This window comes from Salminus brasiliensis, chromosome 9 (assembly GCF_030463535.1).
Source record: "Salminus brasiliensis chromosome 9, fSalBra1.hap2, whole genome shotgun sequence".
Lineage (NCBI taxonomy): Eukaryota > Metazoa > Chordata > Actinopteri > Characiformes > Bryconidae > Salminus > Salminus brasiliensis.
Window position 1 is genome coordinate 2,163,493 of NC_132886.1, and position 72,089 is coordinate 2,235,581.

The 72,089-nt window shown below is 40.2% G+C and overlaps 2 protein-coding genes and 3 long non-coding RNA genes across 5 annotated transcripts; all 5 read right to left on the reverse strand.

Annotated features, from left to right (window-relative positions):
• Positions 1-121: 121 nt before the first annotated feature.
• Positions 122-2,663, reverse strand: LOC140561882 (uncharacterized). Its single transcript, XR_011980107.1, has 2 exons — positions 2,364-2,663; positions 122-1,392 (listed from the first exon to the last, which is right to left on the reverse strand). It is a non-coding gene; the product is annotated as an uncharacterized lncRNA (long non-coding RNA).
• A 5,629-nt stretch (positions 2,664-8,292) lies between these two features.
• Positions 8,293-10,683, reverse strand: LOC140561881 (uncharacterized). The gene is made up of 3 exons (XR_011980106.1): positions 10,552-10,683; positions 9,661-9,754; positions 8,293-9,465 (listed from the first exon to the last, which is right to left on the reverse strand). It is a non-coding gene; the product is annotated as an uncharacterized lncRNA (long non-coding RNA).
• A 2,558-nt stretch (positions 10,684-13,241) lies between these two features.
• Positions 13,242-14,383, reverse strand: LOC140561885 (uncharacterized). Its single transcript, XR_011980108.1, has 3 exons — positions 14,298-14,383; positions 14,058-14,169; positions 13,242-13,952 (listed from the first exon to the last, which is right to left on the reverse strand). It is a non-coding gene; the product is annotated as an uncharacterized lncRNA (long non-coding RNA).
• Positions 14,384-42,328: 27,945 nt separating this feature from the next.
• On the reverse strand, positions 42,329-53,100 carry LOC140562106 (uncharacterized). The gene is made up of 6 exons (XM_072687507.1): positions 52,886-53,100; positions 52,688-52,799; positions 52,152-52,486; positions 49,054-49,143; positions 43,097-43,121; positions 42,329-42,632 (listed from the first exon to the last, which is right to left on the reverse strand). The coding sequence occupies exons 1-6, from the start codon at positions 52,959-52,961 to the stop codon at positions 42,329-42,331; spliced, it is 942 nt and encodes a 313-aa protein (XP_072543608.1). The 5' UTR covers positions 52,962-53,100.
• Positions 53,101-59,915: 6,815 nt separating this feature from the next.
• On the reverse strand, positions 59,916-61,834 carry LOC140561883 (C-C motif chemokine 18-like). The gene is made up of 4 exons (XM_072687129.1): positions 61,827-61,834; positions 61,617-61,706; positions 61,093-61,204; positions 59,916-60,485 (listed from the first exon to the last, which is right to left on the reverse strand). The coding sequence occupies exons 2-4, from the start codon at positions 61,690-61,692 to the stop codon at positions 60,356-60,358; spliced, it is 318 nt and encodes a 105-aa protein (XP_072543230.1). The 5' UTR covers positions 61,693-61,706; positions 61,827-61,834; the 3' UTR covers positions 59,916-60,355.
• Between the last annotated feature and the right edge of the window lie 10,255 nt (positions 61,835-72,089).

The window sequence follows — 72,089 nt, forward strand, 5'->3', positions numbered from 1 at the left end:
GTAACCGCATAATCTTTAGTGTGACTGACAGCTGAACTGTGTTATAAAATTGAACAAACTGTACAAATCAAACATCAATCTGAATTTATGTACAAAAGTTAGTGTGTAAAAATATAATGAAAATATTGAATATTTTAATGACTTTATTACAGACAGAAACAGACGTCTGATTGTGAGGCCAGCCAAGAGCCAATCAACTTGCATATTAATCAACGCATATTAATGAAGCACAAAGCTTTAACAAAGGTTACTGTACTTTAATGTACAGCTCTGGAAAAAATGAAGAGACCAAGCCATTTTATTCCAGACATTTCATCTATCAGAGCTGAGTTATCTGAATCTGCAGACTATGAACGGCATAAAGTCCCAACAGCAGTATGAAAGACTGGTGGAGAGCCGGCCAAGACATGAGAGCTGTGATTGGCCGTCAAGGTTATTTCAGCATAGTGATTCTGAATGTTCTCAGAGTTCAGATATTATTACTGTGATTAAATCTGAATAACTTCTTTACTTTATAATTATTATCATCATTTCTCTGCATTATTTGAGCAGCTGTTATATGAGCAGTTGTCATTTCTGCAAATAAACAAATAAATGCTCTAAATAGCAAATTTGGAATTTAGGGTAAATTGTTGTCCTTGGTATATGAAATATAATGCAAATATTCATTTCCCTTATACACACTGCCTATAAATAGTAAAAGCAGAGAAACTGATACTGTACTCTTCATTTTTTCCGGAGCTGTAGGTAAACATACATACAGCTTCAGACAGTGGAACCGGGCCAGCCTGAATGTAACCACTGATCCTTTATATATTACACATATCATGAAGAGGTATACAGGCTCAGTTCAGAGGTCCGTTCATCATGAAATTCTGATACAGTATAAAGAACAACTGAAAGATTCACATTAAGAGAAAAGGGAGAACAGACTACAGAACTAGCTTATTCTCTACTGAATCAATTCACACATTAAACATCTCCAAACATCTAGATCAACTCCCACCACTGGGTCTCTCTGCTTCACAGAGCACTGAAAACCTTACAGACATCTCTGACCTGCTACAGTAAAAATCTGGAATACATATAACAATAATAACAATAATGATAATATTAACCACATAACACTCTAACCCTTATCACACACTGCAGTGTGTTACTCACTGACTACAGGCTTCTGTATAAACTGGTGGGGCTGATCTCTGCTAACAGAAGTTGTTCGTAATAAAACATTCGTCACGCCGTCGGGCCATAGGCTGTTTAACACAACACGCCGGTTAGCCTTTTCCCATCTAGCTGATCAATCCTCTTCCCAAGATGCTGATCAGTCTGGCCTTCACCCAGGGTTGTACAGGATCCACACACACATGATATCCCCTCAGGGTAGTTAAACTGCAGTGCAGAACAGACGAGTGTTAACGTTTATAGCAACACACACACACAGCTATAATTACATAATGTAGCATCAGTCATCATATGCTTCATGTAATCGAGTGTGTCTATAGTAATAATTCACCATTATATATAGTAATATATAGTAATATATATACTGTATTCTCATCATGATCATCTGTTTGGTGCTCAATCTAATTCAGTGGAGTTTAGGGCAAGAGCAGAAGCTCAAGCAACCCTATTCCCAGTCATTTCTATCAGCTCCTAATGGAGCATCCCTGAGCACTCCCAGGCCAGCCAGAGGTTACATTCCATGTACCAAGAGCCAGTCTCCATTTGCCAAGGTCCATGATGCTAAGGACTCCACCCTTGCTCCTTACTGAATGGGAATTGCACCAATCCCCAATCTAAACTTTGCAGGTTGTTACTCATATATTGTATTAATATATTAGTACTCATTTTTTATCATTTAGTTATTTGTGTTGTAAGCAATTTGCTATATTTATCATTTATTACAATGTTATTACTAATTACTAATTACTACGATGTAATTAATAATTGGTTTTAATGTAATTATGGATGGGGTCAGCTTTTACACAATGGTTAAATATCTGTTAATGACCATCAGTTAATGGCAATAATGTAAAGTACCATACCACTAGATGTAAATAATACATGTAAAATATACAATTATTATTCTAATACTAGAGTTATAACACAGCCACTAATAGTCATCATGCAGAAAATGTGGTCAGGAGACTATCAGAGACTATTTATGTGTATATTTATAATAATATAATTATTAGTTCTTTATCAGTTAAAAGTCATGTGACGTATTGAAAATTAAAGTTACAGTAAGGAAATAGTGAAGTAACTAATGTGAAAGTAAACACAACAACAGCTTAAAGTTATTATATTTCATATTTCTGACCCACTGTGATAATAATATAGAAGGGGGGGGGGGCACTTACATCACTCCAGCTTTTGGACAGTCAGGACTTGTTACTGCATACTTCACAATGCGCCATGCAGGGATGGATTTCTTATAGAAACTGAAACAGCACCGGTCTGGTCCTTTTGCATCTGTGTGTTAAATTAATCAATACCTTCAATACCAACAAATTAATAATAAATCATACAGATATAGAATCAACTGCAGGATGTGGTCAAGACTGAACAGGTGTAAATCAGTAAACTACAGTAGAGTCTGACAGAGGAAGCAGCAGCAACCTTCTACTCAGACCATCAGTATCAGTAATCTGAGAGTAATTAGATTGTAATTAAAAGTACAGTTGTTAACTCAGATAAACCAGAGGATGCACTTATGTTGTCCCTCCACACAGGACTGAAGGTAGAGGATGACCAGCAGAACCAGGAGGAGAGAACCACACCAGCCTCTCATGACTGTGTCTTCAGCTGCAGGAGATGATGAAGATGATGAGGATGATGATAGTGGTGATGGTGGTCTGAAAGCTTTCCCTTAGTTTTATATAATAAGTTGGAGGGGGGCGTAATCTCCACAGGAAATCATCTGAGCCAAGACATGAACAGATATCTGGCCCACGTTAGACGTTAATCACCCTCAGCTGGAGGAAATTGGATGGGATGGTCACAAATACCCCAGTCGCTGTTTCCCACAACTTTCACTCAGTTAAAATCTGTGCAGTCATTGTGTTACGCCACCAGATTGGCTACTGTCCAGGAAAGACGCTCCAGCCCAAAAAACTCCACTAAAGTTTCCACAGGAAACTCCCTCTTTGGTAGGACAAGAGCAAATATCTGGCACACGGTCATTAGAAGAGATGACTGCAGCCTTTCTATGCCTGTTCCATATTAAGAAACAGCTGTGATTTGTCTGAAGCACTACTGAAACTACTTCTAAAATGTGGTCTCAACACACACACACACACACACACACACACACACACACACACACATATATATATACAAAATATCAAATAAAACACAAATAATTAAACTGATTATCAATTAAAAGCAATAGAATCCTATATTGAATGTAAATAACTGTCTATTGAATGTAACCCTAACCTTAACCTTTTCGGGTTTGGATTTAAAGATGATAAAAGGGTAAGATTAAAGTCAAAGCTGGGGTTAGGGTTAGGGTTAAGGTTAAGGTTAAAGTTATGGTTAGGTTAGGGTTAAGGTTAGGGTTGGGGTTAAGGTTAGGGTTAAGGTTAAGCTTGAGGTTAAGGTTAAAACCTGACCATATTTTATTTAAAATTGAATTTATTCCTTGGCTCACTCTGGCTCACTGGTTGGACCCAACCAAACCTATTTGAGAGATGAGGTGTGGTGTACTTGGAAGTCCTAGTAAATTAAAGTAAGGATAAAGGTTTGGATTAAGGGGTTAGGGTTAGGGGGTTAGGGTTAAGTTAAGGCTGGGTTAGAGTTAAGGGGTTAGGGTTAAGGGGTTAGGGTTAAGGGGTTGGGGTTAAGGGGTTGGGGTTAGGGTTAGGGTTAGAGTTATGGTTAGGGTTAAGGTTAGGGTTAGGGTTAATGTTAGGGTTAGGGTTAAGGTTAAGGTTAAGGTTAGGGTTAAGATTAGGATTAAGGTTAAAGTTAGGGTTAAGGTTAGAGTAAGGGGTTAAGGTTAGGGTTAAGTTATGGTTAAAGTTAGGGTTAAGGTTAAGGTTAGGTTTAGGTTTAGGTTTAGGTTAAGGATAGGATTAGGATTAGGATTAGGATTAAGGTTAAGGTTAAGGTTAAGGTTAAGGTTAAAGTTAAGGTTGAGGTTAAGGTTAAGATTAGGATTAAGGTTAAAGTTAGGGTTAAGGTTAGGGTTAGGGTTAGGGTTAAGGATAGGATTAGGATTAAGGTTAAGGTTAAGGTTAAGGTTAAGGTTAAGATTAGGATTAAGGTTAAAGTTAGGGTTAGGATTAAGGTTGGGGTAAGGGTTAAGGTTAAGGTTGGGGTTAAGATAGGGTTAAGGTTAGGGTTGGGGTTAAGAATAAGGTTAGGGTTAAGGTTAAGCATAGAGTTAGAATCAAGGTTAAAGTTATGGTTAGGGTAAGGGTTAAGGTTAAGGTTGGGGTTAGGATAAGGTTAAGGTTGGGGTTAGGATAGGGTTAAGGTTAGGGTTAAGGTTAAAGTTAAGGTTAGGGTAAGGGTTAAGGTTAGGGTTGGGGTTAAGGTGCAGATGTCATTTACATTCATCTTAGAGTTCGTCTGCAGTTAATACACATTCAGTTGAATGTCAGGTGAGCGTCTACCAGACTATAACACAATACTACACACACACACACACACACACACACACACACCCACACACACACACACACTGGACCATCTAGGTAAAGGGTTACCAGTTTTCCATTTAGATAAAATTGATTAATGTACCAGCAGTAAGGTTCTGGCACCAAGGTGGTGGAATGAACCTCGGTGTCCAAACAGCAGGATTACTTCCAACACCAAGTGAAACCCAACTCTCTAGAGATCTCTTAAGAACCCACTAATCTATTAAAGCTGTTATTGCACTTTTATGTCTTGGCCCTCTCCACAGGTTTTTAGTAATTTGGCCATTTCTACACTCAAATTCTAGGAATTGTAAATGGTCCACATTCACTAGCTTTGGATATTCAGAGTAAATGACCAAACACGTTCTAGGTCACTCAGGATAAGATGAAGATGAAGGCCGGTTATTGTAGTGTATTTATGACTGTCGCAGAGGAAAAAAAGAGGATGTAATAGAGATGATAAGAAATGATTTTTATTTAATTTGACACTTAAACAAATAATATCTGCGAGCTCAGGTTGTACACATCACCCAGAGAGAACAGAATTATCATGGAAACACAGGAAAACCTCCTAATAGGAGTAATAACAGCAGTGAGAACCCAGAAATATGAGTGCAGGCCCTAGAGGAGAAACCGGTATGATGCCATGTTCACTTATTGACCAGCTACAGCTTAAGTGAGAACAATAGTGTAAGGTGTTATTAAAAGAAAAAAGCCTTCATCAACAGGAAACACCTCTGTGTAGACCACCTACAGTCGAGCTAATCCTGCCACATGAACATCAATGAATCACAGAACAAAGAGAAACAAGCTGAACAAAGCAGAACAGAATAAGAGCCTGGAAGTGAAAGAGGGGGCAGAGCAAGGACAGACCGTGTCACTGGTAAGACTTTATTAATCCCCAAGGGGAATTTAGAGTGATTCTGTGTCCATGTAGGACAAACACAAAATACACACATGAGTAAGGTAAAAAGAATGATAGTAAAGTTGGTGATGATAGTAAAGTGATGGGATGTGGAGGCAAGGAAGGAAAGCTAATTTTTATAGTTTATTATATATATTAATAAATTTTGTACACTGTGTTCATGTTAAGTGTGTTATTTGTGTGAATTAAATTAAAATAATGATTACAATTTGATTAAAAATGTTATATTAGCATGAAAAATAACCTGAACAAACATAAAAATTAAGCTAAAAAGGGTCGCTACAGGGTAGAGGTGTTTTAACTGAGCTGAAAGCTGCTCAAACAGGAACGTTTTCAGCCTGGAGGTAAAAAGTGTCCAGTGCCAGGGCTTTTGTAATGTTCTAATGCTAATGCTAATTTAACAGAGGCATATCCACTAAATGCTGCTTCTTCATGTTTAGTTTCTATGTTAGGCAGGACTAATTGACTAGTTCCTACAGATGTGCCGGCCCTGCACCATCAAGACATTTGTAGACCAGTAAGTGTACCTGTATAGTCTATTCTGTAACAGACTGGTATCCAGTGTAAGGATTTAAGAACGGGGGTGATGTGTTCCCTTCGTCTAGTCCTGGTGAGAACTTTGGCAGCATCTTCAGGAGTCCAGTTAGGAGACATTTACAGTAATCAATTCTGCTGTTAATGAAGGTGTGGGTGAATTTCTCCAGGTGGGGTTTAGTCAGAAGATCTCTACTCTTGTGGATGTCTTAAGGTGATGAATGCTGATGTGCTACGGGCTCTGACTTGTCTGCTAAAACTGAATCTGTTAGTACAGCAAGGTTTTAGGGCCCTTGAACCCAGATAGGCAGCTAGTCTGTGCCTTTTAATTTCCGTCCCCAAATAAAGTCATCTCTGTATTATTTTTATTTGACTGCAGAAGGTTGCGACTCATCCAGTGAGTGATGTGCCCAAGGCACTTACACAGTGGCTTAAGGCCATAGTCACAGTGACCACAGTTCTGAGTAGATCTGAAGTAGATCTGAGTGCTGAGTATAGCTGTGGAGGAAGAGGAAGCTTGTATAAGGTAAATGAGAGTGGCCTAAGAATTGAACCATGGGGGGAAACCACTGGTCACATTTTCTTCAATGCAGATCTAAACCATTTTAGAACAGTTCCTGAACAGCCAACCCAGTTCTCAAGTCTCTTTACTTATACATACGACATCTGTGAACTGTTGAATTCTGTTTTTTCTGGTGCAGAATGATGTCATACATCTTTATTAGACACACACAATAATTTCATCCCAAATGTTTCTGGAATCAACACAGGGGTGATGGACTACAGCTGGTAGCATCACTGTGCCTCATAAAAAAGGGTCTGATTGACAGCACTCTTGGGATTGACCAACACATTGTACACTGGGAAAGTCCAAAGAGCTCAGAGCAGATCTGAGAGGGATGATGTAAGTGGTCAGTGGGTGCTGCCACCTACCAGCAGAGGGCAGCAGCAGCGAGGCACTGTTACCCAAGGGAACTCCAATTCCCAGAACCCCAAGGGGGTAATCAGTGGCAAACAGACACACCTGGTGGTCCCAGCATTTAAGACTAAGGCAAATTGCCTGTCCCTTTCCCACCTTTGTAGAAGGGAGACAGACAAGACAAGACAAGACAAGACAAGACAAGACAAGAGGGTTCAGAACGAAAAGAGCTGAAATGCAAACCAAACAAAAGGGAGGAGGGGGGAATCTCAGCTCAGAACCCAGTAAAGGAGTCGAGAAGCTGGACTAACAGTAGACTAAGGTTATTGTACAGTTTATTGTACAGTATGGCTTATTTTCATTGTTTAAAAGCTGTACCAATGCTCAGCTCCCTATTCTGGGAGAACTATCCTCCACAGGTTTTCCTCTCAGGAGATTGTTCTGGAGCTGATTCTTAACAGCTGCAGATTTCAAGATCAGGTTGCAAGTGTAAGCACTTCATGGTTTTGGCCACTAGATGCCATGAACCCTTCAGAAATGCAGTTAAGAGGAAAGCTTTGGTTTGCCATCACTAAAAGCATTGACTAAACCAAAACCTGCAACAGTGCAAGACCAGAAACTCTGCCCACACATGGGTGTAGGACCACAAGTGACAACCAGGAACCCCTGGGGAGGATAACAAGAGGGTATGGCTACAGACTAGGTATAGGTAGGAACACTAATGGCTGGGTGGAGACAAGGACCGAACACCAACAGAGCCATGAGCTGCTTCTACATAAATGAGAAGAATAGCCACCCCATAGTTGTACATTTCATGTTTAGATTTGGCTGGAAAAAATCTTAAATGGTCCAATCTTTTGTTCTCTATGCTATGGGGGTAGATGGCAGGCCCACAACTTGTACCTTAGCCACCGCAACTGAGCTGCTGAGGCATTTGAAGACCATTTGAGAGAAGCGGTCATTCACTTCCATTCACTTTGGGGTGTCTCCAACCAATGATATCTTGGGTTGATACTTTCATGCTCATACAGCTCACTTTGAACACATTTCTTAAATAAAGATAATTATATATTTACTTCACACACACCTTCAAAAAGTGAGGAGAATCTAAACTATACATTGGGCACATTTTTGTGCCTCTTGTCACTGAATGCAATCAGATTCTTACAGCAATGCTCCTCCAAAATCTAGTAGAAAGTCTTCTTCTCTGGACAGTAGAGACAGTTACTCCAACAGAAGCAGGATCAGCTCTTTTTAATAGCCTTGATTTCAGAAGAAACAATGAATGAGCAGGTGTCCCAATACTTTGGCCAGATGTATATAATAAGAGCCTGTTGGAGAAATTCCTAGTGACCTTTATATACATTCAATTTGGTTGACTTGTACAGGCTGGCAAAGACTTGTGCCTCCCCTGGGATCTACCTAAACCATGCTTAACCCTTAAGGGACATGGAAAAGATTGGGCACCCCTGCTCAGAATGTCTCTGGAACGGATCTCTAAAACATTTAAAATTGTACCTTAAAAGAAGGAGGAAGTAGCATTAAGTTTTAGTTATTTACCAAGATCTCAAACCTTAATTAGCTTGTTTGGGCCATGGCTTGTTGGGTCATAGTTGGGAAAGGTGAAGCAAATTTCAAAGCTTTATTTGAAGCTTTATTTTTTTTATCCTCAAACCTCGCCCCAACAATCAGCAGCCATGGGCTCCTCTAAGCAGCTGCTGAACACTCTGAACATTGGCATATCTGATGCTTCACAGAGCAGGAGGAGAGTAAAGGAAGATAGCAGAGGTTCTCAGGAGTTCCTAATGGAGTTAAGAAATGATCGTTAACAGGAACTGTGGAGGACAGGCTGAGGTCTGGAAGTCTGAGAGAACTGCTGATAACATTAAGTCAGAACCCTGGTTTGCCTGAAAATGACCTTCAGGAAGATTGGAGACCAATGACCTTTTGTTGAAGCTTCACATCAGAAGTACATATCTGATTAGCCTGTGTCAAAAACCAAAGCTGTTGTGCATGTATATGGAGGATCTCTTAATAAATACTCTGGAGGTCTTGGTTGCTCTCCCATTTCTAAGAGTTTTTAACATTTCAGGAAAGGGTTTTAAACTTGGCAAAACCAGCTGGACGTGGTCAGGCCAGGTCTTGAGGTCTCAAGTTCAGTATGGCTTTGGGCTTCATGGGTTTCATATCTGTGCAGACCTTTAGTCGGCTCGGGACTAAAGGTCTTGGGTACTGGCCTGTTCTGGGGGTCCGTTTCATTCCCTTGATCTGCAGCTGGTTGAGGTTTCAGAGTTGCTGGTGTTGGCTGGGTTTGGGATTCCGTATCAGAGCCGTGCAGATTTGTGTTTCTGTCTAAAGTTCTACGATCAATTTCCTCGATTGCTTGCTGCACCCATCGAAGACTAGCATCTACACAGACATGGATGTTCTTGGTGGAAAATCTGCAATGAGGAGAACGTTTGGGTCTGTTATTAAACCTGACTTACAAAATATGTTGAGTAACTAAAACAACAATGAATCCAAATTCAGATTCAATTTTAGTTTAACTTCCAGTGAGGCCCTAATAATAATGAGTAATACAATTATTTTGAATGATTCATTATTAATTGCTGTAGTTGCATGATGTGAAGACCTACACAACTCCAACTTTTGGACAGTCAGTTTTTGTTATTGAGTACTTCATGATGGCGGTTACAGGAATTTTCCTTTTAAAGAAACCAATGCAGCATTCTGGAGGGGGGAAAATACACCAATATTAAAAATGAGCTGTAATGAAATTACATTGGATCCAATTAAATACTCAAATACATACTAAACAGGTGTTACTGTGAAATAAACCGATAGATATTCAGGATGTAATGGTTACGGCATTTAGCCAACTCTCTTATCCAGAGTGACTTACAAGCTTACTGATATTACAGAAGTGGGCTAATGTAGAGTTAGGTGTCTTGTCTAAGGACTCCTATTGGTGTAGTGCAGCATAGACACCCAGACCAGGAATCAAACCCAGGTCTCCCACATGGTGTGGCAGAAAGTGGTGTTATCTATTGCACCATAGCAACCTTGGTTTGGTTTTAATCACAGTTTAGGAGTTAAGAGCTAAAATGAATCTTCTTTCCCAAGTATTTTCTGATCAGATTTGGAAATTTGTGAGTTTTGAATCAATTGCATGTAAACAAATGTAGAGTTTTGAAGTCTGTAGACCAGCTGCAGATTTTACAGGTTCAGAATAAACCGGGTTCTGTTGCTTTAAGCTCTCTGAAGAGCTGGGAGCTCAGCATGTTTGTAGTTTTGTGGTTGAGTGTCAGACACCGGTCCTGGCAGCCTTTTGAAGGCCCTAAACCAAATGTTTTTATCAGGGGACTACCCCTCAAACAGCTGCCTGGGCATATTACATTTCTTAGCTGTCACACACAAACCTCATATCTCCAAAACAGCAGCTTTACTCCAACAAAGGCAGGATAAACTCTTTAATATCCAATAAATGAGCAGGTGTCCCAAAACATACATACAGAACTTCAACCTACCTTGACCCTCCACACAGGACTGGAGGTAGAAGATGACCAGCAGGCCTAGGAGGACCGAACGACAGCAGATGCTCATGGCTGTTTCTTCTGCTGCAGGAGATGATCTGTAGTTAAGCACAGTAGATCCTGCGATCAGCCTTATTAGCAGATCAGGAGAAGGTGAACACTCGACTGGTCAAGAAGGAAAGAAAGAGAACCTGCTCTCTTCAGGAAATGACTCTGTGGTTTTTACCGGACATGAAGCAAAGTCTGCACAGACCTGCAGAGCCATTCCAGAGACCTGGGTGAGGTCTGGGTATCTGTAAACCCTTTACCTTCATAATGAGCAAAAATACTGCTGTGCTGATCATTCCATTCTTATACTGAGCCATAAATCAGAGCTGGAAACTGGTAAACCACAAAGATGTGAGAGAGACGGGTGTATAAAGTAGAGGAAGTAGCTTCTATTCTGGTTATATATATATATATAATATGTGGAGTTTTACTCAAAGGGCTCATTTTATGTCCTTCATGCTGCCTGCTGTTACAACTCAGTGAGAATAAATGTACACTGTGTACATTGATCATGCTGGTCAACCAGTTGGGTCATGCTAGCCATGCTGGTTGACCACCATGGTCATTCTGGTCATGCTAGTTAACGAGCTTGGTCTTGCTTGGACTGCTGGTCAACCAGTGTGGTCAAGCTTGATCATACTAATTGGTTTTTGGCTTGGCCATGCCAGTTCCAGCTAAACCATCAACTTCAAACAAAAACATCATCGAGTCAACCAGCTCGATCAGCTTGAGCTGGCCAGGCAGGATATTTCAGTAGGGTAGTTAGGGGTCACTCTTTTAGAAAATGTAAAATTATGACCCATGCAGAAACACACAAGAAATCAAAGGGCAAATGCTTTCCATGGTCCTGTGTACGTACATTCACCAAGCACCTTTTATTCACAACACCTGTACACCCACCAATTCATGCAATTATCTAATCAAACAATCATGTGTCCACAGTAGCTCGTATAACCACAGTAGCTTCTGTAATCACTCTGTACCGTTTTGGAGAGCAAAAAAGCAACTCTGAACACCTCCGATCATAAGGATGAGCTACAGCAGCGAAAGACCAGTGTCCACTTCTGTCAGCCAAGAACAGAAAGCTGAGGCTGCCATGGTTCAACACAGGCTCACCAACACTGGACAATTGAAGCCTGGTCTGGTGAATCTAGATTTCTTAGAAGTGGTATGGGGAAATAGTTCTTGGCTAACTTTGGGCCGTTAACACCAGTCATCACCTAAAGGCCACAGGCTTTAATTGAGTAATGTTGCTGACCATCTGCATCCCTTCATGACCGCAGTTTACCATTGTCCAGCATGGTGATGCACCTCGGAGCAGTTCAGTGAGTTCAGTGTGCAGTGCTGGATCTTCAGTCACTGGATCTGAAACCAGTCGAACACCTTTGGGATGTGATGGATTTAGAGATTTAGAGCATGAAGGTTCTCTTGAAAAAACTATAGGAATTCTGTGTGTAAAATAATGTCAACATGGACCTAAACTCAAAGTAAACATCTTGTGAAATCCATCCCACTAAGAATTCAACTAAGAGTCAACTAGAGGCCTTCCCCAGTATTACAACACTAGTAGTCTTCCTAATAAATTGCTTAGTGAATGTATACATTACTGTATACAAAAGAACAGAGATCTGCAAAACCTTGTTTCCTTATACACTAATTGGATGGCAGTATTTAGACACCTTCCTCTAAAATCAAAGGTATAAAAGAGTTGATCTTGCTTATGTTGGGGTATCTGTCTCTATCCAGATGCACATCTACTTATCTTGACACTCCACACAGGACTGAAAGTAGAAAATGACCAGCAGGCCCAGAAGGAGAACACAACAGCAGACGCTCCTGTCTGAGACTTCAGCTGCAGAAGATGATGATGATTTCAATTGCTGTTAGTCTCAGCAGATGATGTGACGTATACAAAGAAACAAAAAAAGAACAAGCTTCTGCTTCTACAGGAAATGTGTCTGTAGTCACCACCTGAAGGAAAGTGAACTGTGTACAAATGTCCAGCATGAGTCAATACAGAAAAGCATAGTGTTTTAAATGACAAAGCTTACCCTGTGGACACTGTGTTGAAAAAAAGGGTAATTTGGTACAGAAAACAATTAAATAACAAAAGACAGACAGTATTACAAATTGCTGACTGGCTCAGAGCCACTGTGTAACACTAAACACAGGAAGTAGACTGCAATTCTATAAAAAAAAACATTAGCTTTGGAGGCATCATGGGGCCACCAAATAAATGCTGGTGGTCTTTACGCAGGTACAATTTCAATCTTCTGCTTTTAGATCAGGACAGGATATTCCATGATAAAATTGAACCTGAGCTGGTAAGAAGTAAGAGGTAAGGCTTGGTTGGTGTTTAAACAAATGCTGGTGCATTTCATGCTTAGTGTGGGTGTTTTCAATAAGCCCTGATTTTGCTGCAAAAGACAACTAAAATAATATTGTACCCAAGAATGGATCAAAATACATCTGAAGAGCTGTGCATGATTAATTAGCATCTACAGGAAGTGTGGTTAAGGTTTTACCAGGAAAGACCAAGACCAATACAATTACTTTGTTATTTTAATAGCAGTAAATAATGCACAAAAATTAAGTTAACATTGTTAGCTATTTTATTAGCAATGTTGGTCATTCCAAATAGCTTACAGAAGTTCATCTGTCAACTGTGCATGTAAATATACAAAGTCTAATATATGTGTGGTTACAGTTTTAAATGCAAGTTAAACATTTACAGTGTTACCAGCCTTAATTAAAATGTGCTGTTAATTGCAGATTAATAAAAGATAAGATCAGATGCCGATTTGGTGACACCCTCCACATCTCACCTCTGTTCTTTTCCATCTTTCTTTCGCCTTACTCTCCATTGTCTTTACTAAAACACAAAGAATTGACTTTGACCTCTTTAACACATACAGGAAGGTAGATGTAAAACATGGTGGAACCTAAACATGATATAGATAGACCTAGAACCTGGTAGCAGACGGAGAGATTATGGGTTTGGATTTTAAATTTGGCAGAACCAGTTGGGCTCATCTGTGTTTGATCTAGAGGTCTCTGGTACAGGCTGGGTTTGGGCTTCAGTTTTGCGTCCGTGTGTATCTGTTGTTTTTTCAGGACTGGTGGTCTTTGTTACAGGCTGGGTTTGGGCTACAGTTTCTTCTCCACGTGTATCTGTAGTTTTATCAGGTCTGGAGGTCTCCGGTACAGGCGGAGTTTTGCTTTTAACTTCATGCCTGTGCAGTTCATGGGTACCTTCCAAAATTCGACGATCAATGATCTGCATGGCCCGCAGCACCCACTTTGAACCAGGGTTAACACAAATATGTTGTGACCTCTTGGTGATAAAACTACAATAAAGAAAACATTTATATTAGTGTCTAACTGATTTACACACAGGCTAGAAAATCAGAAGACCTACAATATTAATAAAAGGAAGAGGGGTGAAAACTTACATCACTCCAGCTTTTGAACAGACTGGGCTTGTTTCTTTATATGAAACTATTTTATTTACAGGGATTGCGCTTTCCATGAAACTGCAACAGCACTCAGGAGGGATCCATCCCTCTGTGTGAAAATGACAAAAACCTATTCAAAAACCTTTCTTCTTAGTATCACTAAAAAAACTATAATATAAAGAGCAATAATAACAAATTGCAAATAAACATGTAATTAATTAGACATGGTGGGCTTACTGATTTCCTCCACACAGGACTGAAGGTAGAGGATGACCAGCAGATCCAAGAGAAGAGAACCACACCAGAATCTCATGACCGTGTCTTCAGCTGCAGGAGATGATAATGATCTGAACTCTACTGCAGAAAGTTCAGTTCTATAGAGCAAGAGAATAAAAGCCCTTTTACAGGAAGTGCCTCTGTGGTTTTATCAACTGTGGTGCTGGACAACATAGGTGCCACAACATAGGTCTTTAGAAAACAGAACAAAGCTAAATGCAAAATGCCAAATAAATTATCATCATCAGTAAATAAAGATAAATATCTACTTCCTACTTTAATTTCCCCAAAAAAGTTATGCATATCTTAATTCTCTTACAGTTTTGGTTGGAAACTAAATAGTTAAAAAGTGATATTGTTACTTTATTCTCTGTGGGACTTTATTCTCTGTGGTGTGTGGGTAGATTCATTGACATACATTTAAATGTACACTCTGCATTGGCCCCATGACCCATTGCTGCTATACATCAACTCATCAAATTTGCCATATTGGTCCAAGCAAGACTGGCCTGTAAACAAGCATAGATGGTTGAGTAGCACATTAATGTTTATAGTTCTCAACAGATTTTATGAGATGTTGTTTAAAAGATGTTTTTATAGATTTATTAATCTCCATGGAGAACAAAGAATGCAGTTATTTCTAATCTTAATAGAGAGCAGTGTGTCTCAGCTTATGCTAATGTGGTGTAAAATGGTTCATTGTCATAGGAAATTGTAAAACTCATGTTTGTTAAGCATGGGTTTGGATTTTTCCCTTGGTTAATACGTGTGGAAACATCCACATAGTATGTACAGGAAATGTGTAGAGCTGTCTAGTAGAAATGGCCTTTTCTGTCTATGTCCCCATTATTTTAGGTTGTCCTGTCAAAACACATTATTTACTTTAAAATATTGAATCTTTGAAATCTTTGAAATAGTGCATCTTTAATTTCTAATAATTGATCATTGAGAAGAATGTCACAAAATCAGCAAATATGCATTGGATAGTGATACACTGGCAGTCAGCCTGCTTTCTATGTTTTAAATAGCAGTGATACAAAGGATAAGATACTCCAAGACAGAAAATTACAGATAAAGACAATTATTAGAATGAGATAAACACCTTTATTGATCCTCAGAGGAAAATTCAGTTGTTACAGAGGTATAACATATTTACATGATATGGTAATTATAATTAAAATATAGTGGAATGTAGTTTTACTACAACAATATATAGTATAGTACAGCAATAAACGTGCCCTGTGCCGTCCAATCATGAACTGTTCCCACACTTGACGTCACCTGAATACTAACAACCCTCACCTGTGTCTATGTCTCTGTTTAGTATTTAAACCTTTTACATTTTTTTTTACATTTTTTTAAACCTTTTTTCATAATTTGAAATTATGGTATAGGGGATAGGGAGCTTTAAGCTATAAAAGTACCATTTGAGGAGTGGCGTCATTGGCTGGAAGAGGCTTCACATCCCTTTTTGGTCTTGACGGATGATAAGAACCTGGAATACTTGCGTCCGGCTCGATGGCCTTTGTCTTTTTTTTTATTGTTATCAGGTCACAGTTCACATACAGGCTGGGTTCATGTAACACCAAGGCCGATGCTCTGTTCCGTGTGTTCCCTTGCCTTGATTTTTCCTACAAAATACAAGCTGTGCTGCCTCTGTTGTTGTAGCTCCTGTATGATGGGAGATAGACAAGGAGATTAATAATTTGCTGCCCAACATCAATGTCCCTGAGCAGTGTAGAGACTAATTACCTGGGTCCATTCGTCTTTGACATCAGGTCACCCCGGTGAGACCCGTACTCACCAGTTACTGTGCAGTACATACTGGTGGAATTCTATGTCGGCAGATGTACACAGGTTTGTGTCATCTTGTACCACTTGCTCTCAGTGTTCTCAAGACTCCCAAGACACTTGCTGCTGGTAAGCTCATTACCCTACCTGTCCCACTTCATCCATGGTCCTATCTAACTATTGACTTTGTCACCAATCTTCCAGACTCTAATGGTTACACAACCATACTTACTATAACTCATCCTTTTTCTTGTGATATTAGATTAGAAGTATTTTACATAGGTTTTTCCTTTTTACGCTGTCCATGAGGATATAGTGTCCGATCGAGGGCCATAATTTACTTCCAGGGTGTGGTAATTCTTTGAAAGATTAGGGTCACAGGGTTAGTCTTGTGTCAGGGTCCCATCCTTGGTCTAATGACCAGTGTGAGAGGATGAACCTGGAGTTGAGGAAATTCCATAGCAATCAGGCAGACAGGTAATCGAAGGGAAGCGGGAAAATTGCTTCATTGGGCCCTGTTACATGCATGTGAGCATGTTGTGTTTTTTTGTTTTTATTGCATTCTCGTTCCCCAAGGTGTGATTGATTGTTTTTAGTGGTTGGCTGATTCCCTTCCAGTCCGGCCTATAGTGTTCTTTGTACTGGGTCGGATGAGGAAGGTCTTACAAGTGAAAAGCATGTGGGTCTCGTTTTTTTGGGAGATCCTTTTGCCTTTAGTTCCATTGTTTCCTCGAGTTTAAAGAGGCAGCCAGCGTTCTCCCCTGGCATTCCTTGTTTGTTTCCCGCCTTTATTTCACTAAAACCACCCCTTTTAGGTTTCATTTGTTGGCCGCATTCACAACTGCCTCTTTGGGGAACGTGGAACTTTGCGACGTGGCAGCCTGGGTTCGAGTCCCGGGTTGATTTATTTCTCATTTCCGTTTTGCCTGCCCTATGATTAAGGACTCTGCACTTGGGGCCTCACTCAGTAGCGCACCAGTGAGAGCAAGCTTTCTGACACTGGGCAGCACATTTCTCTCTAGAATCCCTTAATAGTCTTGAGATTTCATTGTACCCTGCACAGATTCAAGAAACCCTGTGCCAGATGCAGCAAAGCAGCCCCAGAACATAACAGAGCCTCCTCCATGTTTCATAGTAGAGACAGTGTTCTTTTCTTGATATCCCATAGACCATTATATTTCTAAATATTATGTGCTACTGTAGTCACAGGAACATCAAGCTGTTTGGAGACGGTCTTATAACCTTTAGCTTTAATATGCTTGTCTATAATTGTCTTTCTAATCTCCTGAGACAACTCTTTCCTTCGCTTCCTCTGGTCCATGTTGAGTGTGGTACACACCATGTCACCAAACAGCACAGTGACTACCTGTAGCCTTATATATAGGCCCACTGACTGATTACAAGATTGTAGACACCTGTGATGCTAATTAGTGGACACACCTTGAGTTAAGATGTCCCTTTGGTCACATTATTTTCAGGGGTACCTTTACTTTTGTCCAGGCCTATATAGCTCTTAATGTAACAATGAAATTGACAAATACAACCAAAAACTATTTATTTGAGAAAAGTAATTAAGCTGTACTGCCCCAGCTTCAATAATAATAAAATTACAAATAAACATGTAATTCAATTAAAAAAAACAAGAATCATTCCCACAAGGCAGCAAAAAAGAGCCAAAAACCCAAGGATGAACGTCCACTTACTGTTCCTCTCCACACAAGACTGAAGGTAGAGGGTGACCAGCAGATCCAGGAGGAGAGAACCAAACCAGAATCTCATGACTGTGTCTTCAGTTGCAGATGATGATGATGATGATGTGAAATCTACTTCAGAGAGTTCAGGAAGTGCCTCTGTGGTTTCACGAACTGTGATGCTGATTGTGCCACAACATACAGAATGTCTTTAGAAGACTGAATGAGGCCAAATACAAAAAAAGTCATGAAGAAAGAGTAACAAAGTTAGGGTAACAAATGTGTTTAGAAAATGTTTTACTCCCATGACTATCTGTTGATTTTTCAGGTCTGGAGCTCTTCGGTACAGGCTGGGGTTGGACTTCAGGTTCTACTCTGTGTGTATCAGGAGTTTTGTCAGGTCTGAAGGGATCTGGTACAGATTGTAAAGAAATGACATGGCCAGCATCAGAAGAGTTAAAGAAGGGTTATCAGAAACACTAACAGACCTCCTGGCTTTAAACCTACAGTAAAGGAAAGATTTATATTAGAGTCTATCACTGTGCGCCGAGACATTAATGTAATTGTATTACTGAATATCTGTTTACAGAGCACAGTCACTCAGTTGTACTGGATAGTCAGATGTCTTCTTGGTATGACAATATGATAAGATAAGATAGTCCTTTATTAGTCCCGCAGTGGGGAAATTCTCAAGTGCACTGTGCACTGCACTGTCAGCTGCTTAATATTAATGTGCCTTATGTCCTGCACGTTACACTTTACCTGCTTTGTTATATTCTAATTATTCCTTCCTTCTGTTTATGTATTTGTGATGAGACGAAGTGCAGGACGTCCAGCACACCTGCACTCAATCCAATTTATCGCACCACACACCCTTCTTTTGCAGTGCCACGTCCATAATCAACGACAAACAGATTTTAAAGGCTCAGGTTGTATCATATCTTTGAATTTTGAATGTTCAGCATATTCACACTGGATTCACTTCTCCTGGGTTCAGTCGAACTGTTTTAATCATAGAAAAGTATTAATTATTAAATTATTTTAAAAATGGAAAATGTTTTACGACACATCAAAAAGGGAACTCTTTCCTGAAACACCATTTACACACACCTACAGGTCTTTTTAAAGTCTGAGGACAAAGTTGGAGCCTGCATCTGCTTTCTTCTAGGTAACAATCTGTATGTATATTAGAATAATTCTCATAGCAGTTGATGAAATTGCCTGCAGGGGGCGCTAGACGCAGCAGTAAATTCAGCAGGACTAGGCAGTTAAAATGTAAACTAAAAAGTGTGCTGAGAGTGTGTGAAAGCTGTGGCTGGTGTGAAAGAAGTTCTGTAATCTGATTGTAAGTTATCTTCAGGAAGATCAGTTTAACTCTTTAATCTAAAGAACCACACTGACAAAGAACCTCCCATGTGCATCCTGTCCCCAATGAGCCGCTCAACTCCACCTGCTATTATTTACAATGTTCAAGTGTGTTTAGAAAATGTTGATGATAAAAGTCAAGAACTCTGTGGGGTAAGAGCTGATGATCAGAGGAAAAACTTGAGAGAAAATATGGTCTTTTCTAGAATTACTTTCATGTGGTTTCAACTTGTTATCAAATGGTTATCTTAATCCTTTGTCTCACCTTTTGTTACCCTTCGTCTGCCGGCCTAAAGTGGTCACTCTTTCTCTTTGTATACCATCAACCCCCCCTCAACTTCACCCACCTCCTACCCCTCTTTAAAGTGATAACTATCACCCCCTATTGTTGATACTCCAAGTGACCTATCCTTCATCCCCCTCCTACCCCTCCTTAAACTCCTCTTCATCAACCTTTCTCCTCCCACAATTTCCAATGTATATAAGGCCCTCTCAAAATACCCCTAATCAGACTGGGTTGACCGTGACCGATCGAGTTGTACATCTCTGTGTGTACCAATAAACTCATCAACACTGAAGATCCAGTCTCCTGACTCCTGAATCTGTCTCCTGGACGCCGGATTTCTAACAATTTGGTGCCGTGACCCGGATGGCCTACTGAAACCTTCTTGGTGAGTAAACGCCATTTCGAATCGAAGAGAAATTCTGGTTTCCTAAGACAGAGGAGTCAGTAATTGTTAGCCTCTCTGAAAGAAGAGAAGTTTTGTTGTTTGTCACTGATAGAAACCTAGTGTTTTGTGGCTGTTATCCTCTCTGTTTTTGAGGGAAGTTTGGTTGTTTGTCACTGATAGAAACCTAGTGTTTTGTGGCTGTTATCCTCTCTGTTTTTGAGGGAAGTTTGGTTGTTTGTCACTGATAGAAACCTAGTGTTTTGTGGCTGTTATCCTCTCTGTTTTTGAGGGAAGTTTGGTTGTTTGTCACTGATAGAAACCTAGTGTTTTGTGGCTGTTATCCTCTCTGTTTATGAGGGAAGTTTTGTTGTTTGTCACTGATAGAAACCTAGTGTTTTGTGGCTGTTATCCTCTCTAAAGGAGAGAAGTTTGTTTTGTTACTGTTAAACGTAACGTTTGTAACCAGAATCCTCTCTGAACAGAGAGAGGTTTGTTTGTTACTGATGAGTTGTGTTCTTCTGTAGTTTAGTTAATAAGAAGAAAACTTGGTTTTGTTCTCCTGTTTTCTCACCATGTCCAGAAAAGGCCAACATACTCAGAATCTTGGTAAAGACTCATGGAAGCCTCTTAACTATAAAAGCAGCACCTTAGTTAAGGGAGGGACTGAAATGCCTCAGTGGACTGATTCTGATTTTGAAAAGGTAATCAATGGCATAGTGAAGAAACATATTAATGAGCAAAAGATAACTCAGTACTTTTCATCCGAAGGTTTCTCTGCTGATAGAGAATGGACTTTTGCTGAGTGTAAGGTAGCTTTAGGTTATGGCCTTAAGCATGACTCAGTGAAGAAGTGTCTTTTTCTAATTAAGCAATATTGGAAATGCAAGTTAAAGTCTATGGAAGATGAGTTAAGGGAAGCTCAGGGAAAGATCTTAGAACTAATTAGTGAATGCAGACGGCATAAAACAGCCACCATAAATGCCAAAAGAATATGTAAGACACTTCAGCAAAACCTGACAGAAGTTGAACAGCAGCATGCTAGTTGTAAAACTAAATCAAGGTGCCAGTGTCCTTCTGTTGCCCCTCCAGCAGGTCAGCCATGTTACACAGAGGATGGAGATTCTCAAGTAACAGTAAGGCTGTATCCTGAATTATCTGTAAACGACAAAGGCAATGAGACTGTTCATTCTGATGGATCAGAATCTTCATCTTCTGACGAGGGTTCTGAACATGCTAGTGCAAGGTGAGTTCAGATGAGACCTGTAACCATTGTATCTTCTGAGGTACTTAATCATGCAAAATGCAGAGGTACTGAAACCAGAGTAGAAATTGGTCATGTTCCTTTAGATGCAGATACTTCGGAAAAGTTGTCCAAGGAGTTTAAGCATCCAAGGAAAATGGGGCTTGATTTCATTGACCTCATGCATAAGAAAAGAAATCTCTACTCTCTGCACCCCAATGATGCTGTAGCTATAGCAAGCCAGGTACTTAACGTTGCAGACAGTGGACAGCTTGCTAAAAAGGTGTTAAATGCTATGGGTAACAATGGCCAGAACCTTGAAGGGGGATGGAAAGCTTTCAATGATTGGATTAGCTGTCAATGCCATAAAACAACTGACTGGACACAGATAACCAAATGTAGACAAAGAAAGGGAGAGTCTGCAGCAGACTTCTGTGAGAGGTTTGAAAGAGTCTTTTTGCGTCACTCAGGTATTCATCAATACAATGGTGATAACATTGACAGTACAACTGATGGTCCCCATTTTGAACAGCTGGTTGAGTCACTACGGACAGATCTAAAACAAGCTCTGGTGACTGCTGTTCCAAATTGGCGGCAAACTAAGTGGAGTGACCTTAAGAATGAACTTGACCGATTGGACATTGATCTAGAACCATGCCATGTTCCAGCATCAATCCATGTCCTCAAAGAGACTAGCTCTAACTCAGATGCAAGCAAGAGGTTCTCTAATCAGAAGAAACAATGTCATTACTGTCATCAAATTGGTCACTTTTCTAGAGTAGGCCCCAAAAGTGGGCAGATAGCCACAATATGGGTGCAAGGTTGAGAGACAACCTAGTGGGAAATTCTTCGGGGGGGTTTTCACAGGGAAGCCCAGCAGGGATTTCACAAGAGCAATTGTCTTTGACGTTAAGGACCTTGCAGGGAGTCACAGAGCAGTTGTTTCTGATATTCAATGGAATACAGAGAGTCATAGGGACATCAACAGTTCCTCCTGCTGTGGTTTAAACTAAACTGTCCACAGAATTGAACTCACCATACTTACTGTAGCATGTTAATGACACCCAAGTAGTGTGAATGAGAAAATGCATATCAAATGCATAAATGCACTTTTTTTTATTCTTTTTTACTGTTTTTTATGTAAGCAAGGGACATAAGGTCCTGATGCAGTTCAGTTGTGTTGTGCTGGTGTACATATTCTGGACAATGTTACCCAGGGTTCTAGAGGAATTGTGCCTTGTAGAGAAGCTGCAGTTATCGCGATGTCACTGCCAAACACAGTGCACTAATTGCCAAGCTTTCTTAGGCCTTGTAAGTAATGCTACATTTTTAAAAACCACTATACGATCTGCTTAAAGATAACCCTGGGCAACATGGCCCTATTTTAGATTTAGAGTGAACACTAGAGTGAACCACTGATCTGTGGAATAATAGATATTGCTAAATAATGGTGTGAAAATTTCTCCAGATGATGTGACACTAGCATCACACTACCTGGTTACACTAGTGTTGCAGAAATGTTTTCACAACTAACAAGATTAGTTGGCCAAAACTGTGCTACTTGCTGAAAGGTCAATGGATCTTGGTGAGAAAACAGTGACGAACAGTCCTTAGAACTTAGATGGGGTGGCCCATTTCAGGTTATGCTAATCACTGATTCAGCAGTGAAATGTAAAGGAAACAGTTATTCATGTTTCTCACTGCAAGGTTGTATCTGCTCATCAGAACGAAATAATAGGGTCAGTAAAGAGAAGAGGTGGGTAATGCACAGAGCCTCAGGGAAGAACTATGGTTTTTATGCCATAGGGGCCAACCCTTTGGTGAAGACTTTCAACACACTATGCATTACCATAGCAGCCTCCTCTGAGGGACAGATAGTGGGGATGAGCAGGTATACTAATGCTGAAAAATTCCCAACAACAATGAACAGTTTACTGCGCAATGTTACTTCTGTGTTACAGATCAGTTGGAGCCAGACAGTGCTCCTGTTCATTGAGAATGGCAAGAATAGTTTACACATTGCACCCAAGCTTCAGACTCGAAGAACCAGCTGACCACTGGACTACTTGGATGAACTACCATCGACTGATGTTCACAAACATAACTTGGACACACACTGTGACTGCTCACAGACACAGAAGAAAACTCTCTATGGTATTTTTCAGGAAGTTGCAGCCATGGACAACTTCAATGTGACATTCTTTAGCATAATAATATAGAAATAGGCACTGCCCTGTTTTTGTATAGTTATTGCCTTTTACATTGTTTATTTTGTTTGTTTTTGTTTTTGACTTCTTATTGTACATTTGTATTGTACTTAGTAGTCTTAATATTGTTTTGTGATTCTCCATGAGGGAGAATCAAAGGGGGAATTGAGAGACAATATGGTCTTTTCTAGCATTACTTTCATGTGGTTTCAACTTGTTATCAAATGGTTATCTTAATCCTTTGTCTCACCTTTTGTTACACTTCGTCTGCCGGCCTAAAGTGGTCACTCTTTCTCTTTGTATACCATCAACCCCCCCTCAACTTCACCCACCTCCTACCCCTCTTTAAAGTGATAACTATCACCCCCTATTGTTGATACTCCAAGTGACCTATCCTTCATCCCCCTCCTACCCCTCCTTAAACTCCTCTTCATCAACCTTTCTCCTCCCACAATTTCCAATGTATATAAGGCCCTCTCAAAATACCCCTAATCAGACTGGGTTGACCGTGACCGATCGAGTTGTACATCTCTGTGTGTACCAATAAACTCATCAACACTGAAGATCCAGTCTCCTGACTCCTGAATCTGTCTCCTGGACGCCGGATTTCTAACAAACTCAACAGTGATTAAATGTAAATATCTGTAAATGCATTAGAATATTGAGGAGGGAGGGAGGGACCTGCACTATTGTGTGTGTCGGACAGTAATATTCCAGTTCTTCATATTTCACTATGATCCTTATGAGAATTCTTGTACTTGAGAAATCTAAACAGAATCACCTGGAACATCTGAACTGTCTGAAATACATGATCGATACAGTCTCTGAAGAAAACAGCGTAAAGATCATTGATGAAGTGTCTGTATGTAATGTTCTCTAATTAAAACAACTAGAACAGGAAGAGCAATTTTTAAAATTAATAATAATAATAATAATAAAATAACAATAGTAATAATAAAAAGAAAACACCTGTTCACCTCTTAGTTTCAGTGCACTGTTCACATGGATCTGCAGAAAAAAATATTTGGAGCAGTTTGTTACTTAGACTGTCAAAATTAAATGTTGTTGTTGTTGTTGTTACTATTATTTAGGATAATAAGAATAACAGTAATAATGAGGATGATGATGATGATGATCACACTAATAATAATAATAATATCAGGTTTAATCCTCTATTTTTGAATTCCATTTTTATTATTATGTTTTTTTAATGGAAGTATTTGTGTTTGAATTTATTCTAATGGGATGTTTCATCACTCGCTTGTAAAGAACACTGAATGTCACGCTGTTGAAAAAAGGATATTTTGGTACAGAAAACCATTAAATACCAGAACAAGACCAGCAGTATCACAGATTGTTGACTGGAATGGTGGATGACATTACAACACGTACAGCAGTGTAGGTCTATACTGTATACTGGTACGTCTATATTTTATCTTCTGTATAACTGAACAGGTTTATCAGACATATACAGTTATATATTTAGGTATATCTGGATACAGCAACACTGAAGAGGTGCAGCAGGAAAAACATTAGAATTATGTTTCAGCCTCAGTTTGAGTCCGAGAAGTAGTAGTAGTGAATAATCTACACAAATCAAGTCACGTTTTGTTAGCTATTTTATTAGCATTCCAAATAGTTTACAGACTACAGACGAGCTGTGTTACCAGCCGTTACCAGCCTCTGTTCTCCTCCATCTTTCTTTCTCCGTCCTCTTAATTCATCCCCATTGTCTTTACTAAAACACAGAATTGACTGTGGAGTTTAAATTCGGCAGAACTGGTTGGGCTCATTTGTGGTCTTCGGTACAGGCTGGGGTTGGACTTCAGTTTTATGAGTATCCATCCATTTTTCAGGTCTGGAGTTCTTCGGTACAGGCTGGGGTTGGACTTCAGTTATACGAGTATCCATCCATTTTTCAGGTCTGGAGTTCTTTGGTACAGGCTGGGGTTGGACTTCAGTTTCTTCTCTATGTGTATCAGGAGTTTTTTCAGGTCCTGTGGTCTTTGGTACAGGCTGGGGTTGGACTTCAGTTTCTTCTCCACGTGTATCCGTTGTTTTTTCAGGTCTGGGGTTCTTCGGTACAGGCTGGGGTTGGACTTTAGTTATACGAGTATCCATCCATTTTTCAGGTCTGGAGTTCTTCGGTACAGGCTGGGGTTGGACTTCAGTTATACGATTATCCATCCATTTTTCAGGTCTGGAGTTCTTCGGTACAGGCTGGGGTTGGACTTCAGTTATACGAGTATCCATCCATTTTTCAGGTCTGGAGTTCTTTGGTACAGGCTGGGGTTGGACTTCAGTTTCTTCTCTATGTGTATCAGGAGTTTTTTCAGGTCCTGTGGTCTTTGGTACAGGCTGGGGTTGGACTTCAGTTTCTTCTCCACGTGTATCCGTTGTTTTTTCAGGTCTGGGGTTCTTCGGTACAGGCTGGGGTTGGACTTTAGTTATACGAGTATCCATCCATTTTTCAGGTCTGGAGTTCTTCGGTACAGGCTGGGGTTGGACTTCAGTTATACGAGTATCCATCCATTTTTCAGGTCTGGAGTTCTTCGGTACAGGCTGGGGTTGGACTTCAGTTATACGAGTATCCATCCATTTTTCAGGTCTGGAGTTCTTCGGTACAGGCTGGGGTTGGACTTCAGTTTTACGAGTATCTGTCGATTTTTCAGGTCTGGTGATCTTCGGTACAGGCTGGGGTTGGACTTCAGTTATACGAGTATCCATCCATTTTTCAGGTCTGGAGTTCTTCGGTACAGGCTGGGGTTGGACTTCAGTTATACGAGTATCCATCCATTTTTCAGGTCTGGAGTTCTTCGGTACAGGCTGGGGTTGGACTTCAGTTTTACGAGTATCTGTCGATTTTTCAGGTCTGGTGATCTTCGGTACAGGCTGGGGTTGGACTTCAGTTTTACGTACACAAGTGTGGTGTCTAGAGAACCACTAGGGGGAGCTAAGTGAGTGAAGAGAGCAGAGAGAAGAGGGGCAAGAAGAGAGAGAGCAGGTGGAGAGTAAACTGGTTCTGCTGTAACATTAAAGAATTGGCTAATTTCGTTCCACATCACTGTCCAGTCTAATTATTCAATTGATGACACAACATATGGCGACGAGGATGGCTTTGAACTTGAACCAGCCTGCACCGTTTCTTCTATCTCCGGGTGAGCCACCAGTGCCTTTTAAGTCATGGATACATGTGTTCGATAACTACGTGCTGACCATGGGAGAGGAGCTATCAGACTTGTGCTGGTCAGGCACAAGAACTAATGTTAGACACTGGCTCTGCCATTTCTATTTTACCTGTGTCTGTGTACAAGCAGTTATTTCCCTATATTGCCCTTTCTGCACCAACGATAAGCCTGGTTAGTTTTGGGGGTAATGCCATACATGTTACTGGCTGTCTGAAAGCCAATGTACGTTTGGGAAACCGCAGTACTGCTGCTGAGTTATACATTGTGCAGCAAGGATCTGCAGTCCTGGGTAGAGACTTACTCTCCGCGTTACAGTTGCAGGTACTGAATGGTTCTGTCACTTCAGCTCCACACAACCACTCAGTCTCCACAGTCGTAGCTGCACAAGATACTGCCCTAGGTTGTGCAAAAGATTTTCTCATCAAGTGAAAATCCGGCCAGATGTTCAGCCGGTACAGCAGAAACTAAGGCGCCTTCCATTTTCAGTCAGAGATGCAGTTTCTACCGAGTTAAAAAAAAACTGGTGGAACAAGAGGTAATTGAGCCAATTGAGGCATCTGAATGGGTCTCTCCCATAGTTGTCACAAGAAAGAAAGATGGAGGAGTCAGATTGTGTGTGGACTTAAGGGAGCCGAATAAAGCAGTGGTAGTAGACAGTAGACAGAGTTACATGGAGCAACACCTTTTTCTACCTTGGATCTTCAGAGTGCTTACCACCAAGTCAAGTTGCATGAGGACAGCCGTAATATTACTGCCTTCATTACTCATGATGGCCTTTTCCGTTTCAAGCGCATTCCGTATGGATTGGCCTCGGCACCAAGCTGTTTCCAGTGGATGATGTCCATCATCCTGAAGGGTCAAGCAGGAGTCCAGTGTTACCCACCTTGTGGTACCAGAAAGTCTCCGGCCGGAGCTTATCTCTCTGGCACACGACACACATCAAGGCATTGTCCGTACTAAGTTACGCCTGAGAGAGTTATATTGGTGGCCAGGGATGGATTCACAGGTGGAGGCATCCATCAGAGCATGTGTAACATGCCAGTTACATGACAAGTCAGCAGTCACACATACAATGCCAATGCAACCTGTGCCATACCCTACCAGTGCTTGGGAAAAGCTAGCAATTGACATCATGGGTCCCTTTGACAACGCACCAGGGCATTGTCGTTTTGTGATCACACTGATAGACTATTTCAGCAAATGGCCTGAGATGGCATTCGTGTCACATGCTACAACGCAAGCCGTGATCCAGTTTCTATCTTCAGTGTTCAGTAGGGAGGGTGACCCAAAAGAACGGAGTTTGCGTTATTTCTCAAAGAACGAGGGATTGTGCACAGAACGTCCTCAGTGTACTATCCTCGTGCAAATGGAGAAATTGAACGCTTCAACCACAGCCTTAAAGACTGCTTACAGACAGCTTCACTGGAGCTGAAAGACTGGGAAGGATTCACTAAAGGCTTTTTGCAAGTATACCGTGCTACCCCACATGCTACAACCCAGTGCTCCCCTGCAGTACTGTTACATGGAACACCCTTGCACACCAAGCTTCATGTGTCCGGTCTCCAGGTTCCTGTCTCACAACCGGCCCCATCACCAGAGCAGGTCTTTGCTAGAGTAATAGCACAACAAGCTAAGAGCAAAGCATACACAGATGAGAGGCGTGGCGCAAGGCATGTTTCTTTTTAGTGTGGTTCTTATGTCAGGGTGAGAAAACCTGCCATTCTTCCAAAAACTCAGCCCAAGTTTGGAAAACCGCTCAAAGTGATGGAAAAGAGGGTCCATACACCTATAAACGGTCAGATGGACGGTGTTGGAATGCATCATACTTAGCACCTGTCCCTTCGCACAATGAGGTAATGGACTTTAATAGCACACAGCCTTCACAAAGTACACGGGTCAGAGCCTTACTGAGGGTTAGGAAAGCATGTAAATAACACAGTCAAAGGCAAAGTTGGTACATATCAGTAACAAGAAGATTATATGTTACATTGTAGTTCATCTTATTCCTGTGAATACTGTATACTACACAGATGAACATTACCTGGGTTTACTTTCAGTCTGTTAAGATTCTTAAGAGAAGGGGATATGTGGTGTCTAGAGAACCACTAGGGGGAGCTAAGTGAGTGAAGAGAGCAGAGAGAAGAGGGGCAAGAAGAGAGAGAGCAGGTGGAGAGTGAACTGGTTCTGCTGTAACATTAAAGAGTTGGCTAATTTCGTTCCACATCGCTGTCCAGTCTAATTATTCAAATGATGACACAACAAGACGATGGTGTGGCCTGGCCTTGTCCAGACTGGATTTGGACGTCAGTTTTGCCTTCAGGTTTCTCCGTCTTCTTTTGGACTTCAATTTTATCCGTCATTTTTTCAGGTCTGGAGCTCTTCAGTACAGGCTGGGGTTGGACTTCAGGTTCTAATCTGCGTGTATCAGGAGTTTTTCAGGTCTGAAGGGATCTGGTACAGATTGTAAAGAAATGACATGGCCAGCATCAGAAGAGTTAAAGAAGGGTTATCACAAACACTAACAGACCTCCTGGCTTTAAAACTACAGTAAAGGAAAGATTTATATTAGAGTCTATCACTGTGCGCCGAGACATTAATGTAATTGTATTACTGAATATCTGTTTACAGAGCACAGTCACTCAGTTGTACTGGATAGTCAGATGTCTTCTTGGCATGACGATATGCACTGCACTGTCAGCTGCTTAATATTAATGCACCTCATGTCCTGCACGTTACACTTTACCTGCTTTGTTATATTCTCATTATTCCTTCCTTCTGTTTATGTATTTGTGAAGAGACAACATGCAGGACGTCCTGCACACCTGCACTCAATCCAATTTATAGCACCACACACCCTTCTTTTGCAGTGCCACGTCCATAATCAACGACAAACAGATTTTAAAGGCTCGGGTTGTATCATATCTTTGAATTTCGAGACTAACGGAAAAATAAAGTAGGGTACGTGCTGAGACTAGATAAGACAGTTGGCCAACATCTCCATCCAAAAATTAGTTAGTTGTCCAGATGCAAGCGTGCCTGGACTGTATTCAGCTAAACCCTCTCGCCCTGACAGGACCTCAACCGTGGTGCACACTGCCCGGTATTTTTCCTCGTGACGTTGATCTCCTGCCAGGATCGTGATTAATGGTAATATGGAACAATGAAGACCTCCTTCTCTATTACAGAGCAACACGTATATCCTACTGCTGCGTCTTCTAGACCAGTCTGTATGTCCTGCTGTAATATCTGGGTGTATGTGGGGATTCTTTGTGCAACATTAAATCAGACCTGACGTATGACACTAAGTAAGTCATTCCTGTATTGTGATTGATAAATGGTAATCAGGTGTAATTGTATGATCAGTAATAAAGAGCCTACAGTTTGAACTGCTCCCCTTCATTTCTACTGGTGCAAGAAGTTGTAACACAACAGTATCGGTACATATAGAGGAGGCTGCTTTGCTCTCTGAGACTACATGAGACCGTTGCCCAACATCTCCATCCGAAAAATTGATAGTTATCCAGATGCGAACGTCTTACATCTTACATTAACATCTTCTGTACTTCTGTGCCGCTGTAATACCTCTGATAATACCTCTGATTTACCTATTAATAAAGCTATGTATCTATCTATCTATCTGACTGTGATTTACACACATTAGAAACTCACAAGAACCACATAATAATAAAAGCTGAAAGCTGTTTTTCAAACTGCAGTATTAATAAAGGACGTATCTGTGTGAAATTAACATTATCAGTACAAGAATATTGTTTTTTAGTGGTAAATAAAAGAATAAGAAGAACAAGATAAAGATGAAGAAGGGTAATAATAACAAAATTACAAATAAACATGTAATTAATTCATAAAATAATAAGGATCATTCCCACAAACCAAAAACTTTCACTTACTGTTTCTCTTCACACAGGACTGAAGGTAGAAGATGACCAACGACACCAACGACACCAGACACTCAACTGATGATGATGATGATGATGATGATCTGAAATCTACTGCAGAGAGTTCAGGAAGTGCCTTTGTGGTTTCACCAATTGTGATGCTGATTGTGCCACAGCATACAGAATGTCTTTAGAAGACTAAACAAGGCCAAATGCAGAATGTCATAAAGAAATCATCATCATCATCATCATCAGTAAATATTGATGAATATCTACTCCTCTTTTCCAAACCTATCACTCTTTACACCTTAAAACACTCCAGTTTAGTTTTGGTTGGAAACTAAAAGGTTAAAAACATTAAAAAACCCCTAGAACAAATGTCCAATCAGGACTTTGCTTGCTGTGGTGTGTGGGTAGATACATAGACATACAGTGGGAAAAAAAAGTATTTAGTCAGTCACCAATTGTTCAAGTTCTCTCACTTAAAAAGATGAGAGAGGCTGTAATTGACATCATATGTAGACTCAACTATGAGAGACAAAATGAGAAAACAATTCAGAAAATCATGTCTGATTTTTAAAGACTTTATTTGTAAATAATGGTGGAAAATAAGTATTCGGTCACCCACAAACAATCAAGATTTCTGTCTGTCACAGACCTGTAACTTCTTCTTTAAGAGGCTTCTCTGTCCTCCACTCATTACCTGTATTAATGGCACCTGTTTGAACTGGTTAACAGTATAAAAGACACCTGCCCACAACCTCAAACAGTCCCACTCCAAACTCCACTATGGTGAAGACCAAAGCTGTCGAAGGACACCAGAAACAGAACTGTAGACCTGCACCAGGCTGGGAAGACTGAATCTGCAATAGGCAGCAGCTTGGTGTGAAGAAATCTACTGTGGAGCAATAATCAGAAAATGGGAGACCTTAAAGACCACTGCTAATCTCCCTCCATCAGGGGCTCCACGCAAGATCTCAGCCCGTGGGGTCAAAATGATCACAAGAACGGTGAGCAAAAATCCCAGAACCACACGGGGGGACCTAGTTGTGGACCAACTTGTTGCGTTTGGAGGAGAGTGAATGCTGAGTTGCATTCAAAGAACACCATACCAAGCATGGGGGTGGCAACATGCTTTGGGGCTGTTTCTCTGCAAAGGGACTAGGACGACTGGTCCGTGTACATGAAAGAATGAATGGGGCCATGTATTGTGAGATTTTGAGTGCAAACCTCCTTCCATCAGCAAGGGCATTGAAGATGAAACGTGGCTGGGTCTTTCAGCATGACAGTGACCCCAAGCACACTGCCAGGGCAACAAAGGAGTGGCTTCGTAAGAAGCATTTCAAGGTCCTGGAGTGGCCTAGCCAGTCTCCTGATCTCAACCCCATAGAAAACCTTGGGAGGGAGTTGAAAGTCTGTGTTGCCCACCGACAGCCCCAAAACATCACTGCTCTAGAGGAGATCTGCATGGAGGAATGGGCCAACATACCAGCAACAGTGTGTGCCAACCTTGCGAAGACTTACAGAAAACGTCTGACCTCTGTCATTGCCAACAAAGGATATATAACAAAGTATTGAGATGAAATGTTGTTATTGACCAAATACTTATTTTCCACCATTATTTGCAAATAAATTCTTTAAAAATCAGACAATGTGATTTTCTGATTTTTTTTCTCATTTAGTTGAGGTCTACCTATGATGTCAATTACAGCCTCTCTCATTTTTTTAAGTGTGAGAACTTGCACAATTGGTGACTGACTAAATACTTTCTTTCCCCCACTGTATATACAGTGTGTACAGAATTATTAGGCAAGTTGTATTTGAGAGGATTCTTTTTATTATTGAATAACAACTATGTTCTCAATCAACCCAAAAGACTCATAAATATCAATATTTTGGAAGTTGGAGTGTTTTTTTTTTAGCTTTGGCTATCTTAGGAGAATATCTGTTTGTGCAGGTAACTATTACTGTACAGAATTATTAGGCAACTTAATTAAAACAAATATATACCCATCTCACTTGTTTATTTTCACCAGGTAAACCAATATAACAAAATTTAGAAATAAACATTTCTGACATTCAAAAACAAAACCACAAACAAATCAGTTACCAATATAGCCACCCTTCTTTACGATGACACTCAAAAGCCTTCCATCCAGAGATTCTGTCAGTTGCTTGATCTGTTTATGATCAACATTGCGTGCAGCAGACACCACAGCCTCCCAGACACTGTTCAGATCGGTGTACTGTTTTCCCTCCCTGTAGATCTCACATTTCATGAGGGACCACAGGTTCTCTATAGGGTTCAGATCAGGTGAACAAGGGGGCCATGTCATCATTTTCTCTTCTTTTAGACCCTTACTGGCCAGCCACGCTGTGGAGTATTTGGATGCATGTGATGGAGCATTGTCCTGCATGAAAGTCATGAGTATCGCACACCTTGTGCTTTTTGATACTCCAGTAACGTTGCAGCTCTGAAATATGACAAAACTGGTGGCATGACAAATATGACAAAATGGCATCGTGGCAGCTTCACGCTTGATTTTCCTCAATTCATGGGCAGTTATTGTGCACCTTTTTTTTCAACACATTTCTTGAGACCCTGTTGGCTATTTGCCATGAAAACGCTTGATTGTTCGGTGATCACGCTTCAAAAGTTTGGCAATTTCAAGACTGCTGCATCCCTCTGCAAGACATTTTTGACTTTCCAGAGTCCGTCAAATCTCTCTTCTGACTCATTTTGCCAAAGGAAAGGAAGTTGCCTAATAATTAAGCACACCTTATATAGGGTGTTGATGTCATTAGACCACACCCCTTCTCATTACAGAGATGCACATCACCTGATTTATGTGATTGGTAGTTGGCTTTCAAGCCTATAGAGCTTGGAGTAGAACAACATGTATAAAAAGGATGATGTGATCAAAATACTCATTTGCCTAATAATTCTGCACACAGTGTACATAGACGCCGCATTGGTGCTATTTTTTTTGCGATACGTCAACTCATCAAATTGGCCATGTTGGTCTAAGCAAGACTGGCCTGTAAGCTAATACAGATGGGTAGCTGTTGTGATTTTCCTGGATAAAAACCCTGTAATGTTCATTTTGATATCTTCATAATCATAAAGCTCACAGTGAACACTTTTCTGACTGAAATATGTAACTGTAGAACCTCAACTAGATGTTCAGCATCTTCTCCTGGGTTCGGTCGAACTGTTTTAATTATAGAAAAGTATTAATTATGAAATTATTTTAAAAGTGGAAAATGTTTTACAACACATCAAAGAGGGAAATCCTTCCTGAAACACCATTTACACACACCTACAGGTTTTTTTAAAGTCTGAGGACAAAGTTGGAGCTTTCTGTTTTCTTCTAGGTATCAATCTGTATGTATTAGAATAATTCTCATTACGGTTGATGAAATTGCCTGCAGGGGGCGCTAGACGCAGCAGTAAATTCAGCAGGACTAGGCAGTTAAAATGTGAGCTAAAGTGTGCTACTGTTCTCAAATCTGAGAGTGTGTGAAAGCTGTGGCTGGTGTGAAAGAAGTTCTGTAATCTGATTGTAAGTTATCTTCAGGAAAATCAGTTTAACTTTTCAATCTAAAGAACCACACTGACAGAGAACCTCCCATGTGCATCCTGTCCCCAACGAGCCGCTCAACTCCACCTGCTGTTATTTACAATGTTCGAGTGTGTTTAAAAAATGTTGATGATAAAAGTCGAGAACTCTGTGGGGTAAGAGCTGATGATCAGAGGAATAACTCAGCAGTGATTAAATGTAAATATCTGTAAATGCATTAGAATATTGAGGAGGGAGGGAGGGACCTGCACTACTGTGTGTGTCGGACTGTGTGTGTCAGAGAAGTAGTGGTAGTACACAAATCTACACAAATCAAGTCATGTTTTGTTAGCTATTTTATTAGCATTCCAAATAGTTTACAGACTACAGACGAGCTGTGTTACCAGCCGTTACCAGCCTCTGTTCTCCTCCATCTTTCTTTCTCCGTCCTCTTATTTCATCCCCATTGTCTTTACTAAAACACAGAATTGACTGTGGAGTTTAAATTCGGCAGAACTGGTTGGGCTCATTTGTGTCTGGTCTGGAGGTCTCTGGTAGAGGCTGGGTTTGGGCTTCAGTTTTTTGTCCACGTTCATCAGGAGTTTTTCAGGTCTGGTGGTCTTCGGTACAGGCTGGGGTTGGGCTTCAGTTTTACTTCCACGAGTTTCCGTCGCTTTTTCAGGTCTGGTGGTCTTCGGTACAGGCTGGGGTTGGGCTTTAATATGTTCATGTGTATCAGGAGTTTTTTTAGGTCCTGTGGTCTTTGGTACAGGCTGGGTTTGGGCTTCGGTTTCTTCTCCACGTGTATCAGGAGTTTTTTCAGGTCCGATGGTCTTTGGTACAGGTTGGGTTTTGGCTTCAGTTTTGCGTCCATGTGTATCCGTTGTTTTTTCAGGTCTGGTGGTCTTTGTTACAGGCTGGGGTTGGACTTCAGTTTTATGAGTATCTGTCGATTTTTCAGGTCTGGGGTTCTTCGGTACAGGCTGGGGTTGGACTTCAGTTTTATGTGTATCTGTAGATTTTTCTGGTCTGGTGGTCTTCAGTACAGGCTGGGGTTGGACTTCAGGTTCTACTCTGTGTGCATCAGGAGTTTTTTCAGGTCTGAAGGGATCTGGTACAGGCTGAGTATCTCTCCAAATTGGACTGTAAATAAATGACATGGCCAGCATCAGAAGAGTTAAAGAAGGGTTATCACAAGCACTAACAGACCTCCAGGCTTTAAACCTACAGTAAAGGAAAGATTTATATTAGAGTCTATCACTGTGCGCCGAGACATTAATGTAATTGTATTACTGAATATCTGTTTACAGAGCACAGTCACTCAGTTGTACTGGATAGTCAGATGTCTTCTTGGCATGACGATATGCACTGCACTGTCAGCTGCTTAATATTAATGCACCTCATGTCCTGCACGTTACACTTTACCTGCTTTGTTATATTCTCATTATTCCTTCCTTCTGTTTATGTATTTGTGAAGAGACAACATGCAGGACGTCCTGCACACCTGCACTCAATCCAATTTATAGCACCACACACCCTTCTTTTGCAGTGCCACGTCCATAATCAACGACAAACAGATTTTAAAGGCTCGGGTTGTTTCATATCTTTGAATTTCGAGACTAACGCAAAAATAAAGTAGGGTACGTGCTGAGACTAGATAAGACAGTTGGCCAACATCTCCATCCAAAAATTAGTTAGTTTTCCAGATGCAAGCGTGCCTGGACTGTATTAAGCTAAACCCCCTCGTCCTGACAGGAGCTCAACCGTGGAGTAAATGCACACTGCCCGGTATTTTTCCTTGTGACGTTGATCTCCTGCCAGGATCGTGATTAATGGTAATATGGAACAATGAAGACCTCCTTCTCTATTACAGAGCAACACATATATCCTACTGCTGAGTCTTCTAGACCAGTCTGTATGTCCGGCTGTAATATCTGGGTGTATGTGGGGATTCTTTGTGCAACATTAAATCAGACCTGACGTATGATACTAAGTAAGTCATTCCTGTATTGTGATTGATAAATGGTAATCAGGTGTGATTGTATGATCAGTACTTTGGTGCCGTAATTTGCTCTGGTCCCATCCCAATGAGGCGCGGCGCTGAATCTTACAGCCGACTCACAGCGCTGAACCGCTGGATGTCCAAGTGGTGTTCCGAAAATCATGTGGGCTTCATAGATAATTAGTTAAAGTTTGAGGGCAAGCCTGTTTTTTTAGGTAGGGATGGCGTCCACCCCCCATCGGGAGGGTGCTGCCCTATTTTCGTGCAGCATAGCCCATAGTCTGCTAGTTAGTCGGCAGAGTCGTGTAAAAGACTGCTGACAGTCCAGAGCTGGGACCAGGCCGCAGACAGACCGGCTAAACCCACCGTCTGCGAGCTGCTCTGAGGCTCTGAGGTGTCACCCAGGTTTCACCGTATTGAGACTGTGTCTGTGCCCCGAATTAAAGCCAAACAGAGAACATCTAGATCAGCTCGTTTTAATAATTTAATCAGTGCTAAATTCTCGCAATCAAATGATAACAGCACCACCTCAGACCTAAAGCTCGGTCTACTTAACATTAGATCATTAACCTCAAAAGCAGTCAACGTAAATGAAATTATATGTGATCAGACACTGGATGTTTTCTGCCTCACTGAAACCTGGATTAGACCTGATCAATATATAGCACTAAATGAAGCCACCCCCGCAGGCTATAAATATGTACATAGCCCTAGATGATCAGGCAGAGGAGGTGGAGTATGTATTATCTACCAGAATACACTAGATATTATTCAACAGCACTGTAACACCTTCACTTCTTTTGAGCTTATCTACATTAATATATCAAATCCAGCCACAAATAAAAATGCATTCACACTAATTAATATCTACAGGCCTCCAGGGCCCGACTATGAATTCTTAAAAGAATTAAGTAATTTTTCTGCAGACTTGGCAGTGTGCAGCGACAAAGCTATAATAGTAGGAGACTTTAATATTCACTTTGAAAAACCATTCGATCCATTAACAAAAGCGTTTATATCAATTTTAGATTCTGTCAGAATCAAACAAAACGTAACTGGACCCACACATTACTGTAACCATACCCTAGATTTAGTCCTGACCCTGGGTGTTAGCATTGATCATCAAAATATTCTACCTCAAAGCTCAGTAATATCGGATCATTATCTAATCTCCTTTGAGCTACATCTTTTAATTTTAATTTAATTTTAAGTTAATTTGTCTCCCGAACACTGTCTAAAACACACAATAACCCCAATGACAGCTGTACAGTTTACTGAAAACCTCCCACCCCTATCGACCTTAGCTTACACTCCGTCAGACCAAACAGAGCTCGTTAAATTAACAAACGATCTAGATCTGATACCCTTCTATAAACCCTAGAGAAAGTAGCACCATTTAAAAGTAAAATGACATGGTAAAAAAAGGCTCGCACCGTGGTACAGTGATCAAACTTGTACCTTAAAACAAACAGTGCAGAAACTAGAGCACAAATGGCGGACAACCAAACTAGAGGTGTTCCACTCTGCGTGGAAGGACAGCCTTAGTCAATATAGAAAGGCACTCATTAAAGCTCGCTCAGTGTATTCTGCCTCACTGATCCAAAAACACTAAAAGAATCCCAGAGTTCTTTTTACTGAGATCTCTAAACTTACTAAAAGCCAGGCTGATTCTCAACCCCAGGTTCCAACATCTTTAACCAGTCATGTTTTTATGGACTATTTTAATAATAAAATAGAAAATATTAGAAAACAAATCCAACCCTGCTTATTAAATCAAACATGGCCGTCACCTGGTGGAGCTGTTTTACAACATAACTTATTTGTCTAACAAAGGCTGGAAGCCTTCTACTTACTTCCACAGCCAGAACTAGAAAAAAATATTTCCTTAGCTAATTGTACAACCTGTACACTTGACCCAATTCCCTCTAAATTGCTAAAAGAAATTCTCCCAATTCTAATCAGACCTCTTTTAACAATTGTAAATTCATCCCTTAGCCTTGGGCATGTACCCCAAACCCTTCAATTAGCAGTTATAAAACCTTTCATCAAGAAACCAAATCTTGACCCCAGTGCATTGTCTAATTATAGACCCATCTCCAACTTAACATTTGTATCTAAGATATTAGAAAAAGCTGTGGCCCAACAACTCTGCTTATACCTGAGTAAAAATTCCATGTATGAGAAATTCCAGTCTGGATTTAAACCCAATCACAGCACAGAGACAGCCCTAGTGAAGATTACGAATGATCTCCTTCTTGCCTCTGATCAAGGCTACGTATCTTTATTAGTCCTACTAGACCTTAGTGCAGCCTTTGATACAATAGATCATACTATATTACTAGAAAGATTAGAGGAAATGGTTGGAATCACAGGGACAGCCCTATCGTGGTTCAAATCATATCTAACAGGACGCTATCAATTTGTAAAGATAAATAATTTATCTTCAAATTACACAGAAGTAAGATATAGAGTTCCACAAGGCTCTATTCTAGGACCGCTATTATTTACATTACACATGTTAGCACTGGGCTATAAGCAGACATGGCGTTAATTTCCATTTCTATGTAGATGACACACAGCTCTATATATCAGCCAAACCTGAGGATAAATCTAGATTACAGAAAATGGAGGACTGTGTAAAGGATATAAAACTCTGGATGTCACATAACTTTCTTCTTCTTAACAGTGACAAAACCCAGCTTCTCCTTTTAGCTCCAAAAGACACTAGAAATAAACCATCAGACTTAATGTTAGACTTGGTGGATGCTTCCATCATTCCTGGTTTAGCAGCTAAAAATCTTGGCGTCATATTCGACTCATCATTTGAGCAGCATATAGCTAATATTAGTAGGACAGCCTTTATGCAGCTTAGGAACATCTCCAAACTAAGAAACTCCTTATCTCTACAGGACGCAGAAAAGCTAGTACACGCTTTTATGACCTCAAGGCTAGATTACTGTAATGCACTACTGTCAGGTTGTTCCAGCAGGAACCTCAATAAACTTCAAAATGCTGCAGCCAGTGTCCTTACTAAAACTAGAAAATTTGACCATATCAGTCCAGTTCTATCAGCACTTCATTGGCTCGCAGTTAAATTCCGTATCGAATACAAAATTCATCTATTAACATATAAAGCCCTACATGGCCTCGCTCCTGAGTACCTGCAGGATCTTATAGTATATTACGAACCATCAAGACTACTTAGATCTCAGGGTTCTGGCCTCTTACTCGTTCCCAAAATTCAGAAAACCTCAGCAGGGGGAGGAGCCTTTTCTTATAAAGCCCCCCAACTCTGGAATAACCTTCCAGATAATGTTCGGGACTCAGACACAGTCTCAATCTTTAAATCTAGGCTGAAACTTATCTGTTTAGTTTAGCTTTTGGTAATTATTGTTTCCCCTTAGATAAGGGCTGCAGGTCCAGGGGTTCGCGGACACAGGGAATTGTAGTACAATGAGATGCTGGAACTGTCGTCTCGCTGCTTACACGCGATCACTCAGGTTTGTGGACGGTGGAGCAGATAGATGCTGGTGTTTTCAGGGTGCTCCCGTGTCTGTGTTACCTTCTGGCTCTCTCCTTTTAATTAGGCTGTTATAATCAGACCTGCCGGAGTCGTCAGACACTCTCTGATACTGATCAACATTCTGTGCTCTCCATGAAATCCTCTCAGAACTAACTCTGTCTCTTTACCTTCTCCCAGTAAATGGCCACCCAGCCCGACCTGCTGGAAGCCCGCTGAGGTCCCCTCTACCTTCGTCAATCCAGCTGCCACCTACCAGTCCAACCAGCAGGCCCTGCCCCCACCACCACCCATAGCAGACCAGCGGCTCACCCGCCTACCTCTGCTACCTGTTTAGTGACCATGTTAAAACCAGTTTTAACTTTCTGTTATACCTGGTTTGGTAATTTTTATCATTAATGTTTAAATAGTTCTGATCAGAGGAGGATGGTTTGGGTCCCCCTGTGAGTCTTGGTTCCTCCCAAGGTTTCTTCCTCCAGCTCTGAGGGAGGTTCTCCTTGCCACTGTCGCCGTTGGCTTGCTCACTGGGGGTCTTTGATCCTTCATGTCTTATGTTATTTTCTTCTTTCTTCTCTGTCTCTGTCTTTTATTAATCACTATTTATGTAAAGCTGCTTTTTGACGACAACAGTTGTAAAAAGCTCTACAAATAAATCTGACTTGACTTGACAGTAATAAAGAGCCTACAGTTTGAACTGCTCTCAGTCTCCCCTTCATTTCTACTGGTGCAAGAAGTTGTAACACAACAGTATCGGTACATATAGAGGAGGCTGCTTTGCTCTCGGAGACTACATGAGACCGTTGCCCAACATCTCCATCCGAAAAAGTGATAGTTGTCCAGATGCGAACGTCTTACATCTTACATTAACATCTTCTGTACTTCTGTGCCGCTGTAATACCTCTGATAATACCTCTGATTTATCTATTAATAAAGCTATGTATCTATCTATCTATATGACTGTGATTTACACACATTAGAAACTCACAAGAACCACATAATAATAAAAGCTGAAAGCTGTTTTTCAAACTGCAATATTAATAAAGGACGTATCTGTGTGAAATTAACATTATCAGTACAAGCATATTGTTTTTTAGTGGTAAAAAAAAGAATAAGAAGAACAAGATAAAGATGAAGAAGAGTAATAATAACAAAATTACAAATAAACATGTAATTAATTCATAAAATAATAAGGATCATTCCCACAAAGCAGCAAGAAAGAGTCTAAAACTTCCACTTACTGTTTCTCTTCACACTGGACTGAAGGTAGAAGATGACCAGCAGATTCTGGAGGAGAGAACGACACCAGACACTCAACTGATGATGATGATGATGATGATGAAGATGATGATGATCTGAAATCTACTGCAGAGAGTTCAGGAAGTGCCTCTGTGGTTTCACCAACTGTGATGATGGTGGTGCCACAACATACAGAATGTCTTTAGAAGACTAAATAGCAGAGGCCAAATGCAGAATGTCATAAAGAAATCATCATCATCATCATCATTAAATATAGATGAATATCTTCTCCTCATTTCCAAACATATTGCTCTTTACACCTTAAAACTCTCAAAAAACCCTTCAGTTTAGTTTTGGTTGGAAACTAAAAGGTTAAAAACATTAAAACACTCCTAGAACAACTGTCCAATCAGGACTTTGCTTGCTGTGGTGTGGGTAGATACATAGACATATATACATAGATGCCGCATTGGTGCTATGATCCGTTTCTGTGATACGTCAACTCATCAAATTCGCCATGTTGGTCTAAGCAAGACTGGCCTGTAAGCTAATACAGATGGGTAGCTGTTGTGATTTTCCTGGATAAAAACCCTGTAATGTTCATTTTGATATCTTCATAATCATAAAGCTCACAGTGAACACTTTTCTGACTGAAATATGTAACTGTAGAACCTCAACTAGATGTTCAGCATCTTCTCCTGGGTTCGGTCGAACTGTTTTAATCATAGAAAAGTATTAATTATGAAATTATTTTAAAAGTGGAAAATGCTTTACGACACATCAAAGAGGGAAATCTTTCCTGAAACACCATTTACACACACCTACAGGTCTTTTTAAGGTCTGAGGACAAAGTTGGAGCCTGCATCTGCTTTCTTCTAGGTATCAATCTGTATGTAATTGCCTGTAGGGGGCGCTAGACGCAGCAGGAAATTCAGCAGGACTAGGCAGTTAAAAATGTGAACTAAAAAGTGTGCTACTGTTCTCAAATCTGAGAGTGTGTGAAAGCTGTGGCTGGTGTGAAAGAAGTTCTGTAATCTGATTGTAAGTTATCTTCAGGAAAATCAGTTTAACTTTTCAATCTAAAGAACCACACTGACAGAGAACCTCCCATGTGCATCCTGTCCCCAACAAGCCACTCACCTCCACCTGCTGTTATTTACAATGTTCCGGATACAGTGGGTTTGAACATTGCTGCATTTAGACTGCAGTAGACTGTAATTCTAAAGGAATGGTGGAGACATTACAACACGTACAGCAGTGCAGGTCTATACTGTATACTGGTACGTCTATATTTTATCTGCTGTACAACTGAACAGGTTTATCAGACATATACAGTTATATATTTAGGTATATCTGGATACAGCAACACTGAAGAGGTGCAGCAGGAAAAACATTAGAATTATGTTTCAGCCTCGGCTTGAGTCCGAGAAGTAGTAGTAGTGAATAATCTACACAAATCAAGTCACGTTTTGTTAGCTATTTTATTAGCATTCCAAATAGTTTACAGACTACAGACGAGCTGTGTTACCAGCCGTTACCAGCCTCTGTTCTCCTCCATCTTTCTTTCTCCGTCCTCTTATTTCATCCCCATTGTCTTTACTAAAACACAGAATTGACTGTGGAGTTTAAATTCGGCAGAACTGGTTGGGCTCATTTGTGTCTGGTCTGGAGGTCTCTGGTAGAGGCTGGGTTTGGGCTTCAGTTTTTTGTCCACGTTCATCAGCAGTTTTTTCAGGTTCGGTGGTCTTTGGTACAGGCTGGGATTGGGCTTCAATATGTCCATGTGTGTCAGGAGTTGTTTTAGGTCCGGTTGTCTCTGCTACAGGGTGAATACCTTCCAAAACTCGCTGATCAATGATTTGCATGGCCTGCTTCACCCATGTTAAACCAGGGTCCACACAGACAAGAGTAGAATTTCTGGTTTTAAAACTACAATAATGAAAACATTTATATTAGTGTCTAAGTGTGATTTACACACGATCACACAATAAAAGAATCACATAATAAAAGCTGAAAGCAGTTTTTTCAACTACAATATTAATAAAGGACGAGGGGTGAAAACGTACATCACCCCAGCTTTTGGACAGGCTGGGCTTGTTTCTTCATACGATGCTATTTGATGTGCAGGGATTTTTCTAGCATGCACTGCATCTGTGTGAAAATGATAACAGTGCAAGCATATTGTTTTTTTAGTGGTAATAAGAAGAACAAGAAGATCAATGATAATAAAATTACAAATAAACATGTAATTAATTAATAAAATAACGAGAATCAATTCCACAAGGCAGCAAGAAAGAGCCAAAAACTCAAGTATGAACGTTCACTTACTGTTTCTCTCCACACAAGACTGAAGGTAGAGAATGACCAGCAGATCCAGGAGGAGAGAACCAAACCAGAAACTCATGACTGTGGCTTCAGCTGCAGGAGAAGATGAAGAGGATTATAATGATCTGAAATCTACTGCAGAGAGTTCAGGAAGTGCCTCTGTGGTTTCACCAACTGTGATGCTGATTGTGCCACAACATACAGAATGTCTTTAGAAGACTGAACGAGGCCAAATGCAGAATGTCATAAAAAAAAATCATCATCATCAATCATCAAACCCTCCAATTTAGTTTTGGTTGGAAACTAAAGGGTTAAAAACATTGAAGCACCCCTAGAACAACTGTCCAATCAGGACCATTCTCTTTGTGGTGTGGGTAGATACATGGACATATATATGTAGACTCTGCATTGGTGTTATGACACGTTAAATTGGCCATATTGGTCTAAGCAAGACTGGTCTGTGAACAAGCACAGATGGGTAGCTGTGATTTTCCTGGTTAAGTGGCACATTAATGTTTTCATTTCTCAAATTATTTTAATGAGTCTCTTTTATAGGCAAGGGTTTTTAATCTACTTGGAGAACAAAGAATGCTTTGACAGTTACATCTAATCTTGTTGGAGAGCAGCGTGTGTCAGAGTTAGGCTTATGCTAATGTGGTGTAAAATAGCTAGCTGTCATGGGTAATTGTAGAACTCATGGTTGTTAAGCATGGGTTTGGGTTATTTTCCTTGGTTAATACGTGTGGAAGCATCCACAAATTATTTCATGTTTGATATAATGGAAATGGCTTTTTTCTGTCTACGCCCCCCAAAAATATTAAAATGGTGCATCTTTAAGTTATAATAATTGATCATAATTGAGAAGAGACCATTTACAGATAACACTGATACTCAGAGGGGGAAATCAGGCATTACAGCAATATAACATATCCATATACATAATATTAAAATAATAAAAATATAGGATGTAGTTATAGTACAATAATATACAGTGTTGTACAGCAATAAAGCTTAGCATATAAATACAATAAGATGTCAAAAGTAAATTAATATAATAATAGATTAGCAATAGTAAGTAGTGTAAATAGTAGTATACCAATAGCATGATATAGTAAATTAGTGAGTAATGAATAGTATAATAATAATAATAATAATAATAATAATAAGTAGTGTGACAATATAATACTATAAAGCTCTTAATGTAACATTATAACAGACAAATACAACCAAAAGCAGTGTTGTTCAGTGTTGCGTTTGAAAGGTAATATCCTGAGATCTGGTTTGGACTGTACGATGTTTAGTACGACTCCAGGCTGCACTCCAATCAGGCATCATTGTCCAGTAGTCTTTTGTGAATTATTGTTGCCTGGACCTAAAAAACAAATTGCCTGGACCAATATAGTGTCTAGGTGTGTATATAGATGTCTGTGGGTAGATAAGGAGCAGCTGGCCTTGACCCTTAGAGCTAAAAGCCTACTTGGGTGCATTTTGCATTTAGCTCACAGTGAACACTTTCCTGACTGAAATATGTAACTGTTGAACCGCTAGATGTTTAGCATATTCACACTGTATTCACTTCTCCTGGATCCAATTTAACACTTTTAATGATAAATTAAGTAATTATAAATGAAACACATTAAAGAGGGAAGCTTTCCTGAAACACTGTGTATACACCCTTAAAGATAGAGCCTGCATCTGCTTTATTCTAGATAATCTGTATGTATTATAATAAGTCTCATACTGGTTGACGTAATTGGCTGTAAGGGCGCTAGACGTGAGAAATTCAGCAGGATTAGGCTGTTACAAAACAAGGACATACAATGATGTCTTTCCTGTTAAAGCAATGCTGCTCATGACATGAAACACAAGATTCAATTTGTTTATTCCAGTAAAATGACATTTAAAATTTTAAGAAATCTTATACATTGTGTCATATTTATAATACAGACAAAAGTATTCAGACACCCCTTTTAATTCAGCTACTTAATGTTGCACCCATTACCGACACAGGCATTTAGCTACACATGCTTCTTTAATCTCTATAGACCCACATTACCAGCATAACAGGACTCTCTAAAACCACCACGTCTGATGCCATCCGGTAGATAGTGGAGTATAAAGCCCTGCAGCACTGGGCTGTGGAGCAGCTAAGTCTAACCTCTGAGAATCGAGGAGATGGTGGAGGAGAAAATGAGCAGCTTTAAGTTTAAATCAAATCAAATTTATTTATAAAGCTTTTTACAACGGTTATTGTCACAAAGCTTTACACAATTAGTTTTACAATTAATAAAAGACAAGAAATCAACATCATAAGAAGACATGAATAATCTAAGACCCTAAGTGAGCAGCCAAAGACCACCGTGCAGGAAAAAATCCCTCAGAGCTGGAGGAAGAAACCCTGGGAAGAACCAAGACTCACAAGGGGGGCCCGACCCATCTATCCTCCTCTGATCAAAACTATTTATTAATTATTGATAAAAGTCACAGAACCAACAAAACTGTCTTACTGCTCAGGTGTGCAACATATTCATAATCATAATATAATAATCATGATGTAGTATAACTTAATATAGTCGTGGCAGTGATGGTCAAAGTAATGATGGTTAATAGTGGTGATATTAACAGTGGCAGATAGTAAAAGTCCTCTGTGTCAGGAAGGCCCAGCAACGCCTACACTTCCTCAACAGCTCCTCTGCAACTTCTGCAGGTCCACTGTGGAGGGCATCATGATCTGGTATGACTGTTGAACACAAGGCCCTGCAGAGAGTGGTAAAAATGGCCTTGAACATTACTGCAGCTGCCCTCCCACCCATACAGGACCTCTACAACAAGAGATGTTAGAGGAAAGCCACAAGCACAAGCACAAAGCACCAGATTCAATAACTGTATCTTCTTATGTGCTATTACTGCTCTCACTTTGTACTTGAACATTTAGCCTTTAGCAGTATACCTGAACACCTAGCTGCTATTATCGCAGGTGAGGACTACATAGTCATTAAAGTCTATTTATTAATATAGTAATCTAGCTGAACCTTAATACACCTCTGTCTCCATACATACACTTGTATTTTTTGTCTATTATACTATTTCTATGTACCTTGTATATTGTCTTGTACTCGTATTCCTTGTCCTTTATCTATTACTGGACCAGAGCTTTAGCCTAACAGTGTTTGGTTGTACTGTACAACCCTGTATCAGTATAATAACAATAAATAGTTGAGCTGAAATGTGCATTTGAAGAGTTCTAGCAGGGCACTAGGACCTGTAGGAGGCACTGTTGCTTCGGCTTGACTGTAGCACTGCTTTGTCTGTAGTGATTCTACTCTGGGTTTTCTGCAGTCAACTCTGACCCTTCACTCCAATGAACCATCTATAGTACATTTCTCATCAAACTGTGCCCAAAACTTGAGCTGTTGTATACGTATATGGGGTCTCTCGTTGTTTACTCTGGGGGTCTTGGTTACACTCCAATTTCTAGGATTTTAGGAAAGGGTTTTAAACTTGACAGAACCAGGTGGAATTGGTCAGGCCAGGTCTTGAAGTCTTGAGTACTGTATGGCTTTGAGCTTCATGGCTTTCATATCCATGCAGATCTTTAGTCGGCTCGGGTCTGAAGGTCTTGGGTTCTTGGGCTTCAGTTCCACGTCTTTGCAGATCTTTAGTCGACTTGGGCCAGGAGGTCTTGGGTTCTTGGATTTCAGTTTTATGGCCATGAGAAAGTTTGCGTTTTAATTCTTGTATGGCCCGCTTCACCCACTGAAGTTTAGCATCCACACAAACATTTCTGCCCCTAGTGGTAATAAATCTGCAATGAGGAGAACATATGGGTTGAGTTTCCAAAATATGTTCAGAAAGGGAAACTTGAGACAGTCCTGTAAGATATGATACCGTTCAGATTAAAATCTTAATTCAAGTTAGTAACTTGCAGTGATGAAGCAGACTTTAATAATTAGGGTTATTAATTAGTGTAATCACACACATAAATCAGAGTTTCTCTTTTTGTTGTAATTTATCAAGAACTGGGGTTAAAAACCTACATGACTCCAACTTTGGGACATAGAGCATCTGTTATATGATAACCCCTGATGACAGTTACAGGAAGTTCCCTGTTGTAGAACTTGTTACAACAACCTGTAGAGAGAATATAAATAAATAATACAAACATGAGCTGTAATGTAAGATGAAATTTGGTTAGTTTGAATACAGAAGATTTATACTGATGTGTGGGTTTGTATTTTGTAGACTAGCAGCAGTTTCACAGGTTCAGTGTATGTATGTATATATGTATGTGTATATATAATGTGTATGTATATAAACTGGCTTCTGTTGCACTATGAGAACTGAGAGTTCCAGGAAGCTGTGTAAGAAGCTGTAAGCTCAACATGTTGGTGGTTTGGTGGTTTAGTGGTTGAGTGACAGATGCCAGTCCTGGCAGCCTTTTGGGGACCCTGAGCAAGATTTTTGTGGGGGGGCCTTGTTTTGCCTATGCATGTATATATGCACACACACTGCGAGCTGTAAGCTGACATTTCAAATAAAACAAAAAAGACTTGCAATATCCCACTTTACATGTAATTAATATAAAATTTCAGTTTACATCTGTGAATTATATTATGACTGAAAATGTATAATATTGTATATCACAATATTTAAAAACATTTTCACAATATTAACTGTCATACACATGATTGCAGACAAAATGCAGCAGTAGCCACCGATTCTAAAAAATCTTTATTCAGATACTCTCCCATAATGAGTGCAGTGATTTGTATTCAAAATCTGCTGCATTTCATCTAGTTAAACAGCACTAATTACACTGTTTGTGATAAAGTCTGTGTTAATCACAAATTCTGTGTTAATCACAATAACACAATTTATCACAATACAAGAACATATAAACCTGCCCAATGAAGATATATACATTTAATGTGCTATCATTTTGCACACACCTCATTTAGAGTTTATACAGTCATGTATAAAAATAGACATTTGATTTTTTATGTGATCAATACTGAGAGATGGAGGTAATCTAACTAATCTTACTTATCATCCATAAAATGAGATCATTATCAGAGTTATTTAAAGAAATTGCATTAAAAAGACAAAGGCTTTCCTATTTTTTAACTGTTTATAAACTAAAGTCTGGGTGCTCCTCAAATGTCTGCACATTTTAGACACAATTACTTAAAATAAAATTAAATTACTGAATTAAAAAAGTTGCATTTAATATTTGATATTAACATTACCATTGCACACACCTCCATAAGTGTTTGTGCATTTGTCTGAGATGTGAATTATATAAATGACTGTGCAGATGAGGCGTAGATATGAAATCAGATGGAAACATCAGTTTTGTGCCTGTGGTTTAGCTCAATTGCAACTGTGGAACAATTAGCTAAATTTAACTGTGTGTGCTAAAATGAGTACAATAATTAATAAATTAATTATTTAATTACTGAATATATAAATAAATACATGATAAATAAATAAATAAATAAACTGCAGATTTAGATGGTATCCGTATCATAGTTACAGCACTAGTAGATAGTAATTTGTTGCAAATTCAGATCTGAATCATTGAATCATGGACTCCACAAAACCTCTGAAGGTGTGCTGCTGTGGTGTCTGACACCACGACTAACGTTAGCAGCAGATCCTTTAAGTCCTGTAAGTTGTGAGGTGGGCAGGGCCTCCATGAGCATCAATGAGCCTTGACCCAATGACCCTGGCGTCTGATCACCGGTCGTCCTTTCTTGGAGCACTTTTGGTAGGTACTGACCACTGCATATCAAGAACCCCCCACAATGATGTTTTGGAGATATTCTTACCCAGTCATTATCTAGAACATCACAGTTTGGTTCTTGACAAAGTGTCTCAGATTCTTACGCTTGTCCATTTTTCCTTCTTCATTACCTTCAAGAACTGACTGTTCACTCACTGACTGATGACTGACCTCGACCTGGTTCTAATGGCTGATTGGTGTAGCTTCTGTTATGATAAAACTCCAGGATGAACTTCAACCTACCTTGACCCTCCACACAGGACTGGAGGTAGAAGATGACCAGCAGGCCTAGGAGGACTGAACGACAGCTGATGGTCATGGCTGTTTCTTTTGCTGGAAGAGAAGATGATCAGCCTTATCAGCAGATCAGGTGAACACTCGACTCGAAAACCTGCTCTCTTCAGGAAATGACTCTGTGGTTTTTACCTTACCTGTGATGTTCAAAGTCTGCACAGACCTGCAGAGTCATTAGAGACCTGGGTCTGTAAACCCTTTACCTTCATAATGAGCAAAAATACTGCTGTGCTGATCATTCCATTCTTATACTGAGTCAAAAATTAGAGCTGGAAACTGATAAAGCATGTAGAGACAGGTGTATAAAGTAGAGCTCTTATTGAGGAAGTAGCTTCTATTCTGGTTTTATACAGTGTTGAAAGGTAGCACACCTTGTGGAGTCTTACCTTCCACTGCCTATTTAAAACCTCAACCATCAGAATGTGGAAAAAGTAATCTACTCTAGTCTCTAGAGTTACTCAGAACGGTGGAATAAAGAAGCCCAACCAGTGAGTGTTGGTATGAAGGAAACTTCTTGTTGACTGGTTGGAGCTGACAGAAAGGCTACAGTAGCTCAGATAACCTCTCTGGTGGGATGAGCTACAACAGCAGAAACCCACGTCGTGTTCTGCTTCTGTCAGCCAAGAACAGAAAGCTGAGGCTGCAGTGGTTCAGCACAGGCTCTCCAACAGTAAAGAGCGGAAGACTGGAGAAACGTAGGCTGGTCTGATGAATCTGGATTTCAGAATTTGGCAACATTGATCCACGAACGCAACCTGCCTTGTGTGAACAGTCCAGACTGGTCTCGAGTTGATAATACCAATCAATCTTTCTATGATCTCCAGAGACTTTGTTTGAGTTTTGTTCCTGACCATATTCATGCTTTCATGGCAGTTTACCATCTTCTAACGGCTACTTCCAGCATGATGATGCACCAGGTCACAAAATAGAAGTCTTCAGTGGTTCCTTCCAGTCACTAGATCTGAATCTAGTAGAGCACCTTTAGGATGAGGTAGAATGTGAGATTCTGAGCATGAAGGTGCTCCTGAAAGACCTACAGGAATTGTGTGATGCAGTCCTCCTTACATGGACCAGAATCTCAAATGAGAGTTTTCAAAATCTTGTGAAATCCATGACCTGAAGAACTGAGGCTGTTTTCAGAGCAGCCAGAGATTATATTTGAGTAGTGAGTGTCATGCATTGTTTCTTCTAAAATCAAATGTATTTAAAAGAGTTTATCCTGCTTTTGCAGGGTTTACCTTCTGGCAATTAAACAGCTTTTGCAAAAAGACAGTGTGGACAGCTGAGAGGATCATCAGAGTTTCTCTCCCATCTGTCATGGACATTTATACTGCCTGCTGCATCCGCAAAGCAACCAGCATTGTGGATGACTCCACCCACCCTTCACACAGACTGTTCTCCCTCCAGCCATCAGGAAGAAGGTACCGCAGCATCCGGTCCAACACGACCAGACTCTGCAACAGCTTCTTCCCCCAAGCCATCAGACTTCTCAACTCAACTTCTGAACTGATGTCTTTTCTGTTACATGCACTCTCTCTCTCTCTCTCTCTCGCTCTCTCTCCAACCATTTACCCCAGATAAAATGGGAAGCACTTTTTGCACAAAGCATTTGCACTAATAACATTTACTACCTCACTGGACTCAATATTTATTACACACTGCATAATTTGCACACTACCCCCAATTATTTATTATTCTCTGTCTGTACTGTGTTGTGTTGTCTGTCCGCACTTGTATTGTGTTGCACTTGTGTTCTGTATGCACTGTGTCTGTGTTGCACCATGGTCCTGGAGGAACATTGTTTCATTTCACTGTGTACTCTGTATGTAGTTGAAATGACAATTAAAAAACCCACTTGACTTGACTTGACTTGACTCATGTCACTACATTATGACCACCCCTGGTTTGGCATTAACTTGGCCCATTCCATCAGCTCTACCTCCCATATAGGTGCACCGTGTACTTCTATAATTCCAGGCTGTATCCATCTGTTTCTCTGTATACTGTAGACACTCCTACCTAGCTGGTCCACCTTGTAGATGTAAAGTCAGAGACAGAAGCTCTGACCATTGAAGGCTAACACAGTATGCAGAGAAAGGTAAACTACAGTCTGGAATTATAGAACTACACAGTTCTCCTTTGTGAGAAGTGGAGCTGATTGAATGGGCCGAGTTCATGCCAAACCACGGGTGTTCATATTATTCTGATATGTACATTGGTATGAGCCCAAGGAAGGCTAAATGAGTTTGTTTTACTACATGCTCACTAAGCACCGTCTGATATTAATTTATTTAATTTAAAAAAAAGTTACAGAGAACAGCTGAGCCAATACCAGCAATACAAGCAAAATCAGTCCTCAACATCATAAATTAGAATCAGATCAGAATCATATCTAAATCTTTTTTTTTTTTTTTTGAGTCAACCATACAGGCCCTACATAGGCATATTCTTTGGGGACGTGACCAAACTCAGAGTGGTGGGAGAGGAGAAACCAACATGTCTTGGCTACAGTATAAAGCTATTACCCTCGCACCCACTGATGATCCAATCAGTTGCTGGGACTTTTGAGCACCCTTTAAGAACAAGTAGCAAGGGCCCTTCTTACAGAGACTTCAGAAGAAGTCCTAGAACATTCTGGAGTGGTCGACACAATCGCAAACCCAAGTAACCTCTAGGCCACTGAATAGAGGATTGCAGATGTAGAACATGGTGGAACAGGAACAAGAGGAGAGATATAAAACTGGAACATGGAACATAAACAGGATGACAGATGTGGAACATGGGTGGGGGGGTTTAATTTGGATTTTACAGGCTGACAGGTTTCTAACATTGAGAAACTGGTTAAGAAGTTAATTCACTCAAGTTTAAGTCCTAAAGTATGTTAAAAACAAGAACATATAGAACATAGAACCCTTTACCAACAAATTACGCATGATTCCAGGTTCTCCTGGTGAAAAGGGTTTACACTGATGGTAAAAACACAGCAGACAGTCGATCCCTGTAGAACACTCTCTGTAAGAATTTTGGGTTCTGTCTTTAAATGTGGCAAAACCAGATGGGTTCAGCTGGGTCAGGCCTCAAGGTTTCTGGTGCAGTCTGGGTTTGGGCTTCAGTTTCACGTCCATGCAGATCAGTTGTTGGGTTTGGTCTTGTGGTTGTGGATACAGTCTGGGTTTGGGCTTCAGTTTCACGTCCATGCAGATCAGTTGTTAGGTTTGGTCTCGTGGTTGTGGATACAGTCTGGGTTCTGGCTTTAGTATAAGGTCCAGGCAGAACTTCCTCAGTACTTTTCAAATGTCGTTCATCAATTTCTTTCATGGCCTGCTCCACCCAACTTTGGTTGGGGTCCACACACACCTCAGTTGTCTTCTTGGTGGTAAAACTACAATAGGACAACACAAATCCCAGCCAAGCAATCAGAACAAAGCATCAAATATCGACTACTACACTCTTTAAAAAAGGGGGTTGAATTAAATTACAGATCAATTACAGTGCCCGAATATTTACTAGAGATGATGATGATGATCACAGCATTAATTATAACAGCTCAGCACTGATTGAGAAGAAACATCTGGGAACTTACACAACTCCTGATATCAGGCAGCCATGGGATGTTTTTTTGTAGTTTACAATGACAGATAACGGGATTGGTTTTGTGAAGAAACTGAAGCAGCATCCATTTGTTACACTTGCATCTGTAATAATACACACACACATACACACACACACACCGTAAATGTTGTGTAAAGAAGATAAAACTCCAGGGCAAACTTCAACCTACCTGGCCCCTTCACACAGGACTGGAGGTAGAAGATGACCAGCACGCCTAGGAGGACCGAACGACAGCAGATGCTCATGGCTGTTTCTTCTGCTGGAAGAGAAGATGATCTGTAGTTAAACACAGTAGATCCTGCTATCAGCCTTATGAGCAGATCAGGAGAAGGTGAACACTCGACTGGTCGAGAAGGAAAGAAAGAAAACCTGCTCTCTTCAGGAAATGACTCTGTGGTTTTTACCGGACATGAAGCAAAGTCTGCACAGACCTGCAGAGCCATTCCAGAAACCTGGGTGAGATCTGGGTATCTGTAAACCCTTTACCTTCATAATGAGCAAAATTACTGCTGTGCTGATCATTCCATTCTTATACTGAGCCATAAATCAGAGCTGGAAACTGATAAACTATGAAGGGCTGGTGTATAAAGTAGAGCTCTTATTGAGGACGTAGCTTCTATTCTGGTTTTATACAGTGTTGAAAGGTAGCACACCTTGTGGATTCTTACCTTCCACTGCCTATTTAAAACCTCAACCATCAGAATGTGGAAAAAGTAATCTACTCTAGTCTCTAGAGTTACTCAGAACGGTGGAATAAAGAAGCCCAGCCAGTGAGTGTTGGTATGATGAAAACACCTTATTGAATGACTGGTTGGAGCTGACAGAAAGGCTACAGTAGCTCTACCTCTCTGGTGGGATGAGCTACAACAGCAGAAACCCACGTCGTGTTCTGCTTCTGTCAGCCAAGAACAGAAAGCTGAGGCTGCAGTGGTTCAGCACAGGCTCTCCAACAGTAAAGAGTGGAAGACTGGAGAAACGTAGGCTGGTCTGATGAATCTGGATTTCTGCTATCGATCTTGTTAAGATCAATCTTTGTTTGATCTCCAGAGACTTTGTTTGAGTACTGTTGCTGACCATGTTCATCCTTTCATGGCAGTTTACCATCTTCTGAATGAGTTTGTTTTACTACATGCTCACTTAAGCACCGTCTGATATTAATTTATATTAATTATTTTTTACAATTTAGAGAACTGCAGAGCCAATACCAACAATACAAGCAAAATCAGTCCTCAACATCATAAATCAGAATCATATCAAAATCAGAATCAGAAGTCCTGATCCCAGTAGGGAAATTGCAGTTGTTACAGTTTCAACCGTTTGTGTAAGAATAAACACTCTACACACTGGTAGTGCCTCCAGCCTCTGGAGACTACGCTGACAGACACAGCAACCCTTTTGCCACAGCTTGCATTGATGTGCCATCCTGGATGAATTGCACTACCTGAGCCACTTGTGCGGGTGGTAGAGTCCGTCTCATTCTACCACGAGTGTGAAAGCACCACCAACATTCAAAAGTGATCAAAACATCAGCCAGAAAGCATAGGTACTGAGAAGTGATCTGTGGTCCCCACCTGCAGAACCACTCCTTTATTGAGTGAGTTTTGTTAATTGCCAATAATTTCCACCTGTTGTCTATTCCATTTGCACAACAGCATGTGATTGTCAATCAGTGTTGCTTCCTAAGTGGACAGTTTGATTTTACAGAAGTTTGATTTACTTGGAGTTATATTGTGTTGTTTAAGTGTTCCCTTTATTTTCTGAGCAGTGTATATATCTATAATAAAGTGGCAAAGTGGCACTTATGTGATGATAAATATGAAACATACTGTATAAAGCAATTAAAATTATTGCATCTCTGAGTTGCATCTCTATTGCACACTAGCAGGATTTTTGCTAGCTATACTGAAATAATGTTCTGTCAACAAATGAGACCAGCACTGAAGAATCACACCTTGCTCATGTGCCCACTAAGTGGCAGTGTGGCATACTGGATAGAGCTATGAAGAAATGGCCGTTTTTGACATTAGCATTAAAGAGGAGGAGCCAGTAGACCTTCTCAATCTCACCAGGCAAAGTTAAAAGACTACCTGGCCATCATAGAGGTGCTCCTAAGATGCATAATGGCAGTGGGTATCTACAGACAACATATGGGAAGACCCATCAGTCAGTGTCACCATGAAGAGGAAAGAGTACATCTGTTCTTGACTCTCAAAAATAGGCACTTCTAAGAATCTAACTTTGCAGTTTACAATCCAGATGGGGGCCCGTGTTTAACCCCTAATGGTGGATATATATGTGGGGTCAACATTAAACCCATCTACAAACCTTTGTTTTCTGTTGGATCACCCATACAGGGAGGTGACCAAACCAACATGTCTGGCTACAGTATAAAGCTATTACCCTTGCACCCACTAATGACCCAATCAGTTGCTGGGACTTCTGAGCACCTTTTAAGAGCATCAAAGTAGCAAGGGCCCTTCTTACAGAGACTTCAGAAGAAGTCCTAGAAGATGCTGGAATGGTTGACACAGTCACAAACCCGAGTAAACTGTAGGCCACTATATTATATAGAAGTTAATTCACTCAAGTTTAAGTTTAAAAAACAAGAACATCTAGAACATAGAACCCTTTACCAACAAATTACGTATGATTCCAGGTTCTCCCGGTGAAAAGGGTTTACACTGATGGTAAAAACACAGCAGACAGTCGATCCCTGTAGAACACTCTCTGTAAGAACTTTGGGTTCTGTCTTTAAATGTGGCAAAACCAGGTGGGTTCAGCTGGGTCAGGCCTCAAGGTTTCTGGTGCAGTCTGGGTTTGGGCTTCAGTTTCACGTCCATGCAGATCAGTTGTTGGGTTTGGTCTTGTGGTTGTGGATACAGTCTGGGTTCTGGCTTTAGTGTCACATCCACGATGATCAGTATTTGGGACATGTCTCGTGGTTGTGGATACAGTCTGGGTTTGGGCTTTAGCTTCACGTCCATGCAGATCGGTAGTTGGGACAGGTTTCCTGGTTTTGGATACAGTCTGGGTTCTGGCTTTAGCTTCACGTCCATGCAGATCGGTATTTGGGACGGGTTTCCTGGTTTTGGATACAGTCTGGGTTCCGGCTTTAGTTTTACTTTCATGCAGATCGATATTTGGGATGGGTTTCCTGGTTGTGGATACAGTCTGGGTTCTGGCTTTAGTATAAGGTCCAGGCAGAACTTCTTCAGTACTTTTCCAAAGTCGTTTATCAATTTCTTTCATGGCCTGCTGCACCCAACTTTGGTTGGGGTCTACACACACCTCAATGTTCCTCTTGGTGGTAAAACTACAGTGATGACAACACACATTCCAGCAAAGCAATCAGAACAAAGCATCAAATATTGGCTACTACACTCAAAATTACAAAATAAGAGTTTAATTAAATTAAAGATCAATTACAGTGCCCGAATATTTACTAGAGCATCGATGATGATGATGATGATAACTACAGCATTAATTATATATATAATTATATAATTATATTAATTATATTAATTATATTATCTCAGCAGTGATTGAGAAGAAACATCTGGGAACTTACACAACTCCTGATTTTAGGCAGCCATGGGTTGTTTTGTACTTCACAATGACAGATAAAGGGATTGGTTTTGTGAAGAAACTGAAGCAGCATCCATTTGTTCCACTTGCATCTATAATAATAATAATAATAATAATAATAAAATTTGTAATTTAGTTAAAGAATAACGCAAACATCCAAACACCCAAACACCCAGTAATACCAACATATGATACAAACTATAATTTAATGATTAAATAGAAATGTTAACTTTTTTTTAAAGATGTTAATGTATTTTAAAATGTAAAAAAATATTAATTTAATTGCCCCAGAAGACAATTCAACCCCAGGCCCCTTAGAACACATCATGTGAAATAGCAATATACCATATAAAGAGCTTTCTTTCAAAGCCAGTTAAACTCTACTTTACTACAATGACATCTCCAGACTGGTAGGAGCCAATTGAGCCCTGAAACCTTGCTGGGATTGCCTTATGACCACCTTACCCTTGATGAGCAGCGGTTAGACCATAGGGCCGGTCTAGAGCTGTGAAATTACACTACAAACAAACACAGTTCTAAGTAAATTTACCTTCCCTTCTTTCTCAGACTCAGAAATGTACACTGCTGTACAGCTCTAGAGTGGAGCGACTGTCTAACTACTTGCTTGTCAAGAGAGTCTGGAGGTTCAAATCCCATCAACACCACTAACAGCCCTCTATGATCAAGAGTCTGAGAATAGGAAGGGCCCCCCTATTGCATGTGATAGGGAGCGCTCTAACTTATAGATGGGGAATAAACAATAAACAGATTGACTATATATATAACAGATTGACTACTATATCATTTTTTCACAATGTAAATAATCACAGTCAAGTCTAACAGAGGAACACAGCACCAACCATCTTCTTAGTCTCAGATAATGGAACATTAATTGAGAATATCTGTCTGTCTATCTATCTATCTATCATATATATATATATATATATATATATATATATATACATATATATATATATATAACATTGAACTACAACAACAGAGACACCGTCACCATAAACAACAAAAACCCGAGGATGTGGTTCTGTACTTTAACCCTCTCACCCTTCACACTGGACTGAAGATAGATGATGACCAGCAGGCCCGCGAGGACAGAACGACACCAGAGGCTCATGGCTGCAGCTTCAACTACAGCCGATTCTACTTTCATCTGTCATCCGGCTGGTCTGTGGATGAGGAGAAGGGAAATAACAGCCTTAATTAAAAAAACGGGTGATTTGAAAAGGTGAGAAATGATCAGAACAAGACTGCCCTGCTTCTACAGGAAATGGATCTGTGGTTAACACTTGTAGTCAAGCTAATTCTGCCCTGAACAACAACAGAGAATTACAGACAACCGAACAAAGAAGAAAAGCCTAGGAGAGTTTATTGTACTTTATTAATCTGAAGTTCCAGCAAGGCACATATGACAAACACAGAACACCACACACAAAACAGCAAACCTACGGAAAAGAAAACCTTATTAGCTTTAAATGGATTTATATGGTACATGTTAAAAACAAAAAGAAATGAACCATAGGCCATAGGCAATACTCCAAACAAAGATGCTCCTTTCACACCCAGTAAAATTCACCTTTCTTTCCATTTGCTCTGAAGGGTCAGCCTGTGCTGCCCACTTCTACCAGGGCTAATTAGCACCAAGCTGATGCTACTCTTCTATTCTGCTGTGTTTAAGCCAGAGCAGACAGCTCAGCATTGTCACACTGTGGTTAAGGATTTACCAGTAAAGCACTCTGAGGTTGGATAAACAGAGTAGAAAAAAAAGAGCACAGTTCAAAACTAAAAAGGATCTGAGCAAGAGAACAGATTTGATCTAAAAGATCATTAACATCTGAAAAATAACCCAAAGATAAAAATAACTCTGATCCAGTGAAGCTCAGTAAAGGCTGACCGCTTCCTCTCTCTTGATGGGTGTATTTTCTTTGGTTACTTTAATGTTAGTGTGGGACATTTGGCCTTGGTTGAAATCACAACATATTGACGCCTCCTTTGTTTGTTTTCCCACCTTTTTCTCTCCTTTAGTCAGTAGGGTGTGATTCTACCTGTGACCTTTTTCACTCTCAGCTGGATTTAAACCGGCTTTTCCACAGTGCAAACCACCCTCACTGTCCCTCCAACAATATTTACAATATTTTATGTTCAACTATATTATAAACAACCGTATAAATAATTACAATATTAATCATAAAGTCAAAGAAATACTTATATGCATTTCCCAATCCCCAGACTAGGAGGCTTCACACAACAGAGCACTGAGGCCTTGCTGGGATTTGACCTTATGCCCTCCTCACACTTGATGAGCAGCAGTTAGATCGTAGGGCCGGTCTAGAGACATATCACAGACACAGAAATGTACACAGCTTTACAGCTCTGCAGTGGAGCGACTGTCTAACTGCCTGCTTGTCAAGAGAGTCAGGAGGTAATTAGTTCAAATCTCATCAACACCACTAACAGCTCTCCATGGTTAAGAGTCGGAGAATAGGAAGGCCTCCCCTATTGCATGTGATGGGGGGCGCTCTAACCTGCTGATGGGAATAAACAGTAAACAGATTGAGGGGCGGAGCCACAGACTAAACATCTTTTAAGGTATTTAATTTCAACTCAATATGGATTGTTGATCAAACTGAGATGCAGAAGTTAAAAGGTTGAGTTGACTTAAAAATCGCTCAGTAATCAGAGTATCAGAGTGTAGTTCATCAACTTCAGCTACTTAATTACAGTAGACTAGAAGAACTCAGCACCAACCATCTACTCACTCTCAGTAATGGCAAAACATAAGGATGTAGTTCTGTATTTGAACCCTCTCACCCTTCACACTGGACCAAAGAGGGTGACCAGCAGGGGCATGAGGACAGACTGACACCAGACAGTGCAGTTCTGCTTTCGTCTATAGAGGAGATTGTCCATGGGTCCGGTAATAGATATTACACAGTGTGAATGAGAAAAATACTATGAGGTAATCAGAATAACAATGAGAGAGGTTCTTACGACAGCTTCCCTGCTTACACAGGAAACGACTCCCTTTGGAAAGTCCTAGTAGAAAGTCTAGGTCAGGTTCAGGATGTGTTTTAAGGAGCAGAATTCCTGTCCTCATAAACCAAACAAATCCCAGAGAGGAAAACACCAGGGAATGACCGAATCTTCATGGAAATGTGCAGACAGGGCATCAGAAGAAATTTATTCTAAAAGGCCCAGTGTGTTATTAATACAGGTGGAGGAGACCGACAAGGCTGAAGGAGCAGATCTGGTCAGATATCAGTCTATAATCTATAATCTTTAATCTGAGGGTTCGAATGATCCTGTAGGAGCTGTGGTCTGTCTAAAATAGGAGAGAGAGAGCTGCTCAACCAGAGCTCTCGGGGTGATCAGTGTCTGTTGGAGGTTAGTGGAGAGCATTTGGCTTGGCCCGCATTCATAAATCTGTAGTGAAATCTCTAAACCCTGGTTGTAATTCAATATTGTTTCCATGGAAACCACATAATCTTTAGTGTGACTGACAGCAGACATTTAATTTGCATAAAAATTAACAAATTGTACGAATAAAACATGAATTTGAATTTGTGTATAAGTCAGTGTATAAAAATACAATGAAAGTATGACATTTTAATGAGTTTATTAGAGAGGAGCAGACGATCAACTTGCATAATAATAAAGCAAAGATTAGCATACTATATATATATATATACAATCTTTATTTTCTCTGGTTTGGACAGTGGAACTGGACCAGCCTGAATTTATCCACTAATCCTTCATATATTCATAACATTAAATATTTTTTCCAGACTGACTGACCACTTCACACATTTTACACTAGCACTTTTCACAGATCATTGATTTACATACAGATATCTCTAAACCCTGGATCTTTAATAAAACAACAAAAAAACTGTGTGCAAACGGTGCATTCAAACGTTTAAACAAGAAACAGAAATACAGCAGACATTATTGCTCGCTCAGACTCTGTCGAGCTGCTGCAGTAATAAACAGTAATAATCTGTAATAAACAGTCATAATCTGTAATAAGCAGTCATGTACATCAGGGGATAGAAGAAGGAGGTGATTCAGGTACATTTGCCACGTCTCTCTGATCAATCTGATCCATGGCCTGCTTTACCCATTTATCTCCAGGGTCCACACACACACTGTCTCCCCTCCGGTTGGTCAAACTGCAGTGGAGAAAAGCTGAGTGTTAAAGGTAAAGAGATTTACTACAGAAACTGATGATCAATCATTAAACCTGACAGATACACACACTGTAACACAAACACACTGTATATACACTAAATTTATTATTTTTTATATAATTTTTACATAATTTTTGGTTATAAAGCACTTACTCATAAAAAACATATTAAAAGGTGCGATTTAAATCATGTTCAATTATATTCTTATGAATTACTTTTAAAAGATGGTGATTTGACCATATGGATGCAGTTTAATATCTGTAATATTATTTTAAATATTGTTATGTTTATTTGCAATAATACACCATAACTATTGAGAACACAGCCAGTGATAACTCAGTCATAACTGTCTATTCTATTGTCATTTGACTGTGACTGAACTGAGGAAAACTTGATATTATTGATATAATTAATAGTGTATAATATATACACTATATACATTTATAATATATAATTTAGTTCTTTACCAGTTGTCATTTGACATATTGGACCTTTGAAGTTACTGAAGTAAATAATTAAGTAAAAAAAGTAAACACAGTTTGTTATAAGTAATATTTTTGACTGACTGTTATTATAATAAGGAACTTACATCACTCCAGGTTTTGGACAGTCAGGTCTCGTTACTGCATACTTCACAATGCGCCGTACAGGGATTGGTTTCTTACGGAAATTGAAACAGCACTGGCCTGGTCCATTTGCATCTGTGGGTCAAAAAATAATTAAAGTAATATAAATTAATACTTTTAATAATAACAAATGTAATAAATAATACAAATAAACTAAAGGAATTAGTGAAATGGTGTTTATGTATAATGGATGATATGTATCCAAAGGGGAGATTCAGTGTAATGAAGCTTCAACAGGTAATACAACTACTACTAATACTACTACTACTAATAATAGTAATAACAGTGTGGTTAAATCTGCAGTCTGTAAGTTAATCAGCTAGAGTCTGACAGAAGAACATAGCACCAACCTTCTACTCAGATCATGCAGTATCAGTAAACTGATTAAGTATGTAATTAAGAATGTAATTAGACTGTACTTAAAAGGTACAGTCATTAACTAATAAGAGCAGAGATGAAAGAATGATGAATCAGAGGATGAACTTACTTTGTCCCTCCACACAGGACTGAAGGTAGAGGATGACCAGCAGAGCCAGGAGGAGAGAACCACACCAGCCTCTCATGGCTGTGTCTTCAGCTGCAGGAGATGATGAAGATGATGGTGGTGGTCTGAAATCTTCTGAAATGAGGCAGTTTCATCTTGCCTTATAAACAGATTGTTGGTTGGGGGAAGGATGGGCACGTAAACATTACTCACCCTTGGCTGCAAGAAACCTGGCTCAGATGCTCAGAAACATCCCAAGACTCACTGTCCAACAACACTTTCCCTTTCACATGGACAGAGTGGCTTTTATCCAAGGAAGAAATTCCTGCTCCAAAAGCACCCTCCAGCTCCACTGAAAATTCCACAGGAAATCTCCTCTGCCAAGATATGAAGTATCATTTGGCACACAGTCAATAGAGGATATGACGACAACCATTCTGTGCCTGTCCCATAAGAGAATCAACTGTAACCTGACTGAAGTACTTCTTTTTTTAAAATGTGGGCCCAGCACTCACACACACACACACACACACACACACACACACACACAGTAAATTAGAGTTTTATCAATGTTTCATAGATGTGGAATAATACGCCCATGGCCAAATTCTGTAAACACAGGAGAGCAAATCCAGTGTAAAAACATAAAGTCAGGCCACCCTAATCTGATGCAGTAGGTGATTTCAGAGCGGTTTTGAGTCTTAGCTCAGTTTACTCTCATATTTTATACTAGTGTCTGTTTCTTAGGTCTGATCAGCAATCAATCCTGAGTTGAGCCTCAAAATCATTAGTAAACGACCTGCAGCTGAAACTGATTAAATACTGTGTAAGATGTTCAGTCTGTGGCCCCGGCCTCTTAATCTGTTTACTGTATATTCATCTGCAGGTTAGAGCGCCCCCTATTCCACTAAACCTATCCCTAAGCTTAACCTGCTATACCTCAACCTAATTCTAACCTTCTAAACTTAACCTTTACCCAGACCCTAACCATAACCTAAACTTAACATTTACCCTGACCCTGACCATAACCTAAACTTAACATTTACCCTGACCCTGACCATAACCTAAACTTAACCTTTACCCTGACCCTAACCATAACCTAAACTTAACATTTACCCTGACCCTGACCATAACCTAAACTTAACATTTACCCTGACCCTGACCATAACCTAAACTTAACATTTACCCTGACCCTGACCATAACCTAAACTTAACCTTTACCCTGACCCTAACCATAACCTAAACTTAACCTTTACCCTGACCCTGACTGTAATCTAAACTTAACCTTTACCCAGACCCTAACCATAACCTAAACTTAACCTTTACCCTGACCTTAACCATAACCTAAACTTAACCCTGACCTTAACCAAAACCTAAACTTAACCTTTACCCTGACCCTGACCATAATCTAAACTTAACCTTTACCCTGACCCTGACCTTAACCATAACCTAAATTTAACCTTTACCCTGACCCTGACCATAACCTAAACTTAACCTTTACCCTGACCTTAACCATAACCTAAACCTAACCTTTACCCTGACCTTAACTATAACCTAAACCTAACCTTTACCCTGACCTTAACTATAACCTAAACTTAACCTTTACCCTGACCTTAACTATAACCTAAACCTAACCTTTACCCTGACCTTAACTATAACCTAAACTTAACCTTTGCCCTGACCTTAACTATAACCTAAACCTAACCTTTACCCTGACCTTAACTATAACCTAAACTTAACCTTTACCCTGACCCTGACCTTAACTATAACCTAAACTTAACCTTTACTCTGACCCTGACCTCAACCATAACCTAAACTTAAACTTTACCCTGACCCTAACCATAACCTAAACTTAACCTTTACCCTGACCCTGACCTTAACTATAACCTAAACTTAACCTTTACCCTGACCCTGACCATAACCTAAACTTAACCTTTACCCTGACCCTGACCTTAACCATAACCTAAACTTAACCTTTACCCTGACCCTGACCATAACCTAAACTTAACCTTTACCCTGACCCTGACCTTAACCATAACCTAAACTTAACCAAACCCTAACTGAAACATAACCATATACACTTTCCAAAATATTACATAAAATACCATGTAGCCAAAAATATTATTAATTAATGTTATAGTCTTAGCCAAACTAAGGACGTGTAACTTTGTGATAAAAATGGTGATAATTCTGTCATGCTTTTGTCTGATTCTGTCTTTTTTATGCTCAGTTCTCCTGCTTTAACACTCACATCTCGCCCCCTGTTAATGCGCCCTCAACCCCCTGTTAATGCGCCCTCAACCCCCTGTTTGTGTGACGACATTCATTGGATTGACCGACACAATGGGGAAAGTCCAAGTCCAAAGAGCTGCAGAGCTGAGAAGAATGGTCGCAGATTTACACAAGCCAGGAACAACATCTGGAGTAATTAGTAAAAAACTGGCCAGCTAACACGTCCATGTGGGGCCTGTACGGGTAGTTCAACTGGGAACCAGAACATTTTGTCCTTGGGTTCCACATTGGCCCCACATAAGGATGCCCACCAGGGTCAGTGATGGGACCAGGAGAGGTTAAACATGGGCCCAATCTGGGTTGTACACTGTATACAGGGCCTAGATGCATTACCCATGAAGATTAAACTGGGCTGTAACAATGGGGCCTATTTGGGAAGCCCAAATGGGTCCCAGTAAAAAAGTATGTACAAACCCCTACAGAACCCATGCCCACCTGAAACCCACCTAGCCCACGTTCCACCCATGTGAGTCCCACATGAGCTTGTTGGCTGGGTGCAGATTCCAAGATGGAAGGTAGGCCATATTGATCATGGAGCTTCATGTCAACACAACTCAGGGAAGTCTTTACCCTGTCAAGGATCAGGGGGCATCCAGATTACTCTCAAACTGACAATTTGGTTAAATGCTTAGAGGTTGAAGGTGTTGCTTTGGACATTTGTGTCTAAGAATGGCGTCCATATCTGCTCTTTGCGTACAGAGAAGTACCCCAAGCATCTACTGGCTTCTCTTCCTTCTAACGTTTTTAGGATAGAGAATTCCGAGTACATTTACATTTACATTTACGGCATTTAGCAGAAGCTCTTATGCAGAGCGACTTACAAAAGTGCTTTGCTATTTACCCAAAAAACCTCAGCTAGTCAGAATAGACTAATAGTTTAAAGATACCTTTAAGCTTTAGACATTACTAAACACAAGACAATAAGGTGACCATAGTACTCTATTCGCTATTAGTCCAAGTTCTCTCAGAAGAGGAGGGTCTTCAGTCTGGGTTTGAGGACAGCGAGCGACTCTGCCATTCGGACACCCAGGGGAAGTTCGTTCCACCACTTTGGTGCGGGACAGAGAAAAGCCTGGACGCTCGTCTTTCGCGGATTTTGAGGGATGGCGTACTTGAAGCTGGAAGGGCTCTAGGTGCGGATCGGCTTTTGACCATTGCCATCAAGTATGGAGGGGCTGATCCGTTCTTGGCTTTGTAGGCCAGCATCAGGGTTTTGAATCTGTTGACCTGGGCAGCAGCTACAGGAAGCCAGTGAAGAGAATGCAGCAGTGAAGTGACATGGCTGAACTCCTAGATGTCCTGAAAGAACAACAATGAGAAGCAGATAAGCAGATAGAGCATCAGAAAATGTAGAACCCTGGAAGAGAAATCTCACCCCAGGCCAGAAAATCCTCATGCCCCTACCAAGCTGAAAGCAGTCTGCTAACCAAGTGGCAAGGCCTGTATGAGGGAATGAAGATGAACTTCCTCTTTGGAAGAGAGATGTTTTGGGATTTGTTAGGATTATGTAACATAATGAGAAAGAGCAACAAATGAAGCAAACATGGGCCTTTTGTTTAGGTCTATGGATTAGCGGTATGTCTGGAAGAGGAAGAATGGAGCACTGGAGGCCACTGCCCATGAGGAATGGGCTGGGATTCTTCTGGTGTCTGGCTGAGCATCTCGTTTGCAGAAGGCTTTGATTTTGTTGGTTTTTGGCAAACAGCTGAAAGTTTGTATTTTTTGCTAATAAATCTAATTTGTGAGAATGGAAAAAATCAAATTTAACTGTACACTACATGTCCAAATGTTTGTGGACACCCCTTCTAATGAATGCATTAATGTACCATATTGCTGAAACAGGATGTGCAAATTTATGTGTCAATTTAAGACATTTAGCAGACATTACAAAAGTCTTCGCTGTTTACTCAGAAAAATACCCTCTGATAGGTTGTATAGACTAGGATCCAAAGATACATCTTAAGCCTAGATACGACTAAATGCACCCACAGCTTATCTAGTCCCTGTGAAGAAGCATTGCCAAGTTCCAGGCATGGACTAGAGGGGTATAAAGTCCACTAAGTGGCAGTACTGGGTTGTTGGTTTGACAACAGATAGCAACACTACCTGCCAGTGAGCTTTCACACCATGTGGGAGACGGGGGTTCGATTCCCGGTCTGGGTGTCTGTGCTGTACTACACTAATAAGAGTCCTTGGGCAAGACTCCTAAAACTACACTGACCCTCCTCTGTAATACAAGTAACCTTGTAAGTCACTCTGGATAAAAGCGTCAGCTAAATGCTGTAAATGTAAGTACTGGTGTAGGAGGTCAGTTCAAAAGGGAATCCATTAGTAAGCACTGCAGGTCTAGTGAAAGTGGTTAACTCCATGCCTTATTGTGTTAAACTATAGACCCTTGTTTAAGGAAGTTATAGCTTCTCATGTTTAATTGTGTATATATTTTGCTGAATCTGTGTGTATGTTTTAAGTCATCTTTTTATGTTTGTTTCTTTTTGTCCGTTTCTTCTTTTCTGTCTAAAAAAAAAAAGGTTAACGCCAACTCCAGCCAACGGGGAGCAGTTGGGGGTTAGGTGCCTTGCTCAAGTGCACTTCAGCCTTGGATTGAAGGAGGAGACAGCCTTAACTCCCGCCCACCCCCAATTCTTACCTGCCAGTAGTGTTTGAACTGGTGACCTTTCCGGTCTTAAGCCCACTTCTCTAACCATTTAGGCCACAACTTCCCCCTGTTCCCCTGTTCTTTATCAATAATCTGCCGTTTGGATGAACTCTAGGGAGTGAACTACACTGACATTTACTACCAGTGATGTATTTCTACAACTCCTCCAGTCAAAGTGTGTGTTCTGTTATAGCAGAAAAATATATTCTCAGTGTTTTAAAGTTAGCTCATGTCTAGGCTACAGTGTTAGCATAGGCAGGTTTTAAAATAACAAAAAAGCAACAGGGCCTGGAGTAAAACTGGGCACCTCACATGGTCAGTACTTTTGGCTTTCAGTTTCCTGTTTTGGGGAATTTCGGCCTATGCTACGTAGCAGTCCACTGTGGATTCTGAGGAGTGTTTAGGATTGTCATCCTGCTCAATAAGCCTTTCTCTTTTCATCTTCAGCTTTTTTACAGATTGTTTGATGGTCGCTCCCATAATTTGCTGATGTTTAACTAAATCCTTTCTTTCCTCCACCAGTGAAATGGTCTCTGTGCCCCTGGCTGAAGTAGAGCTCAAAGCATGAGCCATTCACCCCCCCCTTGCTTTAACAGTTGGAGACATGATCTGTTCATTAACTTCTACAACCATTTTTCACCAAACATACCTTCACTGATTTGCTACCTTTACCATTATCAGTTAACAACACACAAAGTGTTCACAAAGTGTTTCAGGCTTGTTTAGATGTTTCTTTGAGGACTTCTAGTATGGCACTAAGACCTGAAGGAGGTGCTGTTGCATCTGCTTTATAGTAGCACTGCTTTGGAGCTCCTGTGCTGCATGCAGGACTCTGGACTTCTATTACTGAAATAACCAACCAGTTACATTTTTAATTTAAATAATAAATGCTTTTAAAGTTGAAATTTAACTTAGGGATAACTAAGGGATGTTCTCCTTTTTCTGTTTCCACAGGGATAAAGTTTGCTTCTCATTCCTCCGCTAGCTTTTGTGCATTTGCATTTCAACTCCTTTAATTGACACCAACCCATAACTTCTGCATCATTGAGATGGATGGAAAAGTGGAATGAGAGCCTGGCAAATAAGATCTGTAAAATGGTCATTATTTATAAATATTACTATGGTTACATTATCATTTTATTTCGGTTTCTTGTACTTTTCTTTCTTTGTTAATTGCAACTCTAATCTTTCTAATCTTTTTTAGGTGTTTTGTGTACAGCAGCTGGTGAGACACCTTTTGTACAAGAGCTTGCTATCGAGTCTTCTTAACTATCTAATTTTAGGTAACATGATACGTGTAATATGTAAATTTTACTCGTTGCTACTTATCTCTCTTCCGTATTTCAAAAATAATCAGCCGTCGTCTCGACTGATAGTCCACTGTTGTTTACTAATCTAAAGTCAGTGTAAACGTTACAGTGTCGGTCATAATGCAGTTCTGTATCTCTGTTACTCAATGTTCTGTCTCAATGTTTTGTGACAGGACTGAAGGAGCTGATCATATATATATATATATATATATATATATATATATATATATATAATCTATAATCAGAGTGTTTGATTTTATAGGAGCTGCAGTCTGTCTCAGAGAGAGGAGAGGTATGTCTGTTGGAGGTTGGTGGAGAGCATTTAGGTCATATTTGATCTTTGTGTAAAACTGACTATCATGAGTGCAGACGTCTCCAAATGTCCAGATGATTGATCCATCTTATGTGTTCTGCTGCTCTAAAGAATCTTGACTAACAGACATTTTAGGGACTTTTTATTTAACCTGCCTCTGACAGTAGACATTTGTTATAAAAAAAATATATAAATAAAATTGGCTTTCTAATCAACTAAAATAAAATATGTTATAATGTAATATTTCATCATTTAATGACTTTATTAGAGAGGAGAGAGATACAAGTCTGAAAGCGCAAAGCAAAGGTTACTGTACTTAAACAAAATATACACACATTGTTTACTTTTCTCTGACTTTTTTCCTGGACAGTGAACCTGGAAAAGCTTAAATTGGACCTAATCCTTTATATATATATATATATATATATGTTCACAGCTGATGGCTGTTTGTTGTTCTCTGTTAAAAACATAATCATATATTTCTGTCACACAAAAAAAAACTCCAAGATACCAATTTAACTTTCAATGGAGGTCAATGTAAAATAATTATGCATTTCTTTCTATTTTGAATAATGTTATTTTGAAACATTTTTATTGATCAATTAATCATGAAATTCTGATACCAAGTAAGGAATAACCAGATTCGCATTATGGAGAAAAGTAAAATCACAGAAACTGGAGATACAAGGTTTTGTGGAACAGTGCTGATATTTAACCTGGACTACAAAACTAATTCCATTCTGTACATCCATCTGATACAATTCACACATTAAAGATCTCCAGACTGACTGACCACTTCACACATTTACTCTACATCTGGTTCCACACAGCTGGATGAAAAGAAAGAAACTGTGTGAAATCTCCATTCAAAAGCATTCAAGAGCTGCTGCAGTAATAATCAGTAATAATCAGTAATAAACACTTGAACTGCAGGAGAGAGAAGGAGGAGGGGATTTCTCCTTAATGCAGGTGATTTAATTCTCCACAAGTCGCTTAGTAATAGCACCCATGACCTGCTGCACCCAGCTCTCTCCGGGGTCCACACACACACTGATACCCTTCAGGGTGGTCAAACTGCAGTGGAGAAAAGATCATTACACCTGATGGATATACACACACTGTAACACACACAGCTACAGTTACATACAGACCACCTGCAGCAATTAACATAACCTTTACACTATACAGTGCTGTGAAAAAGTATTTGCCCCTTGTAAATAACATTGGGTTCAACATTGCTCACCAGACCCAGGCATATTACTGCCGGAATTAAGCAGAACCTGTCTGGCAATGTGAAGCAGTGATGATACAGATGTCAATCAAAGTCACTGAAATATACCAGCCTGGAAAAGGTTACAAAGCCATTACTAAAGACACAAACCACTGCTGCCAAGCATCCTTCTTTAATGTAAAGCTATTTGTAAACCTGTTAATGTTAATTAGGTCATTTGACAACATGGATGCTTTTGTGCAAGAATGTACTTAAAACTCTTGGAAGATCAGAAGTTTCTTTGTGGCTCTTTGTGATGATGTGAAGTGTAAAGGTGAAGTGAAGTGTAGTGAGTTTAGAGAGGTCAGTAAACACTGTAAGAGTAAAAACCCAGCAGCAGATTAAAGTTATTATATTTTATATTTCTGACCCACTGAAATATTAATAAAGAACGGGGGTGGAGACTCACATCACTCCAGGCTTTGTACAGTCAGGTCTCGTTTCTTCATATTTCTCAATGAGTCTTGCAGGAATGTTTCTCTTATAGAAACTGAAGCAGCATTGATCTGGTCCATTTACATCTGTGTGAAAATTATTGTAATAATAAGAAGAAGAAGAAGAAGAAGAAAAATAGGAAGGAGAAGAAGAAGAAGAGGAAGGAGAAGAAGAAGATGGTGATGAAGAAGATGCAACCAATAAAGCAGTAGTGAACGCCAGTCTGAACACTGAACATGTTTTAAAATGAAATGGATGAAGTAGTACTACAGTACACCACAGCAGAGCCTGACAGAGGAACACAGCAGCAACCATCTACTCAGATCATCCGTATCAGTAATCTGAGAGTAATTAAGTATGTAATTAGACTGTAATTAAAGATACAGTCATTAACTAACATGAGCAGAGATGAAAGAATGATAATCCAGAGGATGAACTTACTGTTTCCCTCCACACAGGACTGAAGGTAGAGGATGACCAGCAGAGCCAGGAGGAGAGAACCACACCAGCCTCTCATGACTGTGTCTTCAGCTGCAGGAGATGATGATGAAGATGATGATGATGATGATGGTGATGATCTGAAATCTTCTGAAATGAGGCAATCTCATTTCGCTCTCACTTTTTTAAACAGATAACTTTGGGGTGGAGTTTGGGTGAGTGGGCAAGTTGTATTAAAAATAAAACAAATTTCTACAGGAAACCCATCTGTGGTTCTCACCCACAGCAATGCAAGACCAGCTCTCACACATTAGTCATTAGAGGGGACAACTGCAACCATTCTATACCTGTCCCATATGAGACTCAGCCCTTATCTGACTAATTACACCAATGTGACCTTGATCTTAGTGACTGCAGCAGAGAACACACACACACACAAACACACACACACACTCACACACACTGTATATTAGAGTTTACCAATGTTAAACAGATGTCAAATGATATGATCATACATATGACCATGACCACATTCTGTAAACAACGCAGTAAGACGACTCCAGTAAATCATCAGAAAGTCAAGTCAAATTAATTTGTAAAGCTTTTTACAACTGCTGTCGTCACAAAGCAGCTTTACATAATTAGTAATTAGTAAAAGACAAGAAGGATCAAAGACCCCCAGCGAGCAGCCAACGGCAACAGTGGCAAGGAGAACCTCCCTCAGAGCTGGAGGAAGAAATCTTGGGAGGAACCAGGACTCACAAGGGGAACCCGACCCATCCTCCTCTGATGAGAACTGATCATAAAAGTTATCAAAACCATCTAAACTGTTGAAAGCAGTGGGGGGTCCAGACTAACAGTAGAAGTAAAGTTCACCAGAACCTCTTTTAACAGAATGAATCATATAAACATCCAACCCTCATAAACCTGTAGAGGGCCTAGATGAAGAGTCTATAGAAGACCTAAGAGGACACAACACAATGACATAGACAATTTAATCTTAAACCTCAGTTTCAGCTGCAACTCATTTACTTTCACGTTTTTGAGGCTCAGCTCCATATGGATTGTTGATGAAACTGAGCTGCAGAAGTTGAAAATGTGAGTCTATGTTGAGCAGCATCTTTACATTAGATTATGGTCTATGGTCCTTTTATTATTACTGTATAAGCGCTTCCTTGCATATTTGTTGTAGTGTGTGGAAACTCAGACTAAACAACAAGCTAAACCATATCAAATGAAGACAGAGTCGTAGTAAGGTTGGCTATATACTGCCACTCTTTCTCATTAGCATGCAGGTGAAAAGATATTGCCTCTTGGATGCTTCACGATAGCAGGGTCATGCACTCCTGTCTGCCTCGTTTTGTCTTGCTGTAGAACTCACGGAAACAACGGAAGTCCAAACCGGAAGTGTTGTCAAACCATATTAAACTTAAGATCAACTATGAAGGTCTTTTCTTTCTTATTTAAGACCAAAAATAAGCATCGCTCAACCCATCGCACATCGTCAGGAAGGCCCAGCAACGCCTACACTTCCTCTGATGGCTGAAGACACAGCACAGCAGCTCCTCTGTAACTTCTTCTACAGCTGCATCACAGTTTATTATGGTAGTGCCACTGCTGCTGAACACAAGGCCCAGCAGAGAGGGATGAAGACTGGCAGTACTACGCTGCAGCTGCTCTCCCACCCGTACTGACCCCACTCACCCCAGCCACTTCCTGTTTCAACCACTGTAGTCCGGATAGAGGTACAGGAACTTCAGAG

Excerpts from the sequence above, each read along its gene's own strand:
- LOC140562106 (XM_072687507.1), bottom strand. The coding sequence starts at position 52,961 with ATGAGCATCTGCTGTCGTTCGGTCCTCCTAGGCGTGCTGGTCATCTTC. Across the intron at positions 52,487-52,687 it reads TGCCTGATATCAGGAGTTGT|TTTTACCACCAAGAAGACAA; the intron begins GTAAGTTCCCAG and ends GTCCTATTGTAG. Across the intron at positions 42,633-43,096 it reads GCCACAGTCATGAGTTTCTG|TTTTAAAACCAGAAATTCTA; the intron begins GTTTGGTTCTCT and ends TCATTATTGTAG.
- LOC140561883 (XM_072687129.1), bottom strand. The coding sequence starts at position 61,692 with ATGAGAGGCTGGTGTGGTTCTCTCCTCCTGGCTCTGCTGGTCATCCTC. Across the intron at positions 61,205-61,616 it reads GTCCTGTGTGGAGGGACAAA|ATGCAAATGGACCAGGCCAG; the intron begins GTAAGTTCATCC and ends TTTGACCCACAG. Across the intron at positions 60,486-61,092 it reads TGTCCAAAACCTGGAGTGAT|TTTGACCAACCGGAGGGGAG; the intron begins GTAAGTTCCTTA and ends TCTCCACTGCAG.